Source organism: Diceros bicornis, chromosome 4 (assembly GCF_020826845.1).
Source record: "Diceros bicornis minor isolate mBicDic1 chromosome 4, mDicBic1.mat.cur, whole genome shotgun sequence".
In the NCBI taxonomy this organism is placed as follows: Eukaryota; Metazoa; Chordata; class Mammalia; order Perissodactyla; family Rhinocerotidae; genus Diceros; species Diceros bicornis.
This window is the reverse complement of record NC_080743.1, coordinates 51,598,063-51,663,378: the sequence shown is the minus strand read 5'-3', so window position 1 is coordinate 51,663,378 and position 65,316 is coordinate 51,598,063. Positions and strand designations below refer to the sequence as shown.

Here is a 65,316-nt window from a genome sequence, read left to right as displayed (position 1 = left end):
ACCTTAAATCATGGAAAACTCCTGCCTGAACTCCTGAGCTTAATGTTTGGTACTAAAGAGGTTTGGTAGAAAGAATCATTTTTCTTTTCCTCTAAGGATAGAAACAAGTTCTGGAGTTCCAGAGCCTAGGTATCTCACAGACAGTAAAACCTTTCTTCCTGAGGCTGGGTTTTTAAAGCTGCTTATTCCTGGAAAGCTGGTGTCAATTCCTTTAAACCAAATCACTGGGAACACACCTTGTATTAAATAAGTTGGGTTTTTTATTGCTTGCAGCCAGAAAGAACACATCTCATGATTTAAGTAAGATGGTGTTAGAAAGAACCTGTGATGGAGTTGGGGCTTTGGCTGGGTGATTTGGGGGAGGATGGAAGGAAGCAGGATTTGTTCTATATTGACTGTACGTTAGTGAGCAGGGGCAATTCTATGACTGGACTAAAGAACTAACAGTCATTTCCTTATGAAAAGAGGAGGATATTTGGGATTTTGTAGGTTTCACAGTGACCTTGTTTTTGTCTTTGCCTGTACAAAATTATGAGCTCTCATTTTATCGGGGTCTCAGAGTAATCTTGTCTGAGGTTGATATTCTGTATCTGAGATGGTTTATTTCCAACATGAGAACAAAACAGTCAGGCTGTGAGTGTCAGATCAGTTCACGGCATCAGAGGCTGGTATTTTTCCTTCTCACTGGAAATCCCTAAAATAGGGAACCAGAAAAGAGAGCACCCTGGTCTCACAAGCTGTAGGTGCACCTTGACTGGTTAATAGTGTGACTTGGACTAAGCATTTTGATTTTTTTGTGGCTAAATTTCTCATTTAAAAATGGGTCAAATAGGAGCTCTTCCTACATGGGTTGCCCTAGGTTTTAAATGAGATGTGCAGGTAAAGCATTGAGCCCAGTGCCTGGCACAGAGTAAATACTCAGTACATATTAGCTCTTATCAGTCCATCCCTATCTGCATTTTTATTGTCTGCCTTGTTCTTTTAAACAACTGCATACCTTTTTAGGATGGATGGAGCACTATAAATAAATATTCTCCAATTGATGGACATGAAACTGGTTCCAATGTTTATTTTTACAAACAATACTACAGGGAACATCTATATATCTATATCTATATATTTCCATCTTTGCTTGTGAAAGTATTTCTCTAGTATCTGTTCCTGTAAAGGGAATTGCTCGGTTTAGAAATATTTTTGTACATGTCTAATTTTGCTAATTCTTGCCCAATTGCCTTGCAAAGAAGATTTACCAATTTGTATTCTTAATCATTTATGAGATAACTCTTTTCTTCACTCTCTTGCCAACGTTTGGTAGCATCTATACCTACCATTTATTTTTGCCAACCATTAACCCCTTATGGAGAGATTTTCTCAGATGAGTTTACACTCCTTGGCTTAACTTAACTGACATCCTGGGAAAGCTGAAATCAATAAGATTTTTCTCTGTTCTCTTGTATTTGATGACTGCTCTGTTCTCTCCCATAATCTTGGCCAAGAGCAGTGCAAACGTCTCACTCTTGCTTGTTGGATGCTACTGCCTGTTGGGTTCGCAGATTGTCCTGGATTTTGAGGGTGAGGGGCTGGTTCTCAGAAGAGATTTGAGGTTGGGTTCCCCTGACTTGCATTTACAGAGAGCCAGGCTGTAGTGAATTGGAAACTCACTCACCCTGAAGAGTGAGATCTCCATGATTAGGTTGAGCAGAATACAGATTGGAAAAGAGAGATATTTAAGTTTAAGTTTTCATTTAATAGGGCTTTAAAAAAATACAACTTTTTAAAAATTTCTAGTCAAATAACAGGAGGGATTGCATTCAATGGACTGTGTTTGGGAAACTTAATAACAATGGCTGTTCTTTTGCTCTCCTTGAATTGGTTTGCCTATGCTGGTAGCTGGTACTTACTACAAAACTTTCTCTGCTGAGCTCAGGAGAACAAGGAGCTAAAAAGATATGCCATAGAAAAGAACTCAAACAACTCAACAACAACAAAAATAAACAACCTGATCAATAAATGGGCACAGGATATGAACAGATATTTTTCCAAGAAGATATACAGATGGCCAACAAGCACGTGAAAAGATGTCCAACATCGCTAATTATTAGGGAATGCAAATCAAAACTGCAATGAAATATCACCTTACACCTGTCAGAATGGTTATAATCACCAAGACAAAAATAACAAATGTTGGAGAGAATGTGGAGGAAAGGGAACCCTCATACACTGCTGGTGGGAATGCAAACTGGTGCAGCCACTATGGAAAACAGTATAGAGATTTCTCAAAAAGTTAAAAATAGAAATACCATATGATCCAGCTATCCCACTGTGGGGTATTTATCCAAAGAACTTGAAATAAACAATTCAAAGAGATTTATGCACCCCTATGTTCACTGCAGCATTATTCACAATAGCCAAGATCTGGAAGCAACCCAAGTGCCCATCAACTGATGAATGCATAAAGAAGATTTGATATATATATACACACACACACAATGCAATACTACTCAGCCATAACAAAAGACAAAATCGTTCTATTTGCAACAACATGGATGGACCTAGAGAGTATGATGTTAAGTGAAATAACCAGACAGAGAAAGACAAATACCATATGATTTCACTCCTGTGTGGAAGATAAACAAACACGTGGATAAAGAGAAGAGATTAGTGGTTCCCAGAGGGGAGGGGAGGGGGGTGGACAAAAGGGATAAAGGGGCACATATGCATGGTGATGGATAAAAATTAGACTTTTGGTGGTGCACATGATGCAGTCTATATAGAAACTGATAAATAATAATGTACACCTGAAATTATACAATGTTATAAACGATTATTACCTCAATAAAATAATTGGAATCCCCCTCAAAAAAAAAATATGCCATAGGAGGTAAGATAGATGATGGATTCGTAGAAAATGTCACATGGAGTTAAGTATTGTGCCCTCTTTACTCTTTTAGATGTTTGGTTGGTAACATTAAAGGGCCATTCCTTCAGCACCTGAAGTGCCCTTCATAGTGTCCATCACATTACAAGGGTTTGGGAACAGTCACATGAAAGTGAGCACAAAACTTTTACTGTGGTTCTTTGATTTTTTTTTTGCGTTAGAGGAATTAGCATACATATTTCTGAAAATTAAAAAGTGAGGAGAGGGGCCGGCCCGGAGGCGCAAGCAGTTAAGTGCGCACTCCCGCAGGGGCGGCCCGGGGTTCGCCTGTTTGGATCCTGGTGCGCACTGATGCACTGCTTGGCAAGCCATGCTGTGGTGGTGTCCCATATAAAGTGGAGGAAGATGGGCACGGATGTTAGCCCAGGGCCAGTCTTCTTCAGCAAAAAAAGAGGAGCATTGGCAGATGTTAGCACAGGGCTGATCTTCCCCACCCCCCCAAAAAAAGTGAGGAGAGTAGAGATAAGTATCTGAATTAGTTCCCTATTGCCACGTATTAAGAGATTACAAAAACAATGATTTAAAACCACAGACATTTGTTATCTCGCAGTTCTGTACATCAGAATTCTAGAATGACATGGCTGGTTCTCTGCTCACAGTAGTGGTCGGTGTGTCCTCCCCAAACGAATAGGTCTGGTATTGACCAGGTCATGGCTCTGACTCTCCCGTGATGAGCTGCCCTCGGGATCTCATGCTCTTCTGGCATCCTCTTTATGACCTGATTTCTCTCAGTCGTGATTTCTTTCAGCTCACCTAGGTGAAAGCCTCAGGAGAAAGCCTAGAATGTGGAGCCCCAGAACTGATCTCTGCCATCTCTTTCTCCCAGAGGAGAATGAAATAACAGAGGTCTTCATAAAGAAATGACCCACGGGAGGGCTGAGATCCCCCAGTGATTAAAGCAGAGGAGAAAACCTAAAGGACAATGGAGGGACTAAAAGCCCAGAGTGTGGAAGCAGGGTCCTTCCTGGAAAAGGGGTCATTTCCCACTGAAGGGCCACCTTGGACAAGGGACTCACTCTGCTGAAAAGTGAGTCATTCTTGTTACCACTGGGGCTTTCAGGGTCTCCATCCTAGGCTTTTTTTTTTTTTTTAATGATAGGACCTTTCCCTTGCATGAGAATCTCCTTGGAATTCTTGTCTGAAATGCAGCTTCTTGGACCTTATCCCCAGAGGCTTTTAATGAGCACACTGTTGACTCTGATGTAGGTGTTCTTTAGCTGTGCTGCTAGTGCCCAGGGATTGGAGACCCATCTGCTGCAGGATATCATATTTAATCATCCAACACTTTAGTCGTCAATGCTGCCTTCTCTATTTTGCACTATACATTCTTCTCTATTATAGGTGAGATAAATATGCTCAAAGAAGGTAATGAAATCCCCCATGAAAGCAACTTGGTCTATGGTGGAGCTGGTTTTTGAACCTTTGACTGTTTTTCCTCAGGCTGCATTTTTACTGTTTCAGCACGGACCTAGCATAGGATTTGGTTGGAGATATGGTTGAGACGAGAAGACATCAGTAAAAGTTAGTTATTCGTGGTAACTGTTATTTATCTGTTTGGCAAGTATTTACTGAATGTTTTATCTGGCAGGCTCTTGAGGGGGCTCTGAGCAGGTGGGGTGAACAAGGCAGACATAGTGCCTGCTCTCAGGAAGATGATCTTCTGACACAGGAGCCAGACCTTTCACAGATGATCACATAAATACATTTCAGTTATGGCAGTGATAATTTTTATTTAAAATATATGTGTTCCTTGGTCTCATTGTGTCAGCCAGATTTGAAAACTGACTTGAATATAAATCATAGGACTATGGAACTGTGATAAAAGAATTTTCCACAGACAGGTCTTTCAAATATGTTTGTTTTACAGTGGAAATACTGATATTTGATCCAGGGTCCCCTGAAATTCAGATGTGGGTTCCTGGAAGGTGTGGTAGGTGCTTTGGACAGGGAAGCTGCAGCCAAGGCTTGTGTGGTGGTTCTGCTGCCATCAAGTGGTGAGGGAGCTTGGGAAAATCTCCTAATCCCTTTGTGCTCCAGTTTCCTCATCAGTAAAATAAGCTTATTATTCAGATTCTCCAAAGACCTTTCCTGCTCAGTTTTCTCTGAATTCATGAGGGATTGAAAAGCATGTTAAATGTGCCCTGGGAACTGCAGCTGAGACCTGACCTTAGTCCTTTCTCTCTGTATCTCCTGAAGGAGCCTGAGCAGAGCCCACACACTGAAAACACAGAACTGAGGGAGCAGATGGAAGAAAGAAAATCAGCAGGTTAGGAGGATGCAAATAACCCAAAGAAGGGCCAGGTACTGGTGGAGCAGGTGGTTGCCAAAGGAGATGAGAATAAGGACAAAAGTAGAGTTCAGAAAAGTGAAGGGAAACTGAGAAATGTTTAGAGCATCATCTAGTTCCTCAAGGAGCAGGCTGAGATGAGCAGTGAGGACTGGGAGAGTAACTTACTTCGCAAGGAACCTGTGCACCTACCAAGGAGATGCAAGGATGGATCAGGGTTGTTTTCTACTTCTGGGAAGCACCAGTTCCAAGAGATGGAAGATGTGACCGTGAGGCTTTGAGCCAGACCCCCCATTCTCAACTTGGGAGTTGCCCTCACGTTGGATTCCCTCCTAGTAAGTGTGGACTTAGAGGGATAAATGACTTTTGGAGAAGGGTTGGAGATGTCCATTCTTACCTTAAACTGTACTGCCCGAAGGTCAGGAGGGGCCAAGGTAATGGGACCCTTGCACCTGAAGCAGTGATACTAATAATGTTGTTTTCTTTTATGGTTGAGAAAGGCTTACACACAATATCTCTTAAATATTTGTTGAGGGCTTAATTTTCCTTATACTGTATTAAGAACTTGGAGTTAAGGTATCAAGAAGATTTCTCTGAGGAAATCAAAGCCGTGAGAGGAAGAATACAAACAGATAGTTTTAATACAATCTGGTAGCTCTCCTATACTGGGGTGCTCTGGCAGCCCAGATGCTGGGAGGGTAGACCGAGGATATCTCTTCCTAATGACAGGGTGAACCATTGAGAGGAATCCCAGAGGACAGTCCTGTGTTCAAGAGAGCTCACCCACAGGTGAGTGTCATAGGACATGGAGAGTGTAGGGCAGGCTCCTCTCTAAGGAAGGGGATCTGCTACATCCTGAGAGAGAGCAGAGCATCCCTCACAGGACATTTGGGACAGGAATGTAGTGAGATGATTGGAGGTTTGCAACCACTTTTATCTGATCAGTGAACAAACATCACTGAGAGCCTCCTCAGGGCTTGACTTGGTGCTAGGAGCCATGAATACAGAGATGAATAAAATATTCCAACTTTCACAGAGCTCTCAGTCTAGTAACCAGAAAGTCATGAGAAGTGTAGTGGTGGTGGGTTCATCGGAGGAAGTGGCCAATCCTGCCTGGGGAGCCTGAATTTATGTCGTTTTCCAATAAACCATTGGGGTTAATTAAAAATGACTAACACAGAGAAAAGTAAAAATTGAAGCCTGCTGTTGAAGAAAGTGAAGAATGAGCTTTTGGGAAAGGACAAACTAAATTTTGTTTACATCTTTCCTATACCATAAAATAACTGAAGGAAACAAATTTTGAAGAGAATGAAGAAAGATGTCACCCAAGACCTGGGTGTTGAGGTAACAGGGAGCAGTAGTGAAGAGCATGGACTCTGGGCCAGTCTTTGTGGGCTCAAATCCAAGCTGCAGATCTTTCTGTGCCTCAGTTTCCTCCTCTCTTAAAATAATACTGTAATAGTACCTACTTCTTTGATTTTTGCAATGAATTACATGAGTTATTTCTGTAAAGCTTCTAAAACAGTTCTTGGCACAGAGTAAACACTATTTATTAGTTCTTCCTTCTGTTACTTTTAATTTAACAGAAACTTTATTCATGTCTGTGCATATTTCCTTCAGGGATTTATGGCTTTATATTTTACACAATTGTATCCAGATAAATTTTTTATCTTTGAGGTACTTGTGTTTGAAATTCCCAGCCCAAGGGAACTACCACTCAGTATAGTCCTAGGGGCCTTCCCAGCATACAGGAGATCACTAGTTCATGCCCCTGCTTAGTGTTTTACTTAAGAGCCTGCAAGGCTTGGTAAAGTGGCCCATGGCTCAGGGTCACTCTCAGGGGATGTGCATCTGACCAGTTAATCTGTCTAGTTACTCCCTGTGCCTTGGAACTTCTCTTTCCTCAGCTCCAAAATAGGGAGTAGCCAAATGCCATGTAGTTGGGAGGCTGAGGAATAAGATGTGGAAATCCCACTGTAGAGCCTGGTGCTGGGGTTATGTTTGTCCCTTGGATAGACGCTGCCTCCTCCCTTGAAGGCAGTGACCACAGCAGCATGGCCAGCTCTCCACTGAGGCAGGCCTCTCTGTGTTTTCTCAGAGTGTGGAGAGTACAAAGGCATCATTGAATCTGTGCCGGGGGAGAAGCTGCAGTTTGAGGAGGGGAAGCTGACAGAGAAGGCAGCCTTAGCTGAGAAGCTCAGGTAAGGAGGGCTCGGGAAGGGGAGGCTGGCGGGAAGAAGGTGGAATCTCTGAAGTGGGGCAAGGAGCAACTCTCGGCCAGGAGAAGGGCAGAGATTTTCAGGGCAGGCACATGTGCACAAATTTTATAAAACAGTTGGAGAACATGCATGGTAAATTATGGACTCCAATTGTTATTCAGAGCCTCAATTGCTACTTTTTAAAAAAGTTGTTGAGCTGAAATTCACATAACATCAAGTTGAACAAATTCAAGCGAACCCTTCAGTGGCATTTAATACATTCAGAATGTTGTGCCATCATCACCTCATTTTCTTTTAATCACAATCACCTCCTGACTCACTACGGCTTGTCATCCTTTCCTTCAAAAAATGATGTCTTTTTAAATTTTTGGAGAAACCTCCATACTGTTTTCCATAGTGGCTGCAGCAGTTTACATTCCCACCAACAGTGTATGAGGGTTCCCTTTACTCCACTGATATAGGGAATATGAGAAACAAAACAAACAAAGAAACAAACAAAACAAAACAGGCTCAAAAACATAGGAAGCAAACTAGTGTTTACCAGAGGTGAGGGGTGTTGGGGGTGGACGAAGTGGGTGAAGGGGATTAAGAGATACAAACTTCCAGTTATAAAATAATTGTCATGGGGATGGAATGTAGAGCATAGAGAATATAGTCCATACTATTGTAATAACTCTGTATGGTGACAGATGGTAACTAGACTTATCATGGTGATCATTTCATAATGTATATGAATATCAAATCACTATGATGTACACCTGAAACTAATAGGATATTTGATGTCAATTATACTTAAAAAAATTTGTTTTTACAATGCTGTCTTCTTGACTCTATAGTTCTCTTGTTCTTTCCAGTTAACAGCAGCTGTGCCTGTCCACGCATCTGTGTCTGGTTCTATGTCCATTCGCTCACTACATGAGGCACTGTGTGTATTTTTTCAGGGAAATGGACATTACCATTCAGTGAGGAACTGAAGGGACATCTTTATGAAGCAGGTTTAGGGAGACATTTGCTTTTGTTTACAGAAGAAAAAGATGAAGGGATGTCAAAGGGTCTCACAGTAGCACTCTCTAATACAGAGGAAGCCTTTGTTTTACCTTCTTCTTTCTCTTTGCCACAGGCAGGTCACCACACATATGCCCGAATTCTGCTTTGAGGGCTCCTTGGGGAAATTCTCAAAGAAATCTCCATTAAAGCCCTTCTAATCTATGGTTCAACTCTTAGCATTTTTCAATGTTCTCGTGTGTCCCACCTTAGGAAATGTGATATCCCAATTCAAGATCTGGCTCAAGAGCTGACTGACCCAGTTACAGCAAAAGTCACAAGGAGGGAGAGATATCACTGTCCTACTCAATCAGCACCTCAAGGACCTCCTCACTGACAATGACCCTGCCAACCACCAGGAGCAGGGCTTCCAAGAGCAACTGGCTAAAGGACATAGCCTGGTGGAGAGCCTTACCCAAAAGGTAAGGTGGCCACAGGCCCTGATTGCACTCAGCTGCTCCAAGAGACTCCACTCACAAGGGTTTTTTTTGCAGAGGAAGATTCACCCTGAGCTAATATCCGTTTCCAATCCTCCTCTTTTTGTTTGAGGAAGATGCGCTCTGAGCTAACATCTGTGCCAGTCTTCCTCTGTTTTGTCTATGGGTTCCGTCACAGCATGGCCGCCGACGAGTGGTGCGGGTCTGTGCCTGGGAACCGAACCTGGGCCGCAGATGTGGAGAACACCAAACTTAACCATAGGCCACAGGGCTAGCTCCTGGGACTTTTTTTTTTTTAACCAGATATTTTGGTTTCCATGTCACATTTGGGGCCATAACAGGGCCAGGACTGGTGGGGTGGGAACAGAGAGGAAAAATGCACTGGGTAGAGGTTGTAGTGTTAACAACTGTCTGCTTCCTCCCTGATGGATGATGAATTATATTAATTGATTTTTGTATGTTCAACCACCCGTGCATACCTGGAATGAATCTCATTTGGTTGTGGTGTATAATTCTTTTTCTAGTTTGTTGGATTCAATTTGTGAAATTTGGTCAATTATTTTTGTACCTATGTTCATGAGAGACATTGGCCTGTAGTTTTCCTTTTCATAATGTCTTTGTCAGGTTTTGGTAGTAGGATAATGCTGACCTCATAGAATGTGTTAGGATGTATTCCATCTGCTTCTATTTTCTGCAAGAAATTGTAGAGGATTGGCATAATTTCTTCCTTAAATATTTGATAGAATAAACCAGTGAATTTATCTCGGCCTGGTGCTTTCTCTTTTGGAAGATTCTTAATTATTGTTGCAATTTCTGTAGTAGATATAAGCCTATTCAGATGATCTGTTTCTCCTGTGTGAGTTTTGGTAGATTGTGTCTTTCAAGTAACGGATCAATTTCAAATTTTAGGGCAGAGAAATATTCCTTTATTATCCATTTGATGTCCATCAGATCTGTAGTGACGGTCCCTCTTTCATTTCTCAAATCAGTAATTTGTATCTTCTCTCTTTTTTTTCTTCGTTAACCTGGCTAGAGGCTTATCAATTCTATTCAGCATTTCTAAGAATCTGCTTCTGGTTTTGTTTATTTTCTCTATTGATTTACTTTTATCAATTTCATTGATTTCTGCTCTAATTTTTATTACCTTTTTCTTCTACTTACATTGCATATAATTTCTTCTTTTTTTCTACTATCCTTTAATGGAAGCTTAGATTATTGATTTCAGATATTTCTTCTTTGGTAATGTATGCAATACAATGCTGTAAATTTCCCTCTAAGCACTGCTTTTGCTGCATCCCACAAAGTTTGATTGTATTTTCATTTTCATTTAGTTCAAAATATTTTAAAATTTCTCTTGAGTCTTCGCCTTTGACCAATGTGTTACTTAGAAGTATATTGTTTACCCTACAGTATTTTGGAATGTTGCAGCTATCTTTTCATTATTGATTTCTAGTTTAATTCTATTGTGGTTTGAGAGCATAGTTTGTATATTTCCTATTTTAAATTTGTTAATGTGTGTTTTAATGGCCCAGAATGGAGCTTATCTTAGTGAATGTTCCATGTATGCTTGAGAAGAATGTGTGTTCTGGTGTTGTTTGATGAAGCATTCTATACGTGTCAATTCTATCCAGTTGATTGATGGTGCTGTTTAGTTCAACTATGTCCTTCCTGATTTTCTGCCTGCTGGATCTGTCTGTTTCTGATAGAGGGGTGTTGAAATCTACAACCATCATAGTGGATTCATCTATGTCTTCTTGCAGTTCTCAGTTTCTGCCTCATGTATTTTGGTGCCCTTTGCTAGGTACATACACATTAAGAATTGTTCTATCTCCTTGGAGAACTGACTCCTTTTTTTTTATGTAATACTCCACTTTTCTCTGATCATTTTCATTGCTCTGAAGTCTGTTTCGTCGGAAATTAATAGAGCTACTCCAGCCTTCTTTTGATTAGTGTTAGCATGGTATATCTTTCTCCATCCGTTTACTTTCATTGTATTTGTGCCCTTTTCTTTAAAGTGGATTTCTTCTATACAACATTTAATTCTTATTTTTTCATCCACTCTGACAGTCTGTCTTTTAATTGGTGTATTTAGACCACTGACATTGAAGTGTTTGTTAGTATACTTGGATTAATAGCTACCATATTTCTTACTGCTTTATATTAATTGCTCTTTATCTTGGTTTCTTTTTTTGTTTTCCACTCTTTTTCTGCCTTTTCTGGTTTTAAATAAGAATTTTGTGTGATTCCAATTTTTCTCCTCTCTTGTCATATCAATTATACTTCTATTTTTTTTACTTTTTTTTTTCATCTTTTGTAATGGTTGCCCTGGAGTTTGCAATATACATTTACATCGAGTTCAAGCTCTCTTTCAAATAACACTATATCACTTCATGGGTAATGCGAGTGTCTTACAACCGAGTTTTCCCAATTCATTCCTCCCATCCACCATAGCATTGCTGTCATTCATTTAACTTATCCATAAGCTGTAATCACTGAGTACATTATTGCTACTATTATTTTGTACTGTTATAAGTTAGATCAATCAACAATAAGAGATGTAAACAATTTTATTTTAATTTATTCCTTCTCTAACACTCTTTGTTTCTCTGTGAAGATCCAAGTTTCTGATCTTTATCATTTTCCTTTGCTCTGAGGAATTTTTTGGACATTTCTTGCAAGGCAGGTCTACTGGTGACAAATTCCCTCAATTTTTGTTTGTCTAGGAAAGTCTGTATTTTTTCCTTCACTTTTGAAGGATAAATTGCTAGATACAGCATTCTGGGTTGGTGGGTCTTTTCTTTACACTCCACTATTTTCTTGCCTGCATGGTTTCTGAAGAGAAGTCTGATATAATTCTTATCCTTACGCTTCTATAGGTAAAGTGTTTCATCCTCTGGTTTATTTTTAAGTTTTTTGTCTTTTATTTTCTGCATTTTAAATATGATATTCCTTCCTAGGTATATATTTTTTGGTATTTCCCTGCTTGGCATTCTCTGTATCTGTGGTTTGGTGTCTTTAATTAATTTGGGGAAATTCTCAGTCATTATTGCTTCAAATAGTTCTTCTGTTTTTCATCTCTTGTTCTTATGATATTCCCATTACACATATGTTACACCTTTTTTAGTTGTCCCACAGTTCTTGGATATTCTGTTCTTTTTCATTCTTTTTCCCCTTTGCATTTCAGTTTTAGAAGTTTCTATTGATATTTCTTCAAGCTCACTGACTCTTTCCTCAGCCATGTCCAGTCTATTGTTGAGTCCATCAAAAGCATTCTTCATTTCTATTGCAGTGTTTTTTATTTATAGCATTTCTATTAAATTCTTTCTGAGTTTCCATCTCTCTACTTACATTACCCATATATTTGCATGCTCTCCACTTTTACCATTAAAGCCCTTAGCATACAAATCATGGTTGTTTTAATTCCTGCTCTGATAATTCCAACATGTCTGCCTATCAGAGTCTGGTTCCGATGTTTGCTCTGTTTCTTCAAACTGTGTTTATTGTCTCATAGTATGTCTTTTAATTTTTGGTTGAAAGCCAAACATGATGTACTGAGTAAAAGGCATTGAAGTAAATAGTCTTTAGTGTGAGGTTTTGTCTTTATCTGGCTAGGGCTTAGGCAGGGTTAACTGTTTACTCTAGCTGTAGTAGTCATAGGCTTAAATCTCCTCTGGCGTTCTTGTCTTTGTCTCTTTTGTTGTCCTGAGTTTTCCTAGAGATTTCTGCTTAAATGATGTTAGAGACTTGCAGTTCTTTCAATTGTATTCCTCTGTTATCATATAAGAGCCCTATTGATGTGGTGGTAAGGTGTGTGAGTGTGTGTGGAAACATTTTATGGTCCTGTGATTAGGTCTCAGTCTTTTAGGCAGCCTGTGTCCCTGGGCTCAGACCTTCACAAGTGCTTCTCAGGGTTCTCCCTCCAGCCCCCTTAGGTGGAAAAGGAAGTCTAGAGGGGGCTGGAATTAGGTATTTCCCTTCCCCCAGGTCAGTTAGGATTTGGTTAAATCCCAGTTGGTAGGCTGTGGTAAAATAGTTCCTTTGAGGGAAGACCTTGTCAAGAAAAACAGAATGCTCTGGATGGATTTCAAAATGGCTACTCTCCCTCTGAATGAAGCATGAGGAAATTTTTTTTTAGTCTTTACTGTGAGAAAATGATAGTGCTCCTGGAAGTAAAACTTTCCAGAGACTGTGAGACTCTCCTCCTAAGACTGTGCCTCCCTTCTGTTTTTAACTCAAATGTCTCCACACTGAGCCTCCAGCAATTAGTCAATTATACCTTAAGTTTTCCTTCCCTGGTACAGGTTCTTACCCCTAGGTTTCTGCTCCAATAAGTTGTAATTCTCTGTAGTCACCTTGCCTGTCTGTATCTCCACTTTTAGGAGCAGTGGTTTGCCCTCTGACCTTCATTCTCTGACGGATCTAAGAAGAGTGGTTGATTTTCAGTTTGTTCAGCTTTTTTCTTGTTGTGAGGACAGGAGTAATGACTTTCAAGATCCTTACATGCTGGACCAGAAACTGGAAGTCTCCCCAGACGTCTTAAGGGGAGAGCAACAGGATTGTTTATTGCCTCCTTAGAGAAAGTTCCCATGGTGCCTGGAAAAAAACTTTATGTCGAGATGTATGATATACTCGTCAAAGACCAGAGGGAAGCTGGACAAGTATATGGTGATCTTGAGAACAAAAGACATTTCAACATTTTTTCCAGTTTCAGGTAGAGCATGCCATCGTGGTGATATACCAGATCAGGGAAACTATATCTGGTGTATCATAAACACGAGCTAGGCCATTTATTTAAATACAAAATAAGAGACCTTTCAGTACAATTCTCTCAGCATATGCTGAAATCATACATAGGTATTTATATCTTCATGCCCAGATAGGCCACTGTGTTTGTAATGAGTGATGTGGTACTGCTTAATGCCTGACTGGACATTTCTGAATTTGTTTGCAGAAAATCATGAAGATGAGGAGGATGAAGAAGGAAAAGCATCACTAGACCCCAGGTAACAATGAAGGATCAGGGCCTGGAAGAGGATGGGTAAAATATGAGGAGGGTCCCCAAACGAACAGACCAAGAGGTAAAAAGTAGCCACAGATTTCAAATGCAAAAGTAAACAAAACTGCTGTCTGTATGATTATATTCACTCAACCATTAAAGAATTAGCCTCCTAAAAAGGTTGTCCATTGTCTTTGCGGTATTTGTCAGTCTTACCTAAGGAAAATCATCCAGTTTCAGGGAATGTTTTGTACTCACAGAATCCATCTGTCCTCTCCTCTATGACTAAACTCAGGATGAGATGCGTACTCGCTTTCTGCATGATTGTCCTGAGGTTTTTGGCAGGAATTTCATGGCAAGAAATGTAACTGAAAAAAAAAAATCAAGTCATGTCACAATATTGGTAGAAAGAAGTCTAGAAGGCACACGATGTCTGGGAATCTACAAAGTCTCAGGAACCTGTATTCCCTGGGCTGCTGCGTGTAAAATTCAACACAATTTCTGCACAAGTTGGCGGCTGTTATGGTTCTCTGTCTACCACACGTCATGACTGTACCATACCAGTAGAGTTGAGTCTCCTTCCGCATCGAATGTTATCTAGCCAGTTCACTGAGCACCTATTCCTCTCTCTCCTGCCCTCCAAGGCAGCTACATGCTGCCCTTATCATAGGATTGTTTTCTTTCTCTTTGAGGAGACTGTCCCTTGCCTTCTGTGACCAATCTATATGCCCCCAATCAGGACCACCTGGGCATCTGGCATCCAGTTCTTGGTTTCATCATATTCTTTATCCCGCTAGCCTGAGCAGAGAGGTACCGAAGAAGGAGAAATTGAATGAAGTCCTGAAGGACTCATTGGATGAATGCCTTATGACTTCTTCCAGTCACCATGACCTGTCTGATTCCCACCAGCCTCCCAGCACCACTGTCTTCTTGTCTGATAAGAATGAAGACTGCTCTGCTCTGGATGTACCCAGTGAGTACGCCCATTATAAAGAGAATAAAGGTCCAACTGGTATCCCATGTAGCCTCCACAGTCTTTGTGCCCCACACCTCTGTCTAAGTAGAGAGCTATCATCTCTGCCAGCAGATCCTGGAGACTCATCTTGTTTTCAATCAGAATTAGGACCCAATTTTAAGCAGAGACATCAGGTGGGTCAGGTAGCTTTGCACTCTTCCTAGTCCCAGGCCAAATCTCTGTCACCCTGTTACCATGGTTCCTCAACTCCAAGCAACAGTCTCCTTCTACTCTAAGTTGGCTTGTCTTCAATAAGGAGACATCTAAGTACCAAAAGATAAACACCTCTTGAATGTGTCTGGCATTTTCCCTGAAGGTATGGCATGGACCCTGGCACCCTCGACCTCTTCAAATGGCAAGAATCCTGTTCTCTAGGTAGCACAAAGATTCTTTCCTATTTGTGGGTGAATAAATTGCATCCATCAGTCTAGCCTCGGTGTACAATTTCATCGAAACCAACAACAACCAGGATATCCGATGGAGTAAGAGCTAAATCTTGCAGCAACATTTCCAGAAAGCACCTAGACAAGGTCCTGATGACCCCAGGGAGAAAAGATATGTTGAATGTTTGCCCAGATCCCAGGGCAGAGGACATCGTGATACTGATCTACCAGGTCAGGGACAGTCTGCCCAATGACTCAAGAAAGGAGGCCTGGTCACTTTTCAGAAGACACAACATGAGGCCTCCTGAATATTCTCAGACTATCCTGTTCTCACACTGAGAATACTTATGTCCCTCTGTTTAAATAGACCCCTGGGTTTGTAATGTGTTAAGAGACAACTTTTTATTGTGATGGCTCTGTCTGAATTGATTTGAAGAAACTCAAAATGACCAGAAAGAGGAGGAAAGAGGACTGCCAAAGGCCCCCAGGTAACTCTGATAATCATGGCTTTGAATGCAAGGGTGACATCTGAAGATCTTAAATCCAGGGATAATAGAAAATGCTAAATATAACTTTTTCACTGAATCGGCCAAACAAAAATTCTCCCTTTTAAGAATGCTGTGTTTTCTTAGGAGTTCTTATATGGGTTACCACTTTCTATTAATTTCTCAAGCTTAGTAACCTTGAATCAGTTTGACACGAGGTGAGCTAACCAATCTCAGGGATTTCCTGCAATCACGGAGACCAGCTGTTCTCTACTGTTCTGGGAAAACCAGTGTAAGATGTATATTGTCTTTCTTCACATTTGACCTGTTTGTTGGCAAAGATTTCATAGCATGAAATATAACTAGACAAAAAAACATGAATATGGTGTTACAATTTTGAGTGAAAGAGACCTAGAAGGCACAAGATTGCTGGGAGTCAACAGTGCCCCAGGAGCCTTTACTCACTGGGCCTCTGTAAGAAAAGTGGAACACAGCTTATGGTTTGGTGTTGTAGGAACTGCTATGGTTCTCATTGTGTGCTGTGTGTCATGACTGTACCATAGAGGGAGAGTTGAGTCTCCTTCCTCATCAACTTGTTGTCTGGACAGTGCAGTGAGCATCTGCTACTCTCTTTCCCACCACTGCGGCAGCCTCACCTAATACGAGTCATAGAAGGATTCTTATCTTCTTCCTATTTCAAGGGATGACTTCTTTATCTTTTGTGACCTCTCCCTTAGTCTTCCAATCAGAACCAGTTGGGAAGCTGTAGTGTCCAATCCTTCCTTGTTTAATATTCTGTCCTCCTTGCACCTCTGGGCTCAGCAGGGAGCTGCAGGAGAAGGAGGTAATGAATGATGTGTGTCAGCACTCATGGGATGAACAGTGTTTGACTCTTTCCACTCACTGAGACTTGTCTAACTCCTGCCACCCTCTCAACAGTACTACCATCCCATCTGATGAGCATGAAGTCTGCTCTGCTCCAAAAGCGACCAGAGACTACTCCATTGCGAAGAGGATAAAGCTCCAAATGATCTCCCAGGTAGCTTCCGTATTCTTTGTGTTCACTCCTCTGTCCAGGTAAAGGGATGTCTCTTTGCCAGCATGCCCTGGAGACCCATCTTTGTTTGAATAAGAATCTAGGACTCAGTTGTAAGCAGAGACATCAGGTGAGTCACGTAGCTTTACACTCTTCCTAGTCTCAGGCCAAATCACTGTGACCCTGTGCCCCAGTGCACAATACAGGGTGGTGAACTGCAAGGAAACCAGCGTGGGGAGATTGAAGAGATCATAACACTCTCAGACACCACCGATGCATACACACAGCAGGGGTCAGCATAAGCTCCTTCTCTTAAGACGGGACCTTTGATCTCTCCTGCAGATTTCTTACTGTGTTCCTGAACTGAGAATTAACGACTGTCCAAGTAGGGTGGCAGTCTTGCCTATGTCTTTGGAGATGTGGTTACCGTGGTTCCTCAGCTCTGAACTCCAGATTCTCTCACCTTCAAGATGTCTTGTCCTTGCTAAGCAGTCTTTGAGTACCAAAACAAAGACACCTCTCTCTTTCCATGTTTGGAGTTTTCTCTGAAAGCAAGGCATGGGCCCTAGTATCCCTATCTCTAGGAATCATTGAGGATCCTGGCATCTCCAAAGCACCAAATATTCTTTCCTACTTGGGGGTGTATAGATCCCATCCATCAGTCTAGTCTCAGTGTATAATCTCAACTATCTCAACAAGAACTACGGCAGCTGTTGGGGCAAATCTGAATCTGTCAGCAATACCTATTGCAGGCTGCTGACATGTTCCCTGTGATCTCTGGGGGAAAAGACATGTGTACTGTTTGCTCGACTCAGGGCACAGGACATGGTGACGATGATCTACCAGGTCTGGGTCAGTTTGCTTGATGGCTCAGGGAGGCAAGCCCAGCCACTTCTCACAAGGCCCCACTTGAGGCCCCCTGTAGTGTTCCTCTCTGAACACCCTGGTTTTCCAGAGAATATTTATAGCCCTGTGTTTGTAGAGGCTTAAGTGTAATGTGTGAAGTGGGAACTGTATAATATGACTGGCCCTGTCTAAATTTCTTTGCAAGAAATCAAAACAATCATGACCAGGAGGAAGGACATGAGCCAGTAGCCTTCAGGTAACTCATATCATGGGCTGTCAATGCAGCGATGACATCTGGAGATGACAGATCCAGGAAAAACAGAAAGTGCTGAATTTTCCTCTTTCATTCACTCAGCAAAAAATGGGTATCCCTTTTAAGAATGTTGTCTGTTTTTTGGCATTTCTTACATTGGTTTCCACTTCCCACTAGTCTCTCAAGTTTACTAACCTAAGGTCAGTCTGGCCAAAAGTGAACTGATCTCACAGATTCCTGCACTCAGGGAGACTACCTGTTCTCTCATGTATGAGGAAAATCAGGAGGGGATGCATATCTGCTTTCTGCTAGGTCGGCCTTAGCTTATTATCAGGGATTTCATAGCAAGAAATGTAACTAGACAAAAAAGAGATTTATATCTTGGCACAATAGTGAAAGAAAAAGGTCTACAAGGAGCAAAATATTTGAGAGTCTACAATGTCTCAGGAACCTGTACTCATTGGGACGCTGCATGTGAAATTGAACAAAATTATGCACAAGACTGAGCCATTGTTATGGTTGTTATTGTGTGTTGCGTGTCATGACTCCTTCATACAGGGAGAGTTGAGTCTCCTTCCTCATCAGCATGTTATCTGGCCAGTGCACTGAGCACCTGCTGCTCTCCCTGCCCATGGGCCTCATGGCAGCCACACTCTGGCCTAGTCAGAGGAGGATTGGTTTCTTCCTCTTCTTTCAAGGGATAGCCCCTCTGCCTTCTGTGACTTCTCACTTAGACTTCCAATCAGGACCAGCTGAGAAGTTGTGGTGTCCAATCCTTCCTTTTATCATATTCTGTTCTCCTTGTGCATCTGGGCTCAGCAGGGGGCTGCAAGAGAAGGAGGAAATGAATGATGTATGTAAGCACTCATTGGATGAACAGTGTTTGACTCCTTCCAGTCACCATGATTTGTCTGACCCCCACCACCCTCCCAACAGTACTATCATCCCATCTGATGAGCATGAAGTCTGCTCTGCTCTAGGTATAGCCAGTGAGTACTCCATTGTAAAAAGAATAAAGCTTCAAATGCTCTCCCAGGTAGCCTCCACATTCTTTGTGCTCACTCCTCTGTTCAGGTAGAGAGATGTGCTAGAGACCCATCTTGGTTTGAATCAGAATCTAGTACTCAGGGGCCGGCCTGGTGGTGTAGCAGTTAAGTTCACGCGTTCTGCTTTGGCAGCCTGAGGTTCGCCAGTTCAGATTCTGGCCGCAGACCTACTCACTGCTCATCAAGCCATGCTGTGGTGGCATCCCACATAGAAGAACTAGAAGGACCTACAGCTAGGATATACAACTATGTACTGGGGCTTTGGAGGAGAAAAAAGAAAAAGAGGAAGATTGACAACAGATGTTAGCTCAGGAACAATCATCCTCAAAAACATAACAAGCCACTGTTTAAAAAAAAAGAATCTAGGACTCAGTTTTAAGTATAGACATCAGGACCTCCTCGCCCACAATGACCTTGACAACTACCAGGCACAGAGCTTCCAAGGACAACTGGCTGAAGGATGCAGGCTGGCAGAGGTCCTTACCCACAACCTCAGCCAAGGTAAGGCGGACACAGGCCCTGATTGCACTGAGCCCTTCCAACATCCCCAGCTCTCAAGAGACTCCACACAACCACTTGTACTGTTTTTACCAGCTGTCCTGGTTTCCATGTCACATTTGGGGCCTTTATAGGACCAGGACGGCCTGAGTTAAAGGACACAGGAGAAATGCACAGGGGGGAGGTCATAGTGTTCCAAATGTCTGCTTCCTCCTTGATGCACCGTGGCCTTTGAGGCAGGAGGCAGCATCCACCCAGTGTTAGAGCACAGAAAGGAGGACGTGATGGGAGGCAGCTTGTTAGAGTGAAAAAAGCCCTGGACTCAGTGCGGAAGTTCCCAGGCTCTAGCCTGAGTGCTGTCTTTACTACCAGTGGGTGATTTTTGCTTTCTCCATATTTCTCTCTTTATCTGTAAAATCGATCCAATAATCTGTTGATGGTAGCTGTAGTGATCAAATGTGGGAATATTTAGAAGTGCACTTCAGAAAAAAGAAAGTCCTTCGCTGTGTGGGGTTGGATAAGGTACCTGATATAGTATAACTCAGTGGTGGAAAAGTTGGTTTATACTAAAACACTTTCCATACAGAGAATTTCCCCCTGATAACACAGCAGAAGCCATCACGGAGGTCCACATGAAGTCTTTAGATTCATGGAGGGACTTGGGACAATGTTGTTTGTACTCTTCTTAGAAAAAGAAGGAGATTCTATATGAGACCTGTGATGCGACACAGAGTTACTGAGCCTACAAATTACCTTTGTGGCAAGGAGGAGGATACACATGGAGAAGTCCAGAGGGAAACTGAACAAGTATATGGTGATCTAGAAACGAAAGACATTTTTAACTTTTGCCCAATTTTAGGGAGAGCATGCTGTGATAGTGATTCCCCAGATCAAAGACATTTTGTCTGATGCATCATAGAACCAAGCCAGGCCATTTCCTCCCATGGATGGTTGGTTAAAAGGCAGGGTGAGATTCATATCTTTCTGCAGAGTTCATTGTAGGTCGTTAGCAGGTATTTCACAGCAAGGGAGGTAACTAGACCAAAAAACAAAAACCAAAAACCATATTATGTCAAAATATTGAGAGAAGAAGGCCTAGAATGTACAAGAACTCTGGGAGTCTATAATGCCTCAGGAACTAGTGTTCATGGGCTGCTGATGTAACATTCAAAAACATTTATGCAGTTGTCAAACATGTATCAAAATTCTGTTTGGAAGGCTATTGGGGGATATTCTCATAGGAAGCTCTGTAGAGGTCCTAATATCCTATCACTTATTTCCAATTATAAATTTTCCCTTCTATCCCACCTTAGGGAATTCGATTTGCTAATTCAAGTTCAGGCACAAGGGTTGTCTCACTTATGCCAGAAGTTATGGGAAGGGAGAGATATCTCTGTCCTACTCAATCAACACCTCAAGGACCTCCTCACCCACAATGACCTTGACAACTCCTAGGGGCAGTGCTTCCAAGAGCAACTGGCTGAGGGGCACGGGCTGGCAAAGTACCTTGCACACAAGTTCAGCCCAGATAGGCCTTGATTGCACTGAGTCCCCCAAGGTACCCAGCTCACAAGAGACTTCAACCTTTACTTGCAAGGTTTTTACAAGATGTCCTGGTTTCCACATTGCCCTTGGGGCCATGACAGGACCAGGCCTGGCTGGGTGGGAGCAGAGAAGAGAAATGTAGAGGGCACAACACTACTGTTCCAAGTGTCTGCTTCCTCCCTCATGGACTGTGGCCTTTGGAGAAGGAGGCGGCATCCACCCAGGGTTAGAGCACAGAAAGGAGGATGTGACAGGAGCCAGCATGTTAGAGTGACAAGAGCCCTGAACTAAGCGTTGAAGTGCCCACACTCCAGCCTGAGTGTTGTCTTTGTTAAAAGTGGGCAAGTGATGGCTTTATCTTTCCTAGATTTCAGTTTCTTCATCTCCAAAATGATTAAAAACATTGTTGCATGATAGCTATAGCATTGAAATAGGGAATATTTATGAGTGTACTTTCAAAAGGACAAAGTCACTCACTGGGGTTGATTGAAGTACTTGAGATAGTAGAATCTGGTGGTGGGATGTTGGGATATACTAGAATACTTAGTACTTAACAGGGAGGAAATTTTCCCTTCTAAACAGTAGAAGCAGACGTGGCAGTCCCCATGAAGTACCAAGTTACACGACTCATGGGACAGAATTGTTTTTCGTCTCCTTAGAGAAAGGAAGAGGTTCCATGTGAAAGCCATGGTGAGACATAGAGCCACTGAACTTGGGAGCCAGCTTTGTGGCAAGAGGGGGGACACAGCGGGAGAAGCCCTGGGCATAGCTGGAGAAGTATCTCTTGATCTGGGTAACAAACAAATTTTCAACTCTTTTCCCAATTCAACACAGAGCATGCCATTCTGGTGATCCATCAGATCAAGGCCACTTTGCCTGATCGAACAGAATACCATGGTAGGCCATTTCTTTCAAGACAAAACATGAGACCTTTCTGAACTCCTGTGTAGATAATTTATGTCTCCATGCCCAAATAGGCCACTATGTTTGTAATGGGTGAAGTGGAACTACTTCATGTCTAAATGGACTTTCTGAATTTGTTTGCAGAAAACCATGACGATGAGGATGAAGAACAACTAGAATCACTGACTCCCAGGTAACAATGAATGATCAGAGGAGGGAAATGTACAAATAAAATATGAAGAGGGTTCTGGAAAGAACATACTCAGAGGTCAAAGGCAGCTATTTTCTTTTCTTTTTTTTTTTTTTTGTGAGGAAGATTGGCCCTAAGCTAACATCTGCCAATCCTCCTCTTTTTGCTGAGGGAGACTGGCCCTGGGCTAACATCCATGCCCATCTTCCTCCACTTTATATGGGACGCCGCCACAGCATGGCTTGACAAGCAGTACGTTGGTGAGCACCCAGGATCCGAACCGGTGAACCCTGGGCCGCCGCAGCGGAGTGCACGCACTTAACCGCTTGCGCCACCAGGCCTGCCTTGCAGCTATTTCCTTGATGCAAGGGGGAACAAAAATTGCTGACTGTACTGGTCTCATTGACTCCACCTGTCTGGATTGTCCATATTCTTTGTAGTATGTGTAGTCTGTCTCACTCACATTGAAGTAACCAGGCCTAGAGATTTCCTGCCCTTTCAGAGATGACTTCTTCTCTTCTGTATGGTCAAAACCCAGAGTAAGATACATATCTGCTTTCTGCATGTTGGCCTTAGCTTGTTGTTGGCAGGTATTTCATAACAAGGAAAGTAACCAGACAAGATAAAATTCATATTCTGTCTCCACATTTCTGTAGAAGGAAACCTAGAAGTTGCAAGATCTCTTGGAGTCTACATTGCCTCACGAGCATGTTTTCACTGGGTCACTCCATTTAAAATGGAAAAAAAAATGTGGTTCAAAAAACTGAGGCAAAATTACACTTGGAAGGCTTTTGGGGGATATTCCCACAGAAATCTCTCTCAGACTCTTTATCATCTATCATTAGCCTATTTCCACTCTGAAGATTTCTCTTCTCTCCCACCTTAGGAAATACCATTTCCTAATTCACGATCACGCATGGAAGCTGACCCAGATACGCCAGATGTTATGGGAAGAGACAGACATCTCTGTCCTACTCAAGCAGCACCTCAAGGACCTCCTCACCCACAGTGACCTTGGCAACTACCAGGGGCAGCGCTTCCAAGAGCAACTGGCTGAGGGACGCAGGCTGGCAGAGCACCTTGCCCGAAAGCTAAGCCCAGGTAAGGCGGCCACAGGCCCTGATTGCATTGAGCCCTCCAAGTTTCCCAGCTCACAAGAGACTCCACACCTCCACTTTTAATGTTTTTACCAGATTTCCTGGTCCTAGTTTCCACGTTGCCCTTGGGGCCATGACAGGACCACGACTGGCTGGGCAGGAGCAGAGAGGAGAAATGCACAGGGGGAGGTCACTGTGTTCCAAATTTCTGCTTCCTCCCTGATGGACCGTGGCCTTTGGGGCAGGAGGCAGCATCCACTCGGTGTTAGAGGACAGAAAGGAGGACGTGACGGGGGCAGCTCGTCAGAGTGAAAAGAGTCCTGGACTGAGCATGAGTTCCTCAGGCTCTTGCCTGAGCACTGGCTTTTATAACTATAGGTGAGTGATTGATTTATCCTTCCTGGATTTCTGCTTCCTCCTCTGTAAAATGGGTCAAAAAAAGTGTTGCATGGTAGTTGTAACTATGAAAGGAGGGAATGCTCATGAATGTACTTCATAAAGGATAAAACTCCTAACTTCTGGGGTTGATTTAGTTAAAATAGTAGAATCTGGTGGTAGATGTGTTGATTTATACGAGAACACTTTCCATAAAGAGAATTTTCCCCTATTACACTGTAAAAGCCAACTTGGAGGTCCCGGGATGTATAGAGGGGTGTGGCATAGGGTTTTTATCCTCCTTTTAGGGAACAGAGCAGGGTCTATGTGAGAACTGTGAGAGGACACAGAGCCACTGAGTTTGGGAACCAGCTTTGTGGAACAAGTGAGAATACAGAGAATTCCAGGGGGAAACTGGACAAGTACCCATTGATGTGGAGAACAAAAGATATTTGATCTTCCCAGTTAAACTTAGAGCATGCCATGATGGCGATCCACCAGATCAAGGACATTTTGCCTGATGGATCAGCATACCATCCATTTCTTTCAAGTCAAAACATGGTAATTTCAGTACAATTCTCTCAGTGTATCCTGACCTTGTACATAGATAATTGATGTCTCCATGCCCAGGCAGGCCTTTCTGTTGGTCATGGGTGAAGTGGCACTATTTCATTTCTGTCTGGACATTTCTGAAATTGTTTGCAGAAAACCATGAAGATGATTAAGGTGGAAAAAAACAAGAATCACTGACCCCCATGTAACAATGAATGATCAGGGGCTAATAAGCAAGGGTAAAATATGGGGAGAAAACCTGAAAGAAGAGACCACAAGGTCCAAATAGCCCCGGATTTCACATGCCTGTGTGAACCAACACTGCTGATGTTGCTGACTTCATTCACTGAAGCAGCGATGGCACAGCCCTTTGAACAAGGTTGTCTATTGTCTTTGTGGTGCTTGTAGAGTCAGTCTGACAAGGGGACCTAACCAGTCTCAGGGATTTCTTGCCCTTAAAGAATTCCCTTGTTCTCTCTTGGAAGGCTAAAACCAGGATGAGATGCATATCTGCTTTCCCAACTGTTGGCCTTAGGTCCATGATAGGTATAGCATAGCAAGAAAAGAAACTAGACAAAAAAAAATTATCATAATATGTCACCATATCGATAGAAACTGGGCTAGGAGGCACACTTTCTCTTGGAGTCCACAGTGCCTCAGAAGCCTGTATTCACTGGGCTGCCATATGTAATTTCAACACAATTTATTCACAAGGGTGAAGCCATTGTTTTGGTTCTCTGTGTGTGCTGTATGTGATGACTATACCTTACAGAGAGAATGGAGTCTCCATCATCATCTCATTGTCTGGCCAGTATACTGAACACCTTCTGTTCACTTTCTCTTTCTCTCCTGTTCCAGGGCAGTCAAGCTTTGGCTCAGTCAGAGGAGGATAGTTTCCTTCCTCCTTTTTGAAGGGATGGCCTCATGACATAGGACCCTACTCTTAGGCCTCTAATCAGGACCAGCTGGGATACTGTGGTGTCTAATCCCTCTTGATCTAATCTTTTGTCTTCCCTATCTCACTAGTCTAGACAGGGAGCCACAGGAGGAGAAAGTAAATGAAGTCCTGCAAGATCCATTGGGTGAACAGTATTTGACTCCTTCCAGTCCTCATGATCCGTCTGCCTCCGGGGAACCCCTCACAAGCACTGTCTTTCTGTTTGATAAGCCTAAAGTCAGCTTGGCTCTGGATGCAGCCAGTGAGTACTCCCATTATAAAGCAGAGAAATCCAAGTGGTCTCCCAGTTAGCCTTCATATTGTTTGTGCTCACCACTGCTGGCCAGGTAGAAAGAGATCATTTCTGCAGTCTCCAGGGCAGAGTTTTGAGTACAGATGACAGGAGGGCCTGGGAGCTTTGCTGCCATCCTAGTGCCTAGCCAGTCTCTCTCATTCTGGCCCCTACTGGCATGTACAGGACATTGTTCCCTAGGTGGGAGAAAGAAGGGATCATGACCACCTCACAGCCACCATTACAGCAAGTGCACAGCAGGTATTTGTCAGACCTCTTTCTATAAGATGGGGCATCTCATCTCTCCTGCAGTGTTCTTGCTAATTGCATTTCCTGAGCAGTGTCTTCCAGTCTTCTCTGGCCATCCACACACGCTAGCAGTTTGGCTCACCTATTTTGGAGGTCCATTATCATGATTTTGGGTTCAAAGCTGATTCTCTACTTCCTCTTGCGTGCCTGCCTCCCTCTGAAGCATTTAGAAATGAGATCCTGAACATTAAATTCTGCTTGTGCCCATTGGTTTCCATGAAGCCAAAGTTCTGGCTCTGGTTTCCCATCCTCCACAAATGGCCATGGTTTCCATCCTTTTGCAGCCCCAGTGACTTCTTCAGTGTGTGGGTTATAATTCCAATCATGTGTCTAGTGTCAGTGTTCTAATCTCATGTAAACCATCGACAATAAGCATGCCTGATGGGGCTCTGGCCTAATTTATGAGTAAAGCAGAACATGGGGTCAGAAGAAGGAAAGACTACAAAGGCAGGTGGAGGAGTTTGCTCAAGTAGAGTTGGAGCATGATGAGAACAGGACTACTGGGTGATAAGACTGTTGAGACATTTGTGGGGATGACAGAATTAAAGAAGTGGAAGGAGATTGATGAATCCTGGCATCAATGATGAGAGTCTCATATAGTATGCTGTCAGGAGTGTAAATGGAACCATGTACCCAAAACACATATTTAAGAAAGAGTTAAAGAAACCTTGATGAGAATGAGGATGTGTAGACGGGAGGAGAGGGGGGAGCCCACAGCAGTGTGGAGCAGGCCCTGTGGACCACGACCCCACCTGAGCCTGACAGGGACTGGCGTGAGGCTATTGGAAGTCTGGTTAGCCTACTTTCTGACAATACGTTTTCATTTCACAGTAGAAATATAAACATGTTTGATTAGGGAGTACTGCCCAGACCCCACTGAGGGGTGTGTAATATAAGGATTGTGCACTGTATTACCTCCCTGAAGAGCCACAAGGTCTGATTCTGTAGCACTTCTGGCCCCTAAGTTTCCAATAAGGGACTCAGTCCTCTACTACATTGTTTACAGCTGCTCGTCCCCCTACCCCATGTGGCAATATGAATATATATGTGTGGGTGGTAGAGGGGCAGTAAAATGTTACAGACAAGGAAGGTCAAAAGGCTCCAGAACTTTGCAAAAATTCCATAACTCGGTCCTTGGTCTACAGTTCCCTACTCCCATTTCTACTGGAACCTGAAGCCTTGAGGCCATACTTCTTCTGCTCTTCTTATGTCTTGTGGGTACACATCAATAACTCTTTCTCCCTTGTCTCCTGAGGCCTCTCTAGAACCTTCTCTGTAGGCTACTGAACTAAGGTTAATAATAACAGAATAGCAGGTGTGACCTTTTGTGCCCATCCAAAGCTCTCTGGACTCAAGTGGGTGATATTTCACTTCCGGGACACTGTAGTCTGGGCACCTGCCATCTCAGTGTCCCCAGGCACACACATAAAGTTGAAATCTTCTTCATATACATGCTGTCTGCTTTTGTTTCCTGGGTCACTGGGTGGTTTCCCTGACAGGCAGGGACATCTGAAATGGGCAGTCTGGGAGGGCCTAGCAAAGAAAAACTTGGATTGATCCTGCTGAAACCTCTTCTTGTTTCAGCTCCTGTTTGGGAGACCTGCCAGCAAGGACCTTTGAGTAGAAACATGAGTTTCCAAAGGTCAGAGATGCGAGTTTCACAAGCACAGTTGAAGCCAAGCACCCGGGTGACCAATTATCTGTGACTATAGCTGGACCAGTTCCATTGTGGTGATGGCCAAGCCAGGCTCGGCCTTTCCTCCACCATCTGGAGGTTTGCAGCAAACAGTGATCCTGGAAACCAACGGCCAGTCTTGGAAGGTAAGAAAGAAAAGGGTAATACAAAGCTCTAGTCCATGTGTTGGTCATCACAGGGTTGTGGGTGGAGGCAGTAATAGGGTCTCTCCCGTGCTCTCTTCGGGTCAGGTTGAAATCCAGGATGGCTAATAGAGTGAGGTGGGTGACTGGGATTTAGGATCAGTTCTGCCCAAGGTCCCAGGTTTGCAGCTTACTTGTTGTTTACTTTTGCCAAGTTATTTATCTTCTTAGGTATTTACATCTCAATTCCTTCATCTGAAACCCCTGGAAATTTTATATCTACGTTCCACATTTGTTGGGAATATTAAGAACATAATTTCCAGAGTGCCTGATTCAATAAAAACAGCTTCATAACAACTATGAATATATAATAGCTAACCCTTATATCTTTCTGGTGTTTTCACACTTACAAAATGATGTCACGTGCATCGTTTCATCTGATGTAAAGCCGTTTTTATGGTCGTCACTTCCTCTGGACCCCATCTTCCCTTGATTTCTCAGAATGGCACATTTACCATCATTTTCCCTCTCCTTTCAGGATCTATCATCAAGCCACTTTTCCCCTATTAGGTGCCCTCAGTAACAATGTGTTAGGCACCTTCAGTCAGAATGGAAAGACTGGCCACACAACTCAGTCTCCTGCTTATTCTTCAGTTTTTTCCCCTCTTTTTAAAATAAAAGGCCACCTTCATACATGAAGTGCACGAGTCAGTCTCTTTTATGATACTCCACTTAATACATCATCTCCATTCAACTCCATGGACATGTCCTCAGTTTTCTTCTCATCAGGATCCACATCTGCTCACGTTTTCTTAAAACTGAACTTTCAAACCCTGACATCCATTTCATCTGAGTCCTGTTCTTCCTCACCCTCCACCACTCTCACTATCTCCTCCTGGAGCCTGGGGCTGCCTCGTACTCCTTCGTCAGTTGATGACATCATCTGAGGCTGAGGAGAGACTCATGTTCTTAAGTGGAGGTGAGATGACAAGAAGCATCCCTGTCCCACATGGAGAGGTCTCACAGAAAGTGCTCAGCGAGTGGCAGGGAGGCATAGCCCTGACAAGTGCCTTGTGGCACTTGTGGTATTTTGTTGTCTTCCCCTCCCTCTTTCTCTCTTTTACTTCTTCTTGGCTTCCCGCAATCCCAGCCAAGACTCAGCCTCACTGGCTCGGTTGTTCTCTCTTCTGCTCACTGTCCACAGAAGCCTGAACATGAAACCAGGCTCCATGCCAGATTTTTTGGCCAAGGATAGTTTCTTAGTCCGTTTGAGCTGCTATAAAAAAATACCATACACTGGGTGAATTATACACAACAGAAATTTACTTCTCACAGTTATGGAGGCTGAGAAGTACAAAATCAAGGCGCTGCCACCCTGGTGAGAGCCCCCTTCCTGGTTCACAGATGACTGTCTTCTTAATCTCATGGTGGAAGAGGCAAGGGAGCTCTGTGGGGTCTCTTTTATAAGGGCTCTAATCCCGTTCATGAGGGATCTTCCTCCCAAAGGCCCCAACTCCAAACACCATCACGTTGGGGATTAGGTTTCCACATATGAATTTGGGGGAACACAAACTATCATTCTCTGGCAGGTACTGTTTATGCTCTTTGTTGTATTCTCACTCTCCTCCTCCTGTAATTCTTCCCTGGTGTTTCACAGGTCATCTGTTTCTCACCACAGCTTTTCTCCTTCTCATATTTCTAGTGTTTTTCCAAATTCAAATGACCAGAACAGTGATTAGAATATTATATTCAAGGTCTCCAAAATTCCTATTTAATCATTTGTTCAATTAGATGAATAAATACATATAGATATACGTATTTATATCATGTCATATACATTGTGTATATTTGGTATGTACAGTATGTATAGTGTACATATATGAAATATATATTTATGAAAGTTTTGTAAATTCCCCCCCTTTCCTCTTCCCCAGTTCTTTTCTCTCATAAGTTTTTCCATCAACTCTGGTTTCCTGTGATCTCTACAATCTCTTCCCTCCCCAGAGGACAACGTGACTTCCTTGCCTTTGTCTTCTCTACCGGGGCAATATTTGTTTTTATCAATTCTATTTTTCTTGAATTTTCTTTTGCCTCCTGGCAATCTTATCATTACCGGCTAGCATAAGAAAGATCAACAAAAAGAAACTATCAAAGTGTCTCCATTGGCTTCACCTCACTCATGGACTTTCAGAGCGCCTTTCTTGTTCTGGCCCCTTTCCTTATTGGATGTCCCTCTTGGGTGGAGGAGTAAGTCAAAGTAAGATCATGAATAATGGTGGACCCTGTTGGTTGTGGTTTTATTTTCAGAGCTGGGTTTGGATGCTTCCCTCGGAATGAAGAAGTTTCCCAAACTGGAGGATGATGCTCTTGAGGGCTCAGCTGTCAGGAAGCATGGGTGTCAAGTCACTGACCACATTAATGCCCTAAGTGCCCTGAAACAGAGGATTCTGGAAAGAAAACTGCGATTGAGCAAGTAGAGACTAACATGCAGATTCCCTGGCCTTCAAACTTAGGGTCCAGAGGTACTCACATCTGTGGCTCTTAGATGCACTTATTCCTCATTGCTCTCTATCTAAGAGTATAGCTCGATCTCTCACTCATTTTTCTTTTCCTTGTTTGTTTACTCCAACAGCTAAATACTACCTGTCTGGTCTCACCACTGTTTTCCAGGGGGCTGCCACCCTGCCGGTCCCTTCCATCTCGATCTCCTGTTTGCCCTGTGAACTCTTCTTTGTTCCCACTGCTGCTGTCCTAATATTCCCTCTCACCTTTCCTCTAAGCCACGGGGAAGCCCGGTCCCATGGTCCTCCTCATCACAAGAACAATATTTAAGCTGCTGAACACATGGCACTTTGCCTGAAATCACACACTTTCTTGGCTTCGCTGCCTTTCCTTCCCAGCTTCCCCAACTCCACTGCCCATCAGACATTGACGGGATTTGTATTCCTCTCTCAACAGTACATTTGTGTAACATGGAAAAAAAGTGAAAAGAAAAAGAGGTAGATGAATGGATTAGACTTATAACCTCTACTTGGAGGAGAGTTTCTCAAACTTTTTTGAATACAAGGTAAAATAAGAAATAAGCATTACATTGAAACCCAGTGTACAGAAAACAATACCTCCTTATTATGTACAATAGAATTTAGTATTTTCTTTAATATTATTAATATAAAATGTGAGGTTCACATTCCATCAAATTGATTTCAAGCCCAATGGGTTCCAACTACAGTTGGAAAATGTTAGTATTGATCAATCTTTGTCATTAAGTAAAATTTCTAAGAGAAACACTTATGTTCATTCCCCTAAAAAGAACATAACAGTAAATAAAAATTGAAAGTTAGGGAAAAGATTGTTGGTTCATGCTTCTTTATGCTATCCTTTCCACTGGCATAAAATACTGAAAAAGAATCTTTCCCTAGGGAGTGCTTGGGGGATTCCAAGGGCAGGTGGGAGAGAATCTAGTCAAACCAGTTGCTTTATGCTTCCCCTTCAGAGTTGTTTTCTTTTTTTTTGGTCTAGATTTTAATACTACTCCTAGAGATGCCCTAAGGTGTATCCTGGTGAGGAATCAACAACAGGGAACAAAGGAAAATGAGTGGGGCCATGCTACAAATCCCTGCTCTCTTTTTGCAAAGCCATTTTGAGTTCCTCCCTTTGTGGGTCTTTCTTCAGCCCCTTTGGAGCATTATTATGTAAAGCATTATTCCTGTCCAGCCAAGGTGACCCAACAGCCTCTACTGCCTGTTGACACCTCCAGATTGGAGCCTTTCCTCTCCCTTCCTCCAAATGTCTGGAAAGGGCCTGAGGCCTGGGTTCTAGTCCTAGGGTTGTCAATAACAGGTCATGTGGCTTTAGTTAGTCCTTAGCCCCTGGGCACCACAACTCCTCATCTGTAAAAGGTGGAACTGGATTTGGATCTATTCTGAGGTCCCTGTAGGCTCTCACATTCTAGGGCTCTTCCCACAGCCTGCCCCTCCTCTTCAGAGGACTGAGACATAGAGTTAAAGAGGGTGTATTTCTCTGTCAAGGGTTCTCTCTTTCTGACAGCAGTGTCTTTCTGAATGTGTGTGATGGATGCTAAGAACTTTCCTCCCTGGGAGGTGTGAGAAAGCCATCACTTTGCTCCAGATGAAGGTGATTCAGGAGTGAAGTGGCTGTTGAGGAAAGGGTGGTGGGGATGTGGCTAAGGCTCTGCAGCAGCTCTGACCTGGGATGTCACCAGCCTCCTGGTGGGGTGAGGACAGGGGTCCCTGGATCCTGCACCACAGAGTGGACTGAAGTTTAGGGAGGTTTTCTTCTATCTTGTGGGTCTCACTTTCCCCTTCACTCAGCCTGAGGCTCCCCTCTTCAGCTCCTCCTCTCAATAGCTGGCTCCTGGCCTGTCACCAGGTAACTATCCCTCCAGTCTTGGCTATCAGCAGGACCTGAGAAACTCAAACTCACACATTAGATTTTTTTTCTCTCTCTCTCACATACCAAGTACTTCTGGAACTAAGAAGAGATATTGCTGATTTGAAAGAAACCGCCTCATAAAAAGTAGCTTTTCCACTTGATGAAAACATCTGAAACAAGAAATCAAGTTAAAGCCCAAACAGAACACTGGAGGATCCTTTGCAGAGAATCACCATCTCAACTACAAACCACTTTCCACGATTTTGACTCGAAAAGCCTGGTTTGGTGGGAGAAATCCCAGCCCTTCATCCTCCAATTGTGATAAATCACTAAGGAGACTAATGCCTAGATCCACACAAACTTGAGAGACCTTAACCCTTGCTCCCCTCAATTCCCATCCTCTACATCACCACAATCAGGAGCTACCAGATAAGGACAACATGTCAAACCAGACATTCTTTGCCACCAGTAGGACTGTGCCAGGTCAGACAGCACTAACTCTGCAGTGTTCTTGTTGAGAATGTTTAGCCTGATTTTAATCATGAGGTTGTTTTCTAACAACTGTAGAATTTAGTCCATTGAACAAGACAACTGGCCTGTCTTTTCTTCAAACAGTCAATGTCACCACAAATAAGATGATAAAAAGGAGAAGAGATATTTTGGGATCCAAAGAACTAAAAAGATTATGTCGTTATATTTCTTTGGTCCTTTTGAACCAAAAACATCTCCTACCTTTTTGTGGTTGTCTGTGGTGGTGGTGACGTTGCCTTGTTTGGAGAGGACAGGTCAGTCATCTGGCTCAATGGTCTATATTCTGAAGTTGTCTGACTATTTCCTCATGATTGAATTCAGGCTCATCCTTTTTCTGAGAACACTATGCAGTTAATGCCGTGTGCTTCCTAGCGCAGCCCACCTGGAGACCAAGAATGCCCAGCTTATCCACCACCATTACTGAGACTAGCATTGGTCACTTTGCTAGCATTGGTCACAAGATCTGTTCATTGTAAAGACACGTGTTTTTTTCTATAATTAGTAACTTGGTGAGTGGTACTTTGAGAGTATATGAATATCCTCTTCTCTAAAGATCTTTCTCTAAAACTTTTACATTCCATTCATGATCCCTGTTCTATGTCAATTATCATATTGGTGTTTCTACATTGGACATTTTCTAATTCACTTCTCCTATATATCTGTAGTTGCTGTCATTGTGCTGTGGAAAAGAACATTCCCTCCCCCTTCCATATCGTTAAAATTTCTGTGTTGACTGTCACTGTCGACTTGTGAATTTTTTACATTCAATACTATAATCTATGGTAATCATGACTGATTTTGGTAGGTCTAGGTATAAATTAATATAAATATTTTTGTTTCTTCTGTTCATATTTATATGCTAAAGTTTCCCACATATTTTAGGGTCTATTTACCCTATGTAGTAGATTTTATTTGCTGTATTTGCTTCTGCATGTTATTTGTTTTCTTTGTCTGTGTGTGCCTGTATGTGTGTGTTTTCTTTGGTATTTAGGAAAGATTGTATAGCTAGTGTTTAACATGGCACTAAAACTTTTTTTAAAAAATATCTTTAGTCCCTTATTAACTTATCAAACTTCTAATGTTTGGTTTATAAGTTTTAAATGATATCTCAACTTCAAACTTTTGACACTATTCTATTTTTCCGTTTTTGTCCATCTTTTCCTGCCACTTCTTATAGTATTATTTCAACCTGGTGAAATGTATAGCATTTCATTTTTCCCATCTTTTCCACTCCTAGATTTTTGTTTTAGACCTACAATTAAATCTATTCAATGATGACCTGCTGTTCAAAAGTCAGAACACTCTTGTTGGGTGGAGTTCATCCTTAAAAGACTCCTCAGGATGGAATCAGGACTCTGAGTGGTGCATATTTAATACTCTTGTTCTATTGCCTTGATACATGGACAGCTTGGCTGAATATAAAGTACTTACCCACAATGACTTTCACTGAGTTTTGAAAAAATATTGTCTTGCTTTCTATGTTCTGCTGAGGTGTAGAATATAAACTGATTTCCTCTCCATTATAGGTGAATTGGCATTTTGGGGCATGGGGCCAGGTCTGGAGCTTCCAAGGAATTTTTTTTCTTTTTCTTTAAAATCTATTAGTGCTAAGACGATAGGTCTTAGAGTTGACCATTCCTGTTCTATTTCTGTCAGGTATCTATGATTGTCTCTGATCCTTTCTCATCACCTTGTAATCATTTCTGTTCTGTTTGTTGCTTTCATGTCTTTATTCTATGTCGCTTATATATTTAGACAAATATGTTGCCCTTATGAACTTTGTCATTTAGCCTCTTTTTCAGAGAACTCTCATTTGCTTCAATTTTTTCCTACGGTCTGCCAATTCTAATTTCTTTTTTGAGTTGTGTTTTTCTTATGTGAAGTTTTGTTTCTCTCGTATGTACAAATTCTTTGTTAGGAACATTTAATTCAGATAGGAATATCATTTTACAGTTTTCCTATGTTTTGTGATTGATTTTGAGGAATATTGTTTCATGAGCTGTTTTTTTCTTCTGTCACCTTGGAATACATGTCTGCCATGTGATTTTCATGCTAACATACCTAGGTTTACCTCAACAAAAAACAAAAATTCTGTGTAGGAACAGATGAGTGCTTTGACTGGGTCAGTCGATTTCTTAGGTCTAGATCTCTCTCTTTGCTGCAGTTCCTCTAATAGATGTAAGGTTTGGGGATAGGCATGGTGTGTGTTCTGATTTGGGGGTTCTATTTTCTTCCAGGAGGACCTCTAATTTCTACCAGTTGCTTCATTCTTTTCTTCACCAAAATACTCTCAAGACACTACCTTCATCCAGGTCTCCCAAACCTGGCACCAGCAATTGTGCCTCTGCAAGATTGTCACCTCTGGTCCTCTGCACTGTGGAACCCCTTTCAATTCCCCAGTAGCCAGAGCTGTGGTCACCCAGGTCTCAGGCCTGCTCTGAGTTTATCACACCCTCTTTCTGTGGAGAATTTCCCTGTGTTCCCTCCTGAGCAGGCCCTCCCTGCTGTCCTCTCCTCTAGGTGCATGGTCTTTACTGATTCCTTTACTGCTGTGTGGCTCCCAGACCTGGCTCAATGCAAACCCATTGGAGTCCACAGTGTTCTCTTGGTGGTTTGGAGGCAGGGTTGTGAGTGGTGTTTTTGACTCTCTGTGTGAATCCCTAGCCCTTTGAAATATGTGTTGAGAGATTCAGCTGCCATTTTCCTAGGTGGGCCTTTACTCTTTACCATTCTTTTTCAAATGTAGAATTTCAATAATACACCAAAGTAGACAGCATTATATAACAGAACATCCCATCTCCATGTAATAGCTTCAACAATTATCAACTTATGGCTGAACTTGTTTTAATACAATCCCACCTATTTACCTTGTCCTATATTATTTAAAGCAAATGCTAGACATCATATTTTATCTGTAATTATATCAGTATGTTTCCCCAAATGAGGATTCTTTCTGAAAGGATTATCATTATAAAATTACAATTGTTCCAGGTGGTGCCCTCTAGATGTCGCCATGATCGGGACATTTATATGATTCAGCTGCCGGTATAAAAGATTGAACCAAGGCCCACTTTTGCGGTTCTTTCACATCCTCCCATTCCCGGCTTCCTCTAGTGCTAAAAACTAATAGTGCTCTTGGTGCCCCCAGTACCGTGGGGCGAATGCCTTCCTTAACTGAGAATTTATTGGGCGCCTGCTAGTCACCAAGCCCTCCTCCAGGCTAGGGGCTGCTTGGCGAGCTGACTCCACGTCCTGCCCCGGGGAGCCTCCTCTGGAGGCCCCGAGAGGGGGCGGTGCGGTGGGAGCACCGCCGCTTCCTGTCCTTGCCTTGGAGTCCGCCTGGACTGGGGGAGGCGGGGGGCGGGCGCTCACTCACGGTGAGCGCGATGGGCGAAGCGCAGGGAAGAAGGGCACACGGATGCCTGCGCAGAGCCCAAGAGCTGGAGCAGGCAGGGAAGGCCCTGCGCCCGGCGTTGGGGCGTCGAGTGCCCACACACTCGTGCCAACGCCCAAACGTGCCCAATATCGAGACTCTGTATCTCCAGCGCCGCAGGTTTTGAATGTGTTTTCAGGAGAGGATGGAGGGGTTGGGGAGCACGTTCTCACCCCATGGCCACAGTACAAGGTTTTATAATCCTTGATCTCGGTGGTATAGTCAGCGAGTACGGCTGGCTGTTAACTGAGAGGGTGGCGATTCAAGCCCACCGCGGGACCTTCTAGTCTTCACTTATCTCCTTTTCAGACTTCCGGTTCTCAGAATTGACCCAAGCCTCTGGAGCTGCTTTCACCTTTCAGGCAGCGCCCTCACCCTGTAGCGCATAGTTCCTGCCCTCGCTCTCCTTCGCTCTGCGGGCGCAGGGGGGGCAGCTGCGCAATCTCAGTGTCCTGAGGGTTCCCCGAGTTCTGCCTTGCGCGCTGGTTTCTCCGCATCCTTACCAGATGCCGCTGGTCTCTGCACCACTTGGAGCGCCATGGCCACTTTGGCCTACCTGCTGCGACATCTGGATTCCAGGGGAACTGCCAGGGTCAGAGGCTGAAGGCACAAGCATGGCAATCACCGCCTGGTCAGACTCCAGGTTGGTGTATCTCAATGCCCAGTCTTCACCACAAGATTCCGGGAGGCCACCAACACTTCGATTGGAGAGTGTTGCATCCTTCCTTTTCTTTTTGATCAATAGACGTTATTTTTTACAACAGTTTAGGTTTACAGATAAATTGAGCAGATAGTACAGAGTTTTCATATACAGCACTGTTCTCCCTCACACAATTCCCCCACTGTCAGTATCTTGCATTAGTGTGGTACATTTGTTACAACTGAAAAACCAATATTAGTACATTATTATTAATCAGGGCCCCTAGTTTACATTAGAGTTCATTCTTTGTGTCATACAGTTGTATGGGTTTTGACAAATGTTCAACATAATGTCATAAAGCTGCTGTAAACACTCATCTGCAGATTTTTTTGTGACATAAGTTTGCATCTCATTTGGGTAAATACCTAGGACTGTGATTGCTGGATCAAATGGAAGATTTGGTTTTGTAAGAAATCAAAGTAACTGTAGCATCTTGTGTTCCCATCACTAATGAATGAGAGTCCTATTGATCCACAACCTTGCCAACATTTGGTGTTATCAATTCTAATAGTTATGTAGTGGTATCTCAGTGTTGTTGTAACTTATAATTCCCTAATGACTAATGATTTTGAGCATCTTTCATGGACTTATTTACCATCCCTATATCTTTTTGGGGGAGGTGTTTGTTTAGATCTTTTGCTCATTTTTTAATTGGGTTGTTTGCTTTCTTATTGTTGAGTCTTAAGAGTTCTTTGTATATTTTGGATACCAGTCCTTCATAACATATGTGTTTTGCAAAGACTTTTCTCCCAGCCTGTGGCTTGTCTTTAATTAGCTTAACAGTGTCTTTTCACAGAGAGGAAGTTTTTAATTTTAATGAAGTCCAACTTATCAATTTTTCTTTCATGGATTGTGCTTTTGGTGTTATACCTAAAAAGTCATCCCCAAACATAGTCACCTAGATTTCCTCCTATGTTGTCTTCTAGAAGTTTTATAGTTTTACACTTTACGTTTAGGTTTATGATCCATTTTGTGAAAGGTATAAGATCTCTGTCTGGATTCTTTTCTTTTCACTTGTAGATATCCAGTTGCTCCAGTACCGTTTGTTGAAAAGACTAGCACTATACTTTCTCCATTACATTGCTTTTGCTCCTTTGTCAAAGATCAGTTGACTCTGTTTATGTAGATCTATTTCTGATTCTGTTCCATTGATCTAATTGTCTGAGTTTTCACCAATTCCACACTGTTTTGGTAACTTAGCTTTATAACAAGTCTTGAAGTTGGTAGTGCCGATCCCTTGGGGATTTTTCTGATCTTCATCATGAGAACCTGCTCAGGCTCCTGGAGGTAAAACTCACAAACGTTTGGGGACCTCCCCCAAGTCTGGCCCCCCCCCCCCAGGAGTTTTAAATTCTCGAGCTATTCCACATCAGCTTCCAGCAATGGGTTAATTACCATTTAACTGTTCCTACCAGCTGCTGGCTCCAGCAGCTTCTGTTTCCAATAAGCTGTGATTCAGTGCATTAGCCTGTCTCTCTAAGTTTAGAGGGGGCAATTTGCCCTACGACCTGCATTCTCTTGTTTATCTAAGAAAAGCTGTTGAATTTCAGTTTGCTCAGCTTTTTTTTGTTGTGAGAATGACGTCATGACTTCCAAGCCTTTACATGTTGGAGTAGAAACCTAAAGTTTCCTTTTTCTAAAACAATTACATAGATGTGATGTTAATGGTATGTGTCAACTTGACTGCACCAAGGGGTGCTCAGATTAAACATTATTTCTGAGTGTGTCTGTGGGGGTATTTTGGATGAAATTAGCATTTGAATCAGTGAGCTCAGTAGAGTAGATTGCCTCCCACCATGTGAGTGTGCATCATCCAGTTCTTGGAGGGCCCAAATAGAACAAAGATGGAAAAGTGCATCTCTTTCTTCTTCCTGCCTATCTGCTCCAGCTGGGATGTTGGTCTTCTCCTGTTCTTGGACTGGGATTTATTCCATTGGCTCCCCTGGTTCTCAGGCCTTGGGACTCAGGCTGCAATTACACCCCTGGCTTTCCTGGGTCTCCAGCTTGCACATGGCCAATCATGGGCCTTCTTAGCTTTCATGATTGCGTGAGTCACTCCCTCATAATAAATCTCCATTGGTTCTGTTTCTCTGGAGAACCCTGACTAATACAACATAATAAAATTCACTAACTGTGAATGTACAAAGTCAGTGATGTTGGATTTAGAGAGTTGTCCATCACCAGAGGCCAGTTTTAGAACATTTTCTTCACCTCCCCAAATTCCTTTGAGGCTCTTTGCAGTCAGTCCTCATTCCTGGTCACCGTAACGGGATCTGAGGAGATGAAAAATTTGGAAAACAGACACCATTAAGCTTCAATTTTTATTAGATTGGGACTTTATATAATGGATCATTTCCTTACTTTAATGACAGCTGGAGGAGAGATTACATTCTAGGGGCTTGGTGGGAACTTCGGATGGTGGCTGTTCTGTTGCTCTCCTTGAATTGGTTTGCTTATGCTGGTAATACGGGCTTGCTATAAAAGCTTGCCTGGTGAGCTCAGGAGAACAAGGAGCTGAAATACATCTGCCATAGGAAATAGGGATGGATGATGGATTCGCAGATAATGTCACATGGAGTTAAGTATTATACCCTATTTATTCTTCCAGAGGTTTGGTTTGTAACATTAAGAAGACATTCCTCCAATGCCTGAAATGCCCTTCATAGTGTCCTTTACGTTACAAGAGCTTGGGAACAGTCACATGGAGGTGAGCACAAGATTTTTAATCTGGTTCTTTGATTTTTTTGCTTTACAGGGATTAGCATACATGTTTCTGAAAATCAAAAAACCAGGAGATAGAGATAAGCATCTGAATCAGTTTTCTACTGCTGCATATTAACGGATTACAAAAACAGTGGTTTAAAACAACACACACTTATTATCTCACATTTCTGTAGATAAAAAGTCTGCAACAACATGGCTGGGTTCTCTATTCAGCGTCTCACAAGGCTGAAATTCGGGTGTGAGCTGGCTGCGTTTTCATCAAATGCTCAGATTCCTCTTCCAAGCTCACCACAGTTATTGGCAGAATTCATTTGCTTGTGGTTGTAGGACTGAGGTCCCTGGTTCTTGTGCTGGCTGTCAGCCAGCAGCCAGTCTCTGCTTCTAGAGGCCACCTGTACTGTTTCTCATGTGGCCTTCTCCATCGTCAAACCAGTAACGGTGCATTGAGTCCTTCTCATGCTTGACTCTCTCTGATTTGTCTTCTCCTACAGGCCAGAGAAAGCTCTGGTCTTTAAGGAGTCATGTGATTAGATCTGGCCCACCCACATGATCTCCCCATCTTAAAGTCAGCTGTGCCCTAGAACAACACCATCAGAGAACCGTGACTCACGACATCAACAAGGTCCAGGGATTTGGGTAAGACATATTAGGAGACCATTTTAGAAATTCTGCTTACCACAGTCCAACCTCTAGTTCCCAGGGATCCATGTCCCTTCCAACTGCAAAATACATTCACCTCCCTGCTGAGGTTTCCCAAGGTTCGTCCCATGGACGAAATTCAGTTCAAAGTAATAAAATATCGTGTCAATCTCATCAGCCCAAAAGTCCAAAATCTCATGTAAATCATCTACATCAGGTGTGGATGCGGCTCCTGAGTGTGTCCAGTAAGCACAGCTCCTGGGCAGAATGCCCCTCCATCTGTCCACCTGTGAAACTAAAGAAACAACTTACTGTGTCCAATGTGAAATGGTTGAACAGACATGGGGTAACAGTTATTCTGATTCCAGTTTAAAAGGTGGAAAATGGAAAGTATAAAGAAGTCACTGATCCAAAATAATTTGGAAATCCAGCTGAGCAAACTCCAGCAGGAATTCTACAATGAGGTTTCAAGGCCTGGGAATAATCCACTGTGACATGTGGCTTTGCCTCTGGGCTCTGTGCTCCCCATTTGATTGCATCTGCATTTAATTCATTATTATTTGTTTCTTTCTTCTCACACTCCTCTGGCTCTACCTCTTCCTCCTCATGGCAGCATCCCCCCCTTAATTGATCAGTATGTCTTGCCCACCTGAATAGGTCTGATATTGACCATGTCATGGTTCTGACTCTCTCCCACTAGGGAGAGATCTCATGCTCCTCTGGGATCCTCTTTATTGACCTGATTTCTATCAGTCATGATTTCTTTCAGCTCACACAGGTGGCTTAGGAGAAAGCCCAGAACTGATCTCTGCCATCCCTTTCTCCAAGAGGAGAATAAAACAACAGAGGTCTTCATAAAGAAATGACCTGTGGGAGGGCTGAGATCCAGTGATTAGAGCAGAGGAGAAACGAAAGGACAGTGGAGGTGCTAAAAGCCCAGACTGCGGAAGCGGGGTCCTCTTTGTGTCCCACATCCAGTAGGAACCCTTCTTGGAAAAGGGGACATTTCCCATGGAAAGGCCACGTTGGACAAGGGATTTGCTTTGCTCCAGCTGAGTCATTGTTTTTTTTGTGTGTGTGAGGAAGATCAGCCCTGAGCTAACATCCATGCCAATCCTCCTCTTTTTTTCTTTTTTTTTGCTGAGGAAGACTGGCTCTGAGCTACCATCTGTGCCCATCGTCCTCCACTTTATGTGGGACGCCGCCACAGCATAGCCTGACAAGCGGTGCGTCGGTGCACGCCCGGAATCCGAACCCGGGCCACCAGCAGCGAAGCGTGGGCACTTAACCGCTACGCTACCAGGCCAGCCCCTAGGATGTTTGTTTAATGGTCGGGCTTTTTCCTCCCATGAAAATCTCCTTGCAATTTTTGTCTGAAATGCAGTTTCTTGGGTCTTCTCTCCAGAGGGTTTTAACAGGCACCATGTTGACTCTGATGTAGGTGTTCTTTAGCTCTGCAGCTGGTGCCCAGGGATTGGAGCCCTGTCTGCTGCATGATGTCCCATTTAATCACTCAACAATCATGGTCAATGCTGCCTTCTCTATTTTACGTTGTACTTTCTTCTCTATTATAGATTATATGTCATATTTTCTTGTCTTTTATACTTGAGAAGGGTATGCTTGAAGAGGGTAATGGAATCACACTGTAAGGCACACGTGGTACATGGTGGTGCTGTATTCGAATCTCAGACTACCTTTCTAAGGCAATGAGCACTGACTCAAATTAGCATTTGGCTGAAAAGCCAGTTGGGAAAAGAGTACTTTGGTAAACATTAAGTATTCCAAGTGCCTGTTTTCATCCACTTGACAGATATTTACTGAGTGTTTTATCTGGCGGGCTCATGTGGAGGTCTTGGGGAGACAGGGTAAACAGGGCCGACAGAGTGTCTGGTCTCAGGAAGAAGACGTTCTGGCACGTGAGCCAGACGTTTCACACATGATCACATGAGTCCATTTTATTTCTGATTATGATAAGTATTATTAAATACTTTTGTGTCCTCTGATCCCCATATATCAGCCAGTGATTAAAAACTGAACACAAATAAGAAGTACATAACTGTGGGAAAAGATTTGTCCCAAGAAAGGCCCTTCTGATATTTTTGTTTTAACAGTGGAAATACCTATGTCTGATCCAAAGTTCTCTGAAATTTATTTCTTTAAGTTCATGGAAGGTGTGGTAGGTGCTTTGGATAGGGACGCTGCAGCCAAGGCTGTGTGGGGAGCTCTGCTGCCATCAAGTGGTGAGGGAGCTTGGGAAAATCTAATCTGTCTGGGCCTCAGTTTCCTTATCAGGAAGATAAGGCTCTTATTCAGATTCTCCAAAGACCCTTCCTGCTCAGTTTTCTCTGAGTGCATAATGGACTGAGATGCATGTTAAATGTGCTCTGGGAACTGCAGCTGAGACCTGGCCTTGGTCCCTTCTCTGTGTGTCTCCTGCAGGATCGGGAGCTGAGCCCACACACTGAAATCACAGAACAGAGGGAGCAGATGGAAGAAAGAAAATTGGCAGGTTTAGAGGGCGAGAACAACCCAAAGAAGGGCCAGGTAATATGGAGCTGGATTTGCCAAAGGAGGTGAGAATAAGCACAAGTTGAGTTCAGAAAAGTCAAGGGAAACTGAGGAATGTGTACAGCATCGTGCGGCTCCTCAAGGAGCAGCCTGAGCTGAGCAGTGAGGACTGGGATAGTAACTTACTCGACAGTGAACCTGTGCACCTGCTAGAGAAATCCACAGAATGGATCAGGATTTGTTTCTACTGCTGGGAAGCACCAATTCCAAGAGGAGGAGGATGTGACCTTGAGGCTTTTCCCAGACTCCCCCAGCCTCGACCTTGGAACTGCCCTCACAATGGATGCCCTTCCAGTAAGTGTGGGCTTAGAGAGATAAATGATGTTTGGAGAAGGGTTGGAGATGACCATTCTTACCTTAAACAGTCCTGCCCGAAGGTCAGGAGGGGCCAGGGTAAGGGAACACTTGCATCTGAAGCAGTGATACTAATATTCTTCTGCATTTACAGTTGGTAAAGCCTTTATAAACAAGATCTCTTAAATATTTACTGAGTGCGTAATTTTCCTTATGCTGTGTTAAGTACTTGGCGTTCAGATTATCAATAAAATTTCCCTGAGGAAATCAAAGCAGTGAGAGGAAGAATACAAACAGATAGTTTCAACACAGTCTGGTAGCTCTGCTAAACTGTGTTGTTGTGGCAGCCCAGAAGATGGCAGGGTAGGCCGAGGACATCTCTTCCTAATGACAGGGTGAACCACTGAGAGGAATCCCTGAGGATAGTCCTGTCTTCATCAGAGCTGACCACAGGTGAGTGTCATAGGGCATGGAGTGGGTAGGGCAGCCTCCTCTTTAAGGAAGGGGATATGCTACATCATGAGAGAGGGGAGAGCATCCCTCACAGGACATTTGGGACAGGAATGTAGTAAGATAATTAGAGATTTGCGATGGCTTTTATCTGGTCAGTGAAGGAACGTCGCTGAGGGCTTCCTCAGTGCTTGGGTCAGTGCTAGGAGCCACGAATACGGAGATGAATAAAATATTCCAACTTTCACAGGGATCTGAGTCTAGTAACCAGGAAGACATGAGAAATGTAGTGGTGGTGGGTCATTGGAGGGAGTGGCCAATGCTGTCTAGGGATGACCTCAGTGGTTGTCCTCGACCCCTTCTGGTTTTTCCCAACAGCTGGATGACCTGTCCTGGCCCAACAACCCTGGACCTCAGCCAGTTTTCAGCCTCTCTGGCTACAGCCAACACCTGGGCTTCATGTTGGCTCAAAGCAGTCAACACTACCAAGGTCTCCAGAGGAAACTGCTCATATCAGTAGCTGCTATTTCCTGGCCAGCTGGATAAACACAGAGGCAAGTTTAACAGGTCTTGCAGGTTCATCCATGCTATAATGATCAGATGATCTGTCTTCTCTCTGATAAGTTAAATGCTTTCCAGACTTCAGGAGTGTCTCTCCACATCAAAAATAATTTCAATATTGACCATATTTCTAGAATTTTAGAACTTATTTATCCTCAATTTTCAGATCAAATACCTGAAGTACAAAGGGAGAAAAGAAACTTCCAAGTTTATGGTGAGAATGTAGGGGCTCTGGGGCTAACATCCCAGCTTTCTGATTCTCATGTGGTTGATGAACACAATGACTTTGTACTCTTAGAAACAGAGTAAATAGCACCCCTCTTTTGCCCCACTGTTAACCTATCTAATTCTCTAAACTAGAACAAATCAGCTTATCTAGACAACCTGGATTCTAAGTTAGTTAAGCCAATGAGCATATTTACTGAGCCCCTGTGGGTAAAGCATTGTGCTAATTATACTGGGGGATACTGAGGGAGGATATACAAATCCTTACTGAAGTGAGCTGAAAGGTGACTCTTCTCAGCTTAGCCTGGGTTGTCTGTAGATGAGAACATCAATAACAGACACCAGTGAGCTCATCCTGGTGAAAGGAGGAAGAGGATGAATGGCAGCTGGATGATGGCACTGTGCTTTCTCCTTCCCTAAGTGTCAGGTCAAAAAGCATCTGAAGCATGTCCTTCAGGGAGTGTCCCAGCTGTCATCATTGAAGTCAGAAATCCTTGGCATGGGACCCCTGCTTGTGTTTCATTTCACACATTATATTTTGATCATAGGAAAATCAACAGAAGGAGCACAGAGATGGACTTGAAAAGACTTAATAATGCTCTCTGGGTGGGCCATGAATAGGAAAATGGTCAAGGGCCAGCACAGAAAATGAAGTATTAGGGAATATAATGCATGGGTGGGATCAAGTGTAGTGTAGCGAGAGAAAAGTGGTTGCATTTAACAGCACCTAATGATTTCTGGAGAAAACAAATTCCCAACCTGACCCTAATGTGGCCCAAATGCCAAATAACAGACAACTGCTTACTTCCATTGATCTTACAGAAACAGGAGTCCCTTAATGCACTTAAACAAGCTGGAAAGTGGCTCTGCATCTAGGGCCATGCAATGAAACAGATCCTATGGTAGGTGGCCCAAGAAGAGGATGAACTGAGTTTATGACAAGGTCCACAAAGTGGTGGAGAAAAAGGTTTGGGGCTTTTGAAGTTGCAGATGAGCTGCCTCACAGTAACATTACACCATTCTGGAAAAAAAATACTTAGCAAAATTTCAGACTCAATGGACACTAAATATTTAGCCCATGATCTGCAATCATTGTGTCACAGATTATCTACAGCTGGCTTTGGCCAACAATGACTTTTTGAAGAGAGATCAGGGATCAGCACAACAGCACACACACCCCTGAAATGGAAATGATATATTCAAGACAAGAGAAAAAACAATAAAGAATGAACTTCTTATTTTCAAATTTTAGTCTCTGACCTAAGCAAATAGTTGAGTACCATAAATGTTAACTATTAATGATGCTCACAAATATGCAGATTTAAACACATCCTATGGTGACGTTGAGGAATAACAAGGTAAAACAGCTTTTTTTTTTTTTTAACAGATATTAGAATTGTAATTCAAGATGTCAATGGAAGTGGCAAGTAATGTTAGATCATCTCAACATCCAACAGGAAACAGGTAAGAGAAGGAAGGAGATAATCAACCCAATGATAGATTATGTGTAATGTAGATAGTGATTGATTGCTTGGTTATAAACTAATTGGAATAAATCTGTTTATATTGACTCTTGTGTCCTGTCAAATAGGCAGAGCATTGGGAAACAGATCGCAGGACTATAAAGTCAACTCATTTGAGTAATTGGACTTTAAAAAACCATTAGACAGACATAAATAAAACACATTTAAAGCTGTTTGTGAGCCTTGTTTTAGCCCATCAAGGGTGAACTTTAGCAGAGACACATAATGACAAACAGACCCTTTGGTTTCTTTGAGGAACATCACCTGACCCACTGGGAATGTGACCTTATGAGTCATCCAAGTGAGCAAGCTTTACAAGATTGGATGTAAAAGTCAGTGACTAAAGAGGTGACTTAAATGTGCTAAACACACCAACCATGACATAATTTAAACCGAAGACCATTCATCCTCCCTTGGGGGAGTGAAGCTGACACAAGGGACTGCAGAATCTGTTGCAGAATCAGGGCCCCAATGCTTACATACTGATCAGAGTGGATATCTACTTCCGATATAGAGTAGGAGCCATTGTCTCCAAAGCTACAAGTGTCACACAACCAAACCCCCTGAGCCTGCCACTATTAATTATGTTAATACTCTTGGTATCATTTTATAATAGATCACATCAGAAATAAGATTAGTCAGAACTGGGCACAAACTCATAATATTCCATGGATATATCATTGCATAGCATTGGAAAGCTTCTGGCAGTACATAATGCTGGAATAGACTGTTGAAGATTAAATTTACAAATAAGGGAGAACATTGGCTCCTAAATCTTACAACTGTTGCAAATCTTACAACTATTGCAGCTCAATACAAGGATCAATTGGCAGCCTCACCAACTGAATGGTTACTCTTAAGGAAAGCTTATTAAAGAACACACACAATATTTCACAAGCATTGGTCCACAGGAGCCCTTGTACAACCTCTGCCAGACATAGGACTTGATATGGCTGAGTTATTCCTCTTCCATGGGCTGATGATAAAGCTCCCAGTGAATGGAATAAGATTCTTCTCAAATAGGCAAAGACATAAGTCCCTGAAGATATGATCACTACCATATCTAGCTTGAATCTGAAAAGCATTTGTGGCAGGATACAAGATCAATATACAAAAATCAATTGTGTTTTGTGTGATTGCAATGCCTAATTAAAATGTAAAAAGCAATATGATTACAATAGCATCAAACATATGAAATATTTAGGGGTAAATCTGACTGAAAATTACAAAACATTTCACAGAGAAATTAATGAAGACCTAGAAAACGGACCGAACTGTTTTGTTCAAAAGTCAGGAGACTCAATATTGTTCAGATGTCAGTTGCTCCCAATTTGATCTAAAGATTCAGTGCAATCACTCTCAAAATCCCAGCAAGTATCTTTGGTAGAAAGTGACCAGTTGATTCTAAAATGAATATGAAAATGCAAATGACCTAGCGTAGCCAACACACTTGTAGAATGAAGAACAAAGTTTGAGGGCTAACTCTACCTGAATTGAAGATCTATTGTAAAGTGATGGTAATCAAAACAGATGGCTATTGGCATCTGACAGGTAAATAGATCAATGAAACAGAACATAGAGTCCAAAAATAAACTAAAACCTATATAGAGAACAGATTTTTGACAAATGTGAAAAGCAAAGTGTTGTAAAAATTATCATCTTTGCATAAGTGATGAAGGATAATCTTTTCAACAAATGAATATGGAGATGACATATCCATATGCTGTGAAAATAAATACATAAACTTGGATCCATACTGTCCACAATATACAAAAATTAACCTAAAATGGATTATAGGCCTTAATGTAAACCTTAAATCTTTAAAACTTCTAGAAGAAAACATAGTAGAAACATCATTATAACCTTGAATTAGACAACAATCTCTTAGATGTGACACCAAAACCATAATTAATGAAAGAACAAATTGATAATTTGGACTTCATCAAAATTAAAAATTTTGCTCCTCTTAAGACATTGGTAAGAGAATGAAACAGCAAGTCACACTGAGGGAGAAAATATTTGTAAATTATATATCTGATAAAGGACTTTTATCTAGAACAATAAAGAACTGTCAAAACTCAATAATCAGAAGACCAACAACTCATTTTTACAATAGATAAACAATTTGTAAAGATACTTCAGCAAAGAATATATATGGAAGGCATACAAGTACATGAGAAGATGCTCTAAATCATTAATCTTTAGGAGAATGCAAATTTCAATTACTGCATACCAATTACAATGGCTACAACAAAAAGAATCCCCATTCCACGTATTGGCAAGGATGTGTAGGAACTAGAACTCTCATGTACTGCTGATGGGAATGTGAAATTGTACAACTAATTTAGAAAACATTTTGAAAGTTTTAAAAATATGAAAACTATAGCTACCAAAGGACACCAGCATTCCACCCAAGAGAAAAGAAAGGATATATCCACACAAATTTGTTGATAGAAGCTTTATTTATTTATTTATTTATTTATTTATTTATTTATTTATTTATTTATTGTGAGGAAGTTCAGCCCTGAGCTAACATCTGCCAATCCTCCTCCTTTTGCTGAGGAAGACTGACCCTGAGCTAACACCACGCCCATCTTCCTCCCCTTTATATGGGACGCTGCGACAGCATGGCTCCACAAGCGCTGCGTTGGTGCGCGCCAGGATCCAAAGCGGTGAACCACGGGCCGCCACAGCGGAGCGCGCGCTTAACCGCTTGCGCCACCGGGCCGGCCCGTAGAAGCTTTATTTTTAATGCCAGAATACCATCCAAATCCATCAACAGGTGAATGAAGAAAACTAATTGTGGTGTATCCATCTCATGGAATACTACTCAGTTTAGCAGAATGACTTCTTGATACACAGAACAACATGGGTCAATCTCAAAATAATTATTCTGAGTAAAAAACGTCAAAACAACATAATGCATATAGTATATGATTCCATTTATATCACAACTTAGAAAATGCAAATTGATCTTTTGTGACAGAAAGCCAAGGGTTGGTTTCCTGGGGTGGGACTGCAAGGAAGGAATTATTAGGAGCACAAGGAAACTTCTGGGGGTGATAGATACATTCACTGTCTTGATTATGGATGTGTATACATGAACAAACTTATTAAATTGTACATCTGAATTACATGCACTTTAGTGCATGTAAATTATATCTCAATATAGCAAAATATTAGAAAATAACTTTCATAGCCTTAAATTCAATAAATACTTTTCATATTTTCAAAAATGTCAACCATATTGTCAGGACAAAAGAGAAAAACCGTATGATTATCTTGGCATATGCAGAAAAAGCATTTGACAGAACTGAAAACGTTTTTCATGATTAAAAAACACACAAAACTCCAACATGCTAAAAATAGAAGGCAGCAGTTTCAACCTAACTAAAGGCAGATTTGAAAAAACCACTGGTAACGTTATTCTGAATGGTAAAAGATTGAATGCTTTTCTGTTAAGACAGAGAAAAGGCAAGAAAGCCTGCTGTCGCTTCTTCAATTCAACAATAAACCAGAGATCTTAACCAGTGCATAAAGTGAGAAAAATAAAGCATACAGATTGGAAAGAAAGAATAGAAACTATCTTTATTATAGCTGACATGATTGTGTATGTAAACAACCCTTAGGAATCTACAAAAAACCCACTAAAACTAATAAATGAGTTTGCCAATGTTGCAGAATATAAGATCAATAAAAATAACCTGTTATATTTCTATACATTAGCAATGACTATTTCAAAAATGAAATACAAAATACAATTTCATTTAAAATAGCATCTAAAATCTTGATATGCTTAGGGATAAATACAACACAATATGTGTAAGACCAGTACAATAAAAACAGTGCTTTGAGAAATTAAAAAAGAACTAAAGTAGTGGTGAGATAAACGTCGTGGATTGGAAGAATCAGTATGGTTAAGATGTCAGTTTTCCTCAAATTTGTCAACAGATCCAATGGAATCCCAATCAAATTTCCAGCAGACGTTTTGGTGGAAGTTCACAAACTGCTTCTTCAATTTATCTGGAAATGTAAGTGATCAAGAATAGGAAAAGCAGTGTTACAAGAAAAGAATAAAGGTGAATGCGTGACACTACCTATTTCCAGAATTACTATAGAGTTACAAAAATCAACATCGTGGGGTGTTGTTAAAAAGGAAGAAACATCAATCAATGGAAGAGAAGAGAAAGACCAGAAATAGACCCTTACACATATGGTCAATTGATTTTCAACCAAGTTTCCAAGGCAATTCAGTGGACAAAATTCATTCTTCTCAGCAAAAGGTAATAGAAAACTAGATATCCATATTAGAAAATATCAAACCTTTTTGCACATCATACAAATTTTAACTAAAAATGGATCATAGCCATATATGTAAAAGCTAGAACTATAAAACTTCCCAGGAAAATGTTTTTGCATGCTTAAAGTAGGCAGCGAATGATTTCTTAGGACATGAAAACAAACCTATCTTTATCTTTCTGTATCTTTATTTCCAAACACATATACCATTAGGAGAACCTCAAGAAAAAGTACAGTATAGGAGATAATATTATATTTATCTCTAACAAAGGATTTTCCTCTAGAATATATATATCATGTAGTCTGATAAGATAATCAACACAATAAAACAATGGGTCAAAAGACTTGAATAGACACTTCACAAAACAAGATATACAAATGGTTAATTAGCTTAACTCATTAGCCATCAGGGAAGTAAATCAATACTACTGTGAGACATCATTGCATATCCATATATGTGAATGTTCATGATAGATTTATTCATAATAGCCAAAAATGACACAAGAGTCTGGTAAGAGAGAAATGTATAAACAAACATGGCATATACTTGGAATCCTACTCAGCAATAAAAAGGCATGAACTGTTGATGCATGTAGTATGTGGATGAATTTTGAAATCATTGTGCTGTATGAAAGAAGGCAGACGCAAAAGGTCCATGTATGTTTCCACTTATGTAAAATTGTTCAAAATGCAGTGATCTATAGTGACAGTGGTTGCCTGGGGTTGAGGGTGGAGGGAGTGATGGACTTAAAAGATGCACAGAAAATTTTGAGGTAATGGAAATGCCCTGCATCTTGATTGTAGCAGTAGTTTTATTAGTGTATACATCTGACAAAATGCATTTAACTGTACACATTAAAGGGATGCAGTCTGCTGGACCTAAATTATATCTCAATAAAGTTGATTTCCTAATCCATTGTGTTCATCCGTACTAGTAAATAGTAGTTGGAAAAAGAAATTCGATAAGACACAATAGAGATTAACAACTCAAGTCATTAAATGCGGGGAATATATATGTATAATGAGGCAGATACAAGACCCCTAAAAACTATTGTTGAGAGAAATTAAGACTAAGTAAATAGAGAAATATAGTGTATCTCAATTTCATTGATTGTCAGACTCAGTTTTGTTAGGATGTCAAATCAACATTATTTTGATTAATATTGCATCTGCATTTTTGGTGAAATTGACAAGTTAATTTTAAAATATATATGGAAATCAATCAACTTAGAAAAGGCAAGATACTCTTGAGGAAGCATTCAGATGGAGGACTTACTCTACTTGATTTCAAAATTAACTTTAAAGCTACAGTAATTAAAAAAACTATAGTACTGGTGTAAGTAAACATAAATATATCAAAATGAAAGAACAAAGATTCAAAAATATACCCACATTTGTATAGTTATTTGACTTTAAAAAATATTAATACACCAATATTCTTCACTGGGGAAATGAAAGATTTTTCAGTAAAAGGTGCTAGAGAAAAAAAATATTTATTTTTCCAAAAAAGGTAATATTAACAACCACTTCCCACCACACATTGAGATTAATTGCAGATGTGAAAGTTAAAATTGTAAAGCTAGTAAAGAAAAATAAGAAATATTTTCACGAACTTGGCATAAGCAAATATTTCTAAGACAGGACACAATAGCACTCAGCATAATAAGAAATCAATTAAATTGTGCTTCATAAAAAACAAAAGCTTCTGTTCACCTAAGTATTGTTTAAAAACTGAGAAGGCCATCTATAGACCAGGTATAATTATTTGCAATACATATATCTGACAATGCACTCATCCAAAATATATAAAGAACTCCTATAAATCACAAAGAAAATGAAAAACACCCAGCAGAAAGATTTGAAAAGGTCCTTCTGAAAAGAAGATATACAAATGACCAATAAGCATATTAAAATTAAAATGTGATATCACTACACAGCTAGCAGAATGGCTAAAATTAAAACGATTGAAAATACTAAGTGTATGAGAATGTGGAATAAATGGAAATGGACTATGGAAATGGAAAATGACAACTACTTGGCAAAACTCTGGACACTTTCTACCCTTTCACCATGTGATTCCACCCTTAGCTATATATACCCAGGAGAAAGGAGTGCATATCTCCATGAAAAGAATTGTTCGAGAATATTTATAGTTAATTTATACATAATAGGCAAAAAATAAACCTGTCCATCATCAGAAAAACAGATCGTCAATTTGTGCTCTAATCATACAATAGAATATTACTTGGCAAAACAAACAAACAAACAAAAAAAACCCCAACCAACTAAACAAACAAATGTCTAGCACGTACAACCGCTTGGCATTGAAACTCAAAACCAGATGTTGAGTAAAGAAATCAAAAGAAAAGAGAACATACAATATGATACTATTTTTATGAAGCACAAGAATAAGCAAAATTAATCTACAGTGAGAGAATTCAGAATACAGTCATTATTTGGAGGATGGGTATTGACTGGCAAGGAGCACAAGAGAACTTTTGGGGATGATGGGAAATGTTCTATATCTGGATCTGGATGGTGATTACACATTGCATACATATATGAAATTCATTGAGCTATTCCCTAAAGTTTTGCTCTATGGAAATTATACCTCCATAAAGAACTGCTGACATAAAAAAAAAATAGAGAGAGAGATGACAAAACTAAAAGAAGTGACAAATGACAGAAGACAGGTAACATATGTTCAGCATACATTAATAGGACTCCCTTGAGAAGAATCACAAAGCAACAGGACAGAACAAACACTAAAAAGTATAATTTAAGGAAAAAAGTTAAATTTAAAAGCTCAAAAAATATTAAAATGACACACTGCAGCCTTGGGAAAATCATCTTAGAACAACAAATTCTGAGACTTATTCCAGCAAAAGTACTATCATTCAGTTCGATAGAATGGTACGAGGTTGGATTTGAAGGCCAAACAGAACCGAATTCTAATCCCCAACTCCCCTCTTCTCTACATTTGTGACCTTTTGAAATTTGTAGTCTTTCTGAGTTTTTTTTTTCTCATCAGGAAAAGGATACTATCTGAGCAATAAGATAGTTCATAGGATTAAGTATGATCACCTAACAGTACACATGAACTGTAATAGTCATTGAGAATATATTTGACTTTGAGTTCTCCTTTACCCATTTTAAAATCACAGACAGACAACAGTTAGCAAAGAACAGATGAGATGTTCTAAAATAAATATCCCTCTACCATTTCCAGCAAGAAATCATGCATATAGTGAAAGGAACTGGAGAAGAACCAATTCATGTTGAAGAACCTTCCTGAAACCATGAAGCAGGTCTAGTTTCCATCTAAGACCAGAGATGAAAGTCTTGACCAGGTCCAGCTCCTGCAGTCTTCTCTGTCTGAGGTGGACTGAAGAAGTTCACTCCAGCCTTAGGACAACCTGAACTCCTGGACAAGTGTTCCTCAGAAAGATAGTCAGTTGCTCAACTTGAAAGGCCCTGAGCAATTTGTGCAACTGGGTGGGGTTAAGACCAGCTCAGTTACGTGACACGGACTCTCACCGGAATCAAAGCCAGAATATTAATAGACACCCTTTCCCAAATTTCTGTAATAGGCCATTAGATGCTCCATAGGAGGGGCAACAGGCAATGAACATCAATTGAGAGAAATATGAATCAATGGACAGGAGACAGAATTAAATAATGCCCATCTTCCTTCCTAACTGAAACCCAGAAAAATTCTCATTCAAAAAGCAGTGTTTTGAGGAGTACATAGGTGTAAATCTTCCTGACATGGATTAGATACTGGTTTCTTAAATATGCACAAGCAACCCAAGAATAAATAGACCAACTGGATTCATCAAAATTAAAAATTGTTGTGTTTCAATTAACCCTATCAAGGACGTGAAAAGACAATCCACAGAATGGGAGAAATATTTGCCAATTGTATATCTGATGAAGGTCTAGTATCCAGAATACATAAAGAATTCTTATAACTGAGCAAGAAAAAGAAAACCCAATTTAAAAATGGAGAAAAGAGTTTAAATAGACATTTCTCTAAAGAATCTATACAAAGGAAACAATGAAACATGAAAAGATGCTCAATATCGTTAGTCATTAGGAAAATGCAGCTTGAAACCACAGTGAAATCTCTCTTCACACCAGCAAGTATGACTTAAACAAATAAAAGACAATAATGTGTTGGGGAGGATGTGGAGAAATGGGAATTCTTCTACATTGCTAGTGGGTATGTGAAATGGTGTAGTTGCTTTGCTTTGGAAAATAGCTTGGCAGTTCCTGAAAAAGTGAAACACAGAGTTAACGCATGACCCAACAATTGCGCTCCTGAGTATATAATCGAGAGACCTGAAAACAAATGTACATTCAAAGGGAAAAGACGCTGACAGAACACAGGGATGCAGCAACACAGAGAGTCAGGACAGAAAACATTTTTTTGAATTAATTATTCATTCACTTCTTATGATACTCTGTTTTTGCCCTACATTTCTTAATGGATATAGAAAAAATGGGTAAGATTCAGAGACAAACATCATGAGAGACTAAAAGGTTGACATTTTTCACATGTGTAAAAGCCTTAAGATCTGTTTTAATTGAAGGAGAAGATGGGGTGACTTCATTGACAGCCCTTAAGAAAATAAAATTTGTTGGGAACTCTTTCTGCCTTGATGTTTCTGTAAACACACAGGAATGAACAATGAGAAATATGCTTAGATATTTTCTGGGAAGAGATAGGTCAGTGGTATCAGCACAAGGGTAGACAACTCTTGAGAGTAGCTGCAGAGGGGTGGTCACAATTGGTGGTGACCTTCAGAAGAGACTAGACGGCCTTGTGCATCAGCATGGCCTATGCAAGTGGAAGGCAGGGGCGCCTAAGATTCCATAACACCCCCCACCTTCCAATTGTGTTATGCCAACTCCAGACCATTGCCTGGCACGCTGGGTTCTCCCTCCCTCACTCCTTTTGCAGTGTGAGCTACGGACAGTGCCTTCGGCTCTGAGCTCTGGCATTTTGAACCTTGTTTTGTCAGTTATGGACGGTCAAGCGTTGTGGGGTGTTGATCAAGTGGTTCCCAACAGTAAGTTAAGAATTCCTGTATCATCACTCCTCAGTCATGATTGAACCTATTTGATTTCACTTGTTTTTAACCTGTTCTGTGTTTGGGTTTCTTCTCCCCAGTCCCTGGTTTGACCTCTGCTGCTGCACGTCACCATGGCCATGTCTTAGCCCTCTGTCTAATCTGAGGGCAGACATGACCACCCTGGACATCAAAGAGGAGCTTCAATCCCAGCTGGCAAAAAGCAAGCAGGACTTCAGAGACCTTAGAGAGAAGTTCCTTATATCCCAAGTGACTGCCTACATCCTGGCCAACCAGCTGCAGAAATACAGTAAGTCCGACAGGGTCATGGTCACCAAAGTGGTGAATGATCACTGTCTTCCCTCTAAGAAACTAAAAACTCTCCAGACCTTATCTTGTATTCCCTTTGTTAAAATAACTTTCATTCTGACCAGGATCCAGGAAAAGTACAAGTGGATATCTTGGCCTCAGTGTGCTGAGCATGGGAAAACTGAGGCACAAAGAATTTAGGGACTTTCTCAGGTTTGCAGTGAGGTACCAAGTGGAATTAGGTTAAAATCCCAGTTATTGATCCCTAGTGCAGGCGCAGAACTGCCTGTTTCTCTCAGAAACAGGATTAACTGCTTCTCTCAGGATCCTCTCTGTACTGAGTGAGATCCTGCGTCACTGGTGGCCTAAATGTCTGAGACTAATGAACTCTGTCAGTTCAAGCTTCCCCGAGGTCCCATTGGCAAAGCGCTGTGCTGGTTACACTGGGGAGATGGGGTGATGGTACACACTGGAGGAAGCAGGTGATGGTACCTGCTTTAAAGGGGCTTGAAGATGAGTCTGCTTCTCACTGAAACTGTGGTATCTATGAGTGATGCCATCAAGACAGAGACTACACAGCTGAGAGGGAAGCCGAGGTTCCTGAGCACAGGGTCTGCTTTCTGAGTCCAAGGAAGCCATTTTACCACTTGTGGTGAGGTTGAGGGTGTTTCTGGGGAAATCAGAGAATCCGTACCACCCCCTCTGTCTCTCTCTGAGCTTGTGAACCTTCAATGATGCAGCACGGCCAGCAGGTCCAGGTGACCTTGAGGGTCTGGGACATGAGACTTGTGGCCAAAGTGGGAATGAGGGTAAGTGGGGGAGGCCACCAGCCCCAGGAAAAACTCAAGCCAGTGTGTGGGGCAGATCGTTCCTTCCCCTAGTCAGACTCACAATTGGAAGCTCGATCTCCTGTTCAGTAAGACGGGGCTGTAGTGATGAAAGGAATCGCGAGAACAGGGGCCCGTGCGCGACAGAGTGATTAGAAGGAATCTTGACAACTCTGAGCCTGAATTGGTGTCATTTTCCAATAAACCATCGAGGGGATAATTAAAAATAACTGACACAGAGAAAAGTAAACATTGAAGCCTGCTATTGAAGAAAGTGAAGACATGAGCTTTTGGGAAAGGACAAACTAAGTTCTATTTACATCTTTCCTTATAATCATAACATAACTGTAGGAAACAAATTTTGAAGAGAATAAAGAAGAAAGATGTCACCCAAGACCCTGGTGTCGAGGTAACAAGGTACAGTGGTCCAGAGCATGGACTCTGGGCCAGTCTTCCTGGGCTCAAATCCAAGCTGCAGATCTTTCTGTGCTTCAGTTTCCTCTTCTCTTAAAATAATACTGTAATAGGTCCTACTTCTTTGAGTTGTTGCAATGAATTACACAAGTTATTTCTGTAAAGCTCCTAAAACAGTTCTCTGCACAGAGTAAACAGTTTATTAGTTTTTCCTTCTACTATTTTTAATTGAACTCAAACTTTATTAATGTCTGTACATGTTTCCATCAAGATTTTTGGTCTTATGCCTAATATTTTACAGAATTCACATCAATTTTTTTATCTTTGAGATACTTATGCTTAAAATTCTGAGCTCAGGGGAACCAACAGTTAGTAATCCAGGGGCTTTCTCAAGCACACCGGAATCGCTACTTCCAGCCCCTGCTTAGTGTTTTACTCAAGAGGCTGCAAGTGTTGGTCAAGTGGCCTGTGCTTCAGGGTCACCCTCAGGGGATGCGAATTCTGGCCAGTTCATCTGTCGAGTTACTCCCTATGACTTGGGGCTTCTTTTTGCTCAGCTCTAAAACAGGGCGTAACCAAATACCATGTAGTTGGGAGGCTGAGGAATAAGATGTGGAAATCCCAGCGGAGAGCCTGGTGCTGGGGTTACATCTCTCTCCGAGAGAGAGAGAGACAGAGAGAGAGATGGACCCTGCCTCCTCCCTTGAAGGCGGTGACCACAGCAGCACAGCCAGCTTTCCACTGAGGCAGGCCTCTCTGTCTTTTCTCAGAGTGTGGAGAGTGCAAAGGCATCGTTGAATCCGTGTTGAAGAAGGAACTGCATTCTAATGAGGGGAATCTGGCAGAGAAGTCAACCTTAGCTCAGAAGCTCAGGTAAGGAGAGCTCTGTGTAGGGCGGCTGGTGGGAAGGAGTAGGAATCTCAGAAGTGGGGCAAAGAAGAAATCTGGGCCAGGAGAAGGGCAGAAATTTTTATGGCAGGCACATGTGAACAAATACTTATAAAACAATTAAAGAACAATAATTGGTAACTTATGGACTCTAATTATTCAGACCCTCATTCACTTTTTTAGAAAATACTTATGGAGCTGAAATTCATATAACATGAAATTCACCAAATTCAAGTGAACAATTCAGTTGCATTTAGTACACTCACGATGTCATGCAATCACTACCTCATTTCCCTTTAATCACAGTCACCTCCTGAGTGACTACGGCTTGTTATCCTTTCATTCAAAAGAATGCTGTCTTCTTGATCCTGTCATTCTCATGTCTGTCCAATTAACACCAGCTGTACCTGTCCACATTTCTGTGTCTGGCTTTGTGTCTATTCACTGCATGAGGCTCTATGTATGTTTTCACGTGGAAATGGACATGGCTGGAGTGAGGAACTGAAGGGACATCTTTTTGAAGCAGGTTTAGGAAGACATTTGGTTTTGTTTACAGAAGAAAACAATGAATGGGATGTCAAAGGGTCCTACAGGATCACTCTCTCATAGAGAAGAAGTCTTTGTTTTACCTTCTTCTTTCTCTTTGCCACAGGCAGGTCACCACACTTGTGCCAGAATTCTGCTTCAAGGGCTCTTTGGGGAAATTCTCTGAGAAATGTTTTTGAAAATCTTTAGAATCTATCAGTCATCCCTTCTCACTCTTAAATTTTCTCTACTATCCCACCTTAGGGAATATTAGTGTCCTAATTCAAGATCAGGAACAACAGCTAACCTGGTTATGACAGAGATTACAGGAAGGGAGAGACATCTCCATCCTACTCAGTCAGCACCTCAAGGACCTCCTCATACACAATGACGTTGACAACTGCCAGGGGCAGGGCTTCCGAGAACAATTGGCTGAAGGACACAGGCTGGCAGAGAGCATTGTCCGCAAGCTCAGCCCAGGTAAGGTGGCCACAGGCCCTGATTGCCCTGAGCTCCTCCAAGGTCCCCGGCTCACAAGAGACTCCACAGCTCCACTCGTAATGTTTTTACCAGCTGTCCTGGTTTCCACATCACACTTGGGGCCATGCCAGGACGAGGACTGGCTGGGTGGGAACAGAGAGGAGAAATGCACAGGGTGGAGGTCATAGTGTTCCACATGTCTGCTTCCTCCCTGATGGACCATGGTCTTTGGGGCAGGAGGCAGCATTCACCCAGTGTTAGAGCACAGAAAGGAGGACATGACAGGAGGCAGCTTGTTAGACTGCAAAGAACCCTGGACTAAATGTGGAAGGTTCCAGGCTCCAGCCTGAGAGCTGTCTTCTTAACAGTGGGCGAGCAGTTGATTTTTATTCCTTGATATTTTTCTCCTCATCTGTAAATGGATCCAATAATCTGTTGATGGTATCTGTAATTTGTAATATTTACCAATGCACTTGAGAAAAAAGAGAGCCCCTCACTGTCTGGGGTTGGATAGGATACTTGATTTAGTAGAACTCGGTGGTGGAAAAGCTGTTTAGACCGCAAACTTTCCATAGAGAGAATTTCGCTCAATAACATACAGAAGCCAACGTGGAGGGCCTATGAACTCCTCAGTTAGAGGCACATGGGACAGGGTTGTTCTCCTCTTCTTACAGCAAGGAGGAGGTTCGATGTGAGAGTGAAGGGACATAGAGCCTGTGCCTATGGCAGGATTTGTGGCAGGGTGGAGGATACAGTTGTAGAAGTCGAGATGGACATTGGACAAGTATCCAGTGATATGGAGAACAAAAGACAATTTAAAATTTTGCACAATTTCAGGCACAGCATGCCATGATGTTGATCTACCAGATCAGAGACACACTGCTTGATGCATCAGAAATCCATGCTAGGGCAGATCTTTAAAGACAATGATTTAGAAGTTCGGCACAATACTAACTCATACACAGATCTTTATGTGTCTATGGCCATTGAAGCCACTGTGTTAGCTTCCCACAGTGAAGTGGGAAATAGCTGACTAGACATTTCTGAATTGGTTTGCAGAAAATCCTGAAGATGAGGGGGATGAACAAGCATAAGAAACATTCACCCTCAGGTAACTGTGAATCATCAGGAGCAGTAAAGGGTGGGTAAAATATGGAGAGGGTCTCAGAAAGAACAGTAAGTGGGGTCAAGAGCATCAGAGATGCCAGATGCAAGGATAAGCACAACTGCTGATCATGTGGATTGAATTCTCTCACCAACAATGAAATGGCCCTGTTAACTTGGGTGTCTGTTGTCTCTGTGGGGTTATAAGTATGACCCCTTAGGTCATTAAGCCTTAGGCCTTAGGATTTCCTGCACACACAGAAATTACCTATACTCTCCTGTAACTGAACACCAGGATGAGATGCATATCTACTTCCTACACAGTTATCTTAGTTCCTTGTTTTGAAGGTAACTAGCAAAGGAATTAATAAAGAAGTAACTAGCAAAATCAATCACTAAGAAAAGGACCTAGACAAAAAAAGAAAAAATTCCTTGTCATGTGACAAGTATGAGAAAGAGGTCTAGAAGGCACAGCATCTCTGGGAGTCTACAATGCCTCAAGAGCTGTATGTTAAATTCAACAGGACTCAGGTACATGGTGCTAGCACTTGGTATGATTCTCCATTTGTGCTTTGTGCCGTGACTGTGTGATACTGGGATAGTTGAATCTCATTCCTCATCAGTGGTTACATGGCCAGCGCACTGAGCACCTGCTGCTCTGTCTCTCTCCCACCCCACGGCAGCCACACTCTTCTCCTCAGATATGAGGATAGTTACTTCTCTTTAAGGGGACTTCCCTCTTGCTTCTGTAACCCCTCCGTGTGCTTCCCATCAAAACTAGCAAGGGCACCACGGTGTCTGATCCTCCTGGTTTAATCTTCTTTCATCTTTGTCCCACCTTGCACATCATGGAGCTGCAGGAGGTTGAAAAGAAGGAAGTCCAGCAAGACTCACAGGATCAACGTGTTTTGCCTTCTTCAATTTGCCAAGAAGGTTCTGACTATGACCAGCCTGACAATGATGGCAAATTCGCATTGGCTGAACAGGCAGTCAGCTCTGCTCTGGATGTAGCCTGTGAATGTTCCCATTCTAAAAGGGATGAAACTCCAACTGACCTCCCAGTTAGCTTCCTGATTCTTTGTTCTCCACAACCTGTCTAGACTAAGGAAGGTCATCTCTGAAGACAGGCCCTATAGACACATATTGGTGTAAATAAGCGACAAGGGTGGATTATGAAACACAGACATCTGGTGGGTCAGGAAGGCTTCATCCCTTCCTAGACCCAGGCAACACCTCGGTCACCTTGGTCTCGGTGTCAGGCCATTGGCCCCAGGTCAGGTGTGACAAACTCACACCTACCTCAGCAGGACATCTATAGGAGGTGTCTGTCAGACCTCCAAGAGTGGATCAAATGTCTCTTGTCAACTGCAATCATCTAATTTTTCTTTCTGTAAAATGTTCCTGGAATTTTGTGCCTGTCCAAAGACTTGCGTATATATTAGAAGAGGTGGTTTCCCTGGTATCAGTGTTCTCAGCCCAAATCTCTGTCTTCTCTATATTGGCTTATCTTAGCTAAGCAGTCATCTGAAAACCAGGACATCAACAACTCTGTCATTGCCTCGCTTGTGTGTTTCCATGAAGCAAGGCTGGGCTCTGGCAAACCTCAAACCATGAATAGCCTTTCTTTCTCTGTAGCATCAAAGATTCTTTTTGACTTGAGGGTTCATATAATTCATCCATCAGTCTAGTTTCAAGTATAAATTTCTCTACACAATCTGCAACCACAATATCTGATGCGACAGCCCAATATTGCAGCAACCCTTCTAGAAAATAGGTAGGCTAATTCCCCAGGTTCTCTGGAGAAAATGTATCATCAACTGTTTCCACAAACACAGAACACAGGATATTGAGAGAAAGTTCTGTTAGATCAGGGACAGAATTTCCCTTTAGGTGTGGAAGCAGTCCTGTCTACTTCTCACATTACTTAACCTTAGGCATCCTGAAATATGCCTGCCACAATATTCTATTCTTGCCCTGAGAATATTAATGTCCTGTGGTCTGAGTGGTCACTGAGATGGTCATATATGAAGTGTGATTTGCTTAGTGTGACCTACTGTCTTTGAATTGATTTGCAGAAAATCAAAATAATCATGAGGAAGAGGATGGACAACAGCCAGTGTCCCCCAGGTAACTCGGAAGATTTCTGGGCTGTGAATTTCAGTGGTGACATCTGGAGACCTCAGATCCAGAGGAAAACAGAAAATGCTGAATATAACTATTTCAGCCATTCAACCAACAGCAACATACTCCTTTTAACAATGTTGTCTATTTTCATTGTGGTAGTTGTGTGAGTTTAGTAAGCTGGAGTCAGTTGATGGAGGTGAACTAACCAAACTCAGGGTTTCCTGCAATCAGCTATTCTCTCCTGTGTGGTTATAGCTAGGGGAGATGCATATCTGCTTCATGCCTGTTTGCCATCAGCATGTTGGTAATATTTGTATATATGAGAGTAAATTGGAAAAAAATTCATATTATATCAAAATATTGAGAAAATCGTTCTTGAAGGCAGACTACCTGAGAGTCTATAGTGCCTCAATGACTGTATTTACTTGAACACTGCATATAAATTCCAATGCAATGTATGCAAAAAGGTTGAAGCCAGTGTTTTAGTCATCTGTTTGTGCTGGAAGCTGTGACTGAAGGACACAGGGAGAGTTCAGTCTCCTCCTCCATCAGGTGGCTATGTCGCCAGTGCACTAAGCATCTGCTGCTCTCTCTCTCCCAACCCCTGGCAGCCACACTCTCCTCCTCATACACAAGGGTAGTTATTTCTCTTTTTAAAGGGAATGCCCATTTGCTTTTGTGATCCTTCCCTATGCCTCCCATGAAAACCAGCTCGGATGCCATGGTGTCTGATCCTCCTGGTTTAATCATCTGTCATCTTTATCCCAACTGGCACAGCGTGGAGCAGGAGGTTGAAAAGAAGCAAGTCCAACAGGAGCCGCAGGATCAATGTGTTTTGATTCCTTCAATTTGCCAAGAAGGTTCTGATTGTGACCAGCCTTATAGTCATGGCAAATTCACATTTGACAGACAGGAAGTCAGCTCACCTCTGGATGTAGCCTGTGAATGTTCCCATTCTGAAGGGGATGAAATTTCAAATATTATCCCAGGTAGCCTCAATACTCCTGTACCCCAACTTCTTTCTAGGCTGAGGAAGGTCATTTCTGAATACAGACCCTAGACACATATTGGTGTGAATAAGGGAAAAGTGTGCATTATGAAACACAGACATCAGGTGGGTCAGGGAGGCTTCATCCCTTCCTAGACCCAGGTCATACCCTCCATCACCCTGGCTCAGTGTCAGGCCATTGGACCCAAGTCAGATGTGACAAACTGACACCCACCACGGCAGGACATCTATAGGAGGTGTCTGTCAGACCTCCTATTATGGGTCACATGTCTCTTCTCATCTTTAATGATCTAATTTTTGTTTTTGTAGAATGTCCCTGGAGTTTCTATGACTGTCCAAAGACATTGGCAGGCTGCCTCTATTTCAGGAGAGGTGGTTTTCCTGGTTTCACTGCTCTCAGCCCCTGTCTCCGTCTTCTCTATGTTGGCTTATGTTAGCTAAGCAGTCTTGTGAAACCAGGACATAAGCAACTCTACCATTACCTTGCTTGTATGTTTCCATGAAGCAAGGCTGGGCATCTGAAAGACCCATGATCCGTGAATAGCCACTGTTTCTGTGTAACACAAAGATTCTTTGTGATATGACAGTTGGCATAATGCACCCATCAGCTCCTGTCAAGTATAAATTTCTGTAAACTATCAACAACCACAAAATCCCATGGGAAAAGGAATATTGCAGCAACGTTTCTAGAAAATAGCTAGTCTAATTCCCCAGGATCTCCTGGGAAAATTTATTATTAACTGTTTGCACAGACTCAGAACACAGATGTTGGGAGAAAGTTGTATCAGATCAGGGACAGAATTTCCCCAGTGGGTGTGGAAGCAGTCCTGTCTACTTCTCACAAGACTTAACCTTAAGTGTTCTGGAATATACCTGCCAGAATATTCTGTCTTGCAGTAAGAATATTAATGTCCTTGTGGTCTGAGTTCGTCATGTGTGAAGTGTGATTTTCTTAGTGTGACCTCCTCCTCTGAATTTATTTACAGAAAATCAAAATGATCACAAGGAAGAGGATCGACAAGAGCCAATATCCCCCAGGTAACTATGAAGATTTGTGGGCTGTGAATTTATAGGTTGACTTCTGGAGACTCGCATCCAGGGAAAAACAGAAATTGCTGAAGATAACTATTTCAGCCATTCAGCCAACAGTAAAATATCTCTTCTAACAGTGTTGTCCATGTTCACTGAGATAGTTGTAGGTTTCCATTTCTTAATTCCGGTGAAATGGATGGTAGTGAACTAACCAACTCAGGGGTTCCTGCAATCAGTTGTTCTCTTGTGTGGTTAAAACCAGGGAGATATGCATATCTGCTTTGTCCCTGTTTGGCGTCACCATGTTGCCAACATTTGAATATATGAGAATAAACTGAAAACAAATTCATATTATATCAAAATATTGAGAAAATTGATCGTGAAAGCAGAGTATCTGAGAGTCTCTGACACCTCAAGGGCTGTATTCACTTCCACACCCCACATGAAATCCAATGCAATGTATGCAAAAGAGTTGAAGCCACTGTTTGAGTCCTTTGTGTGTGCTGGGAGTCATGACTGTAGCACACAGGGAGAGTGCAGCCTCCATCATTAGTTGGTTATGTGGCCAGTAACTGAGCATCTGCTGTTCTCTGTCTCCCCCACCCCCTACCTCTCTCTCTCTCTCTGTTAAACTATGGCAGCCACACTTTGCTCCTCATATAGGAGGACAGACTTTTCCTCTCAAGGCGTCTGCCGCTTTGCTTCTGTGACCACTTTCTTCACCTGCCATCAAAATCAGGTAGGATGCCATGGTGTCTGATCCTCTTAGTTTAATCTTCTGTCATCCTCTTCCTCCTGGCACAGCGTGGAGCTGCAGAAATTTGAAAAGAAAGAAATCCTGCAGGACTCACAGGATGAATGTGCTTTGCCCTCTTCCATTTGCCAAGAAGAGCCTGACTGTGACCAGCCTTACAGTGAGGGCAAATTGACATTGGATGAACAGGAAGGTGGCTCTGCTCTGGATGTAGGCAGTGAACACTTCCATTCTAATGGTGATGAAATTCCAACTCGTCTCCCAGGTCGCCTCCATAGTCTTTGCTCCCCACAAGCTGTCTAGACTGTGAGATTTAATCCCCATAAGCAGATCCTATATGTACATATTGGTTTGAAAGGCTCTCGGATTGAGTTTGAAATAAGACAGTCCAAGAATCAGTGAAATTCACTCAAATCCTAGTCTAGACCACGCTTCTATCATGTTTGTCCCACTGGCCAATCATTGGACCCAAAGTGGTCCTGTCAGACACATGTACCTGTGCAGCTTCAGCATAGAAGTTGACTTTCAGACCTCCTAATTTTCAATAAATCTTTTATGTTGCATGCAAGCCTCTAATTTTTTTCCTGAGCAATGTCCCTTGAGTTTCTATGCCTGACTAAGGCTGTTGGCAGCCTTAGCTCTATCTTTGGAGTCTTCACTACTCTGGTTCATTTCTCTCAACACGGAGTCTATCGCCTTGGATTTGTCTTATCTTATCTCATCTCAGGAATCATCTGAGTAGCAGAACATAAGCACCACTGTCACACTTCCTAGGTTTCCCTGACCAAGGCAGGGCCCTGGAACTTCCCTACTCCATGAATAGCCACTCTTTCTCTACAGCATTGAAGCTTCTTTTGATTTGATAGTGTGTAGATTCCACTCATCAGTCTGATCTCAATGTATAATTCCTTTCAACCATTACAGCTTTTCAGATAAAA

General features: G+C 42.0%; 1 protein-coding gene and 1 long non-coding RNA gene across 2 annotated transcripts; both read left to right on the top strand.

Moving 5' to 3' along the window:
• The first annotated feature begins 36,393 nt into the window (after nt 1-36,393).
• On the top strand, nt 36,394-42,821 carry LOC131402587 (uncharacterized). The gene is made up of 3 exons (XR_009218800.1): nt 36,394-36,500; nt 39,166-39,264; nt 42,360-42,821. It is a non-coding gene; the product is annotated as an uncharacterized LOC131402587 (long non-coding RNA).
• A 12,217-nt stretch (nt 42,822-55,038) lies between these two features.
• On the top strand, nt 55,039-59,066 carry LOC131401135 (neuroblastoma breakpoint family member 6-like protein). The gene is made up of 3 exons (XM_058536189.1): nt 55,039-55,222; nt 57,233-57,335; nt 59,030-59,066. Exons 1-3 carry the CDS (start codon nt 55,087-55,089, stop codon nt 59,064-59,066), a joined length of 276 nt encoding a protein of 91 aa, XP_058392172.1. The 5' UTR covers nt 55,039-55,086.
• Nucleotides 59,067-65,316: the final 6,250 nt, after the last annotated feature.

Coding starts and splice junctions, on each gene's coding strand:
- LOC131401135 (XM_058536189.1), top strand. CDS start 55,087: ATGACCACCCTGGACATCAAAGAGGAGCTTCAATCCCAGCTGGCAAAA. Junction 55,223..57,232: donor CAACCAGCTGCAGAAATACA/GTAAGTCCGACA, acceptor GTCTTTTCTCAG/AGTGTGGAGAGTGCAAAGGC. Junction 57,336..59,029: donor ACCTTAGCTCAGAAGCTCAG/GTAAGGAGAGCT, acceptor CTCTTCTTACAG/CAAGGAGGAGGTTCGATGTG.